Genomic DNA, 68783 nt, shown 5'->3' with positions numbered 1-68783 from the left:
AATATATTGATCATGTTTGTGATTTAAAGTCACCAAACCAAGTGTGGGAAACCCTTCAAAAGTTGTTCACTAAGAAAAATACAGCTCGATTACAATTTTTAGAGAATGAACTAGCTGTGGTAACTTAAAGTAATTTTTCTATTGAAGAATATTTCTTGAAAGTGAAAAATCTATGTTCTAAAATTTCACAATTAGATGCTGAGGAGCCATTGAGTGATGCTCGAGTACGGTGTTATCTTATTCGTGGATTACAAAAAGAATTTATGCCCTTTGTTTCCTCCATACAAGGGTGGGCAAATCAACCACAGTAATTGAACTGGAGAATCTTCTTTCAAATGAGAAAGCCTTGGTTAAGCAAATGACCAGCAGCAACGAGTTTTCCCCAAAGTCAGAAGATGCGTTGTATGTCAAAGATCAAAGGACACAAAATTATCATTCAAAGCCTTCATCAACCCATGAGAAACAATTCAGAAGTGAGGAGTCGTCAAAGAAGCCATTTAAAGCTTGTTACAAGTGTGGAAAACCTGGCCATTTTAAACGAGATTGTCGGGTGAAAGTGGTGTGTCATCATTGCGGAAAGCCAGACCATATCAAGCAAAATTGCCGAGTTAAAATGCAAGAATCAGAAGCAAATGTTGTACATGAAAGGAAAAGTTCTTCAATCCAATTTGGGAATATTGCTTAACCACCTAAGTTCTTGACCAGCCAACAAATGCGACTTAAGTTGTACAGCAAGATGATGTTTATGCAAATGCTCATGTCTTTATAGACTACATTGAAGGATGGATTGTTCATTCTGGTTGTTCTCATCAAGCAACTGGAAACGAAACTCTTCTATCAGATATTCGTCCACATTTTCCAAAGAAGGTCATTATGACAGCCGATAATTCAATGCATCCTGTAACGAAAGAAGGAGATTTGAATGATGGGAGTGTTCTACTCAAGGACGTTTATCATGTTCCGGGTTTGGAAAAAAAAAACCTTGCTTCTGTATCACAAATAACAGATTCAGGAATGTATGTTCTTTTCTATCCTAAAGATGCTCAATATTATCTAATGTGAAACATGTTGATGCTGATATCATGTTTTGTGGAAAAAGAAAAGAATCTTTGGATGTTTTATCGGCTAGTGATGAATATATCTAGAAAGTTGGTCATAATGCAAGCTCAACTCTTTGGCATGCTCATTTGGGTCATGTGGATTTTCAGTGATTGCAGAAAATATCCACAAAACAACTTCTTGATGGTGTCCCTGTCTTTAAAGATATTCAGCATGATGAGATTTGTCCAGGCTGCCAATATGACAATTCTCATCGTCTTCCTTTCACCAGCTCAAAGAGTAGAGCTTCAACAGTATTAGAATTGATTCATTTTGATTTTTTGGGACCAACACGAACAACAAGCTATTCCGGCTTTCATTACGTGATGGTGTTTGTGAATGATTTCTCTCGCTTCAGTTGGGTAAACTTCTTAGAACAAAAAAGGGAAGCTTTTTCAAAATTTATTCAGTTTAAGCATAAAAGAATTTGAATTGAAAATCAAGTGCTTGATAATGGTGGGGGAATATCTTTCAAATGATTTTATTGAATACTGTAATGAGCATGGGATTCAGCGTCAACTCACTTATCCAGAAACCCCTCAACAAAATGGGGTGGCTGAGCGTAAATTAGCTCATCTTACATCAGTTTGCTTGTCTTGGCTGCATGCGAGGAGTCTTTCAAGAGAGTTATGGGCGTTAGCTTTTCAAACAGCTTGCCATGTTGTAAATCAGCTGCCTCCACGGCCAGGGACAGAATCATCACCATTCGAGTTTATTTATCATTGTAAACCCAATGTGAGTTATTTTCGTATTTTTGGGTCTATTTGTTACGTTCATGTACTGAAACATAATCGAACTAAACTTGACCCAAAGGCCAAAAAATGCATTTTTGTTGGCTATGATACTCATAGAAAGGGTTGGAGATGTATGGATTTGGAAACAAAGATGGTTATTGTGTCTCGTAATGTGGTGTTTGATGAAATTTCAAGTTACAGAGACGATGCAGATAACAACAAAAGTACAACTACTGTTGCACTTTTTCCTGACGATTCTACATTAGGGAGAAAAGAATTTACAATTGGGACAGACATTCAAGCGAGCACAGAGAAGCCATTACAAATATTGCAGTTGCCAAAAGAAAAAATCCTCAAATACAGGAAAAGTTACCAGGTCATTTGTCTGATTTTGTTGTTGACATAATCACTTTTTTGTTTTGTCATGTTTTTTTACAGGAGATACTAGTGAAAATGAGCCGAGGTTGTACAGTGAAGCCAAAAGAATTTCAGAATGGGAAAATGCAATAATGGAAGAAATTTCAGCACTTCGAAAAAATGACACCTGAGAGCTTGTACCAAAGCCTCATGATGCCGATTTAATTACTTGTAAGTGGGTTTACAAGGTGAAGAAAAAAGCTGATGGTAGAATTGATAAACACAAAGCTCGCCTTGTTGCTCGTGGGTTCTCTCAGCAATATAGTCGAGACTATAATGAGACTTTTAGTCCGGTCGCAAGGATGATAACATTACGGACAATCATCTCTTTAGCTGCTAGTAAAGGCTGAAAATTATGGTAGCTTGATGTGAAAAATGCTTTCCTTATGGAGAGTTGGATCGTGATATTTTTATGGAGCAGCCGCAAGGATTTACCTCTAAGGAATATCTTGATTACGTGTGCATACTTAAGAAGGCATTATACGGACTCAAACAAGCTCCTTGTGCTTGGTTTGGTAAGATTGCTCAATATCTTAATTTTTGTGGTTTTAAGTCTTCATGTGCTGATTCGAGCATATTTATTAAGAAAACAACAACTGGATGCACCTTGCTCTTACTTTATGTTGATGACATGATTATTACGGCTGATGATAGTGTTGAAATCAGTAGTCTTCAAGATGCCTTGTCTGTTCGTTTTGAAATGCGTTTTGAAATGAAAAGATTGGGTGAAGCAGATTGTTTTCTGCGTTTAGAAATTAAGAAATGTGATGATGATATTTTCTCTCTAAAAAAGGATATGCATCAAGTTTATTGCAGAGGTTTCGTATGGAGAATTCGAGAGAAAAAACTACTCCTAAGGAACCAAATCTAAAATTAGCTAGAAATGAAAAGAAGTCACTAGCAGATGTGACATTCTTTCGTCAACTTGGTAGTTTATTCTATTTAACTATCACAAGGCCGGACATTGCCTTTTCAACAGGAGCAGTGTCTCAATTTATGGATAAACCACATGAGACTCATTTAATTGCAGCAAAAAGGATTCTTTGTTACATCAAGGGCACTCTAAATTATGGATTAATGTATGAGAAATCAAAGTCATTGTTATTGAGACTCAGTTTGCACCCTTCGCAACGGCTGATACGACTATCCCCTCACATGTGGATCTTGCACCTACTACTCATCCATATGGTACTCGATTGAAGAACAATATCAAGAAACCCAAAGTGTGTACAGATGGAACAATAACATATTCTATAGTTCGGTCTTCTGCCTCTGAACCTTCACATATTACTGCTATGGAGCATCCCCTCTAGCGTCAAGCAATGAATGATGAATTTTAGGCACTTCAAAAAAAATAAGACATAGCACTTAGTTCCTCCTCGTGCTGGTCTTAACGTTATTGATTGCAAATGGGTTTTCAAACTCGAGCAAAAGTCAGATGGCTCTATTGATCGCTATAAAGTATGCTTGGTTGCTAAAATGTTTAAACAGCAATATGGCATTGATTATAATGATACCTTTAGTCCAGTTGTTAAGCCCACTATCATTCGGCTCTTATTATCTCTTGCTATTTCACGTGGTTGGGCTATTCGGTAGATTGATATTCAAAATGCTTTTCTTCATGGCTTTCTTAATGAAGATGTTTATATGAAGCAGCCCGTTGGATTTGTGGATTCTCAACACCCTGGTTAACTCTGCAAGTTGGATAAGTCGCTTTCTGGCCTTAAACAAGCTCCACGTGCCTGGTTTTCTCACCTTAGCTCCAAACTATTACAGTTAGATTTTACACCTTCAAAGGCTGATGTCTCTCTTTTCATCTCTAACAAGACGGGCATTCAGATGTATATTCTCATCTATGTTGATGACATTATTATAATCAGCTCATCTTCTACGGCTATTGAGAAACTTCTTACACAACTTCAAGATGATTTTGCCGTCAAGGATCTTGGCATTTTGAGTTATTTTCTTGGGATTGAAGTATGCCATACTTCCAATGGACTTATTCTGACACAACCTAAATACATTCAAGATTTATTGTCCAGAACCGATATGCTCACCTCCAAAGGTGTGCCCACACCTATGCTTCCTAGTGAGAAGTTGTTCTTGGATGGTGGTGAAAAGCTCTCGCCTGAGTATACTACTCGCTATCGGAGTGTCGTTGGTGCACTCCAATATTTATCTTTTACACGTCCTGATATATCCTTTTGTGTCAACAGAGTGTGTCAGTTCATGTCCTCCCCAACTTCTATACATTGGGCGGCAGTCAAACGAATTCTTCGTTATCTACATGACACTATTGATATGGGTTTGTGTCTTACAAAGATCAGCACTGATTTGCTGAGTGCCTTTTCAGATGCTGATTGGGCCGGGAAGCCTGATGATCGTCGAAGCATTGGAGGCTATGCGATCTTCTTTGGTGGCAATCTTATCTCTTGGAGTTCGAGGAAACAATTGATAGTTTCTCGTTATAGTATAGAGGCCGAATATAAGGCGGTTGCTGATGCCATTGCCGAATTAATTTGGATCCAAGTCCTCTTGCGTGAGCTCGGGATCTCGCAAGCGCGAGTTCCTAGCCTATGGTGTGACAACATTGGTGCCACCAACTTGTATGCAAATCCAATCTTTCATCGACGGACGAAGCATGTTGAGGTTGATTATCACTTCATCCGTGAACAAGTATCGACTCGTCAGCTTGATGTGCGACACATATCTTCCAGGATCAGCTCGTCGATATCATGATAAAGCCACTGCCAACTCCTTCTTTTAGCAATTTTAGGCGCACTCTGAACTTAGTAGTACATCGTCCAGATTGAGGGGGTGGGGGAGTGTTAAACGTAGAATAGATCATATATGTACATAGTAAGATAATCTAGTGATTTACTAGTTACCAAATCTACGATTTACTGGTTTGTTAGCAAATGTATGATTTCATGGGTTTGTTACAAATTCTATGATTTCATGGGTCTATATCACATAATAAAAGAGAAAATTATTTCGGGATAGGTTTTTAATTTATGAAATTTGAACATTTCTCGAAAATAATATTATTATATTTCGTAAGATTCACAATGGACGAAGAATATACATCGATCTAAAACAGAAACTGAAAACAAGAAAGCAAATCAGAATCACATAGCCGAACAATTCGCCGGCTTAAAGGAGACAGAGTTCCTCGTAACATCATAACCAACAATGAAATTGATCTGTGCAATGTTGCCGTAGATGGAAATACTTTGCCCATCGCCACCGCGGAAGGCCAAGCAAACAACATTCTCCGCCACCATAACGAACACATTTTCACGACGGAGGGGGACATCGGCGCCTTCAAAGTGCACCGTCACGGACGGAACTACAAAGTCGAAATTCGTGGTCTTAAAACAGAAATCCAAGAATTGATTCGGGTCCTCTGTTCGCTCAAGGCTTATTGAGTTGGAGATCGCCGTTGCGAAGGTGGAGTAGAACTCCGTTGGGAGTATAGTAAGGGTGGTGCCGGAGTCGATAATGACATTTGATCCGTCGCCCAAGGCGGAAGCCGCCGGAAATTCAAATCTTTTGCCCCCGACGCTCATGGCTTCTATGTTAAGAGCGTAAAAGGAATCGAAACGGTCACTGGTTTTAATTGGAGTCGAGACAGTTCCAGAGCCGGCTACTTGAGCATTAGAGCCGAAGTTCAGCTTGCTCGACTCAGCTGAGTCGCCGATCGGAGTCAAACAGTAGGAAAATTTGCCGCCGGAGGCGGCGCCCATCTGCGGGACGAGCGACGCCGGACCTCGACCAAGTCCAACAATCCCGGAGACATTAGTACTAAAAGTACCACCACTGTCGTGACCACAACCAACCATAGTACGAGAAAATGCCACGGGGCGACCGGAGGTGGACCCCATGGTGAGGGTATCAACGGCAAAATCGCCGTTGCTGTGGGACCCATCACCGTAACTAATCGAGTATCGACACTCAGACCGATCGGAGCAAGAACGTTCTTGTCCAGCCAAGGCGCAACTCGGCGAGGAACAGGGGATTATCTTGTAAGTCGACGATTTACTCGGGTCAAACATCGGCGCGGTTTGCTCGAAGCATTTTGGGCATGGTTGGCATTGCGTCCAAACGATGTCGCTTCCTGTATCAGCAAGGGCTAGGATTGGAAACGGCGGCGTTCCAAGTGATACCTCCACGAGATATTCTCCTCTGTCGTTGAACATTGGCGCCTCTGCCGTGTCTAACAGCGCCACCGCTTTGTTAAGAAGGATGGAGCGGCGGAGGGTGTTAGCTAGACGGTGGTAGTGGGACTCCGATGGGTTGTACATAGGAGACTTGGGGGAGTCACGGTGGATCATTTCGACGGAGAAGCCATATTCACTGCTGGCAGCGGCGAAGACGGCGGAGCAGATTAAGAAAATTAGAGAGAACATTAGAGCCATTGATGATAATTGGTGATGGTAGAAGTAATGGGAGATTTACTTAAATAGTTATGGGATTTTAGAAAAGGGAAATAAATTTTTAATATTAACAAAAAAACTATTTGTTTCCTTTTTAATGGATTTGTTTTGGTACCATGATAGTTAATAATGCAGATGATTAATATTAGCAAAATTATTGGAACGTTATAAGATTTGTTACAACCCTCTTTCAATCGAGCTCTCCTTTTTTTTCTCGATCCACATAGATAAAATGGGAAACAGTTGCCAACTGTTCATCAGGAAAGCAATGATTCATCGAGCCAAATCACTAACTAATACTAACATAATATAAAAATAATGGTCTTTTTTTTTTTTTTGTATACTTTCTCGATTCCAATGCTACTGTGGGTTTTACACTTATCGAAAAGATCTGAGAGACCCATGCAGAATCTTTCATAAAATTATTTCTATTCAAATAGTGCATATCTGCATGAATAAGTTCATACTAACCCATCGGGATTAATTGAAATGTAATAATGTCAGTTTTTTATTCTTTAAGTATAATAATAAATTAAATATAATACAATTTTTTTTAATTAAAATGAAAATTTTAATAATAATTATAATAAATTAAGCCGAAAATGGAAGATCAAATGTGGAAAAACCTTATTTACATTGCTAACTGTTATTAGTAAGGAATATATTGATCATGTTCGTGATTTAAAGCCACCAAAGCAAGTGTGGAAAACCTTTCAAAAGTTGTTCACTAAGAAAAATACAGCTCGATTGCAATTTCTAGAGAATGAACGGGCTGTGGTAACTTAAAGTAATTTTTCTATTGAAGAATATTTCTTGAAAGTGAAAAATCTATGTTCTGAAATTTCAGAATTAGATGCTGAGGAGCCAGTGAGTGATGCTCGATTATGTCGTTATCTTATTCGTGGATTAAAAAAAGAATTTATGCCCTTTGTTTCCTCAATACAAGGGTGGGCAAATCAGCCTACAGTAATTGAACTGGAGAATCTTCTTTCAAATGAGAAAGCCTTGGTTAAGCAAATGACCAGCAGCAACGAGTTTTCCCCAAAGTCAGAAGATGCGTTGTATGTCAAAGATCAAAGGACACAAAATTATCATTCAAAGCCTTCATCAACCCATGAGAAACAATTCAGAAGTGAGGAGTCGCCAAAGAAGCCATTTAAAGCTTGTTACAAGTGTGGAAAACCTGGCCATTTTAAACGAGATTGTCGGGTGAAAGTGGTGTGTCATCATTGCGGAAAGCCAGACCATATCAAGCAAAATTGCCGAGTTAAAATGCAAGAATCAGAAGCAAATGTTGTACATGAAAGGAAAAGTTCTTCAATCCAATTTGGGAATATTGCTTAACCACCCAAGTTCTTGACCAGCCAACAAATGCGACTTAAGTTGTACAGCAAGATGATGTTTATGCAAATGCTCATGTCTTTATAGACTACAATGAAGGATGGATTGTTCATTCTGGTTGTTCTCATCAAGCAACTGGAAACGAAACTCTTCTATCAGATATTCGTCCACATTTTCAAAAGAAGGTCATTATGACAGCCGATAATTCAATGCATCCTGTAACGAAAGAAGGAGATTTGAATGATGGGAGTGTTCTACTCAAGGACGTTTATCATGTTCCGGGTTTGGAAAAAAAAAACCTTGCTTCTGTATCACAAATAACAGATTCAGGAATGTATGTTCTTTTCTATCCTAAAGATGCTCAATATTATCTAATGTGAAACATGTTGATGCTGATATCATGTTTTGTGGAAAAAGAAAAGAATCTTTGGATGTTTTATCGGCTAGTGATGAATATATCTAGAAAGTTGGTCATAATGCAAGCTCAACTCTTTGGCATGCTCATTTGGGTCATGTGGATTTTCAGTGATTGCAGAAAATATCCACAAAACAACTTCTTGATGGTGTCCCTGTCTTTAAAGATATTCAGCATGATGAGATTTGTCCAGGCTGCCAATATGACAATTCTCATCGTCTTCCTTTCACCAGCTCAAAGAGTAGAGCTTCAACAGTATTAGAATTGATTCATTTTGATTTTTTGGGACCAACACGAACAACAAGCTATTCCGGCTTTCATTACGTGATGGTGTTTGTGAATGATTTCTCTCGCTTCAGTTGGGTAAACTTCTTAGAACAAAAAAGGGAAGCTTTTTCAAAATTTATTCAGTTTAAGCATAAAAGAATTTGAATTGAAAATCAAGTGCTTGATAATGGTGGGGGAATATCTTTCAAATGATTTTATGGAATACTGTAATGAGCATGGGATTCAGCGTCAACTCACTTATCCAGAAACCCCTCAACAAAATGGGGTGGCTGAGCGTAAATTAGCTCATCTTACATCAGTTTGCTTGTCTTGGCTGCATGCGAGGAGTCTTTCAAGAGAGTTATGGGCGTTAGCTTTTCAAACAGCTTGCCATGTTGTAAATCAGCTGCCTCCATGGCCAGGGACAGAATCATCACCATTCGAGTTTATTTATCATTGTAAACCCAATGTGAGTTATTTTCGTATTTTTGGGTCTATTTGTTACGTTCATGTACTGAAACATAATCGAACTAAACTTGACCCAAAGGCCAAAAAATGCATTTTTGTTGGCTATGATACTCATAGAAAGGGTTGGAGATGTATGGATTTGGAAACAAAGATGGTTATTGTGTCTCGTGATGTGGTGTTTGATGAAATTTCAAGTTACAGAAACGATGTAGATAACAGCAAAAGTACAACTACTGTTGCACTTTTTCCTGACGATTCTACATTAGGAAGAAAAGAATTTACAATTGGGACAGACATTCAAGCTGAAGAGCACAGAGAAGCCATTACAAATATTGAAGTTGCCAAAAGAAAAAATCCTCAAATACAAAAAAAGTTACCAGGTCATTTGTCTGATTTTGTAGCTAACATTAATCAGTTTTTTGTTTTGTCATGTTTTTTTATAGGAGATACTAGTGAAAATGAGTCGAGGTTGTACAGTGAAGCTAAAGGAATTTCAGAATGGGAAAATGCTATAATCGAAGAAATTTCAACGCTTCGAAAAAATGACACCTGGGAGCTTGTACCAAAGCCTCATGATGCCGATTTAATTACTTGTAAGTGGGTTTACAAGGTGAAGAAAAAAGCTGATGGTAGAATTGATAAACACAAAGCTCGCCTTGTTGCTCGTGGGTTCTCTCAGCAATATAGTCGAGACTATAACGAGACTTTTAGTCCAGTCGCAAGGATGGTAACTTTATGAACAATCATTTCTTTAGCTGCTAGTAAATGCTGGAAATTATGGCATCTTGATGTGAAAAATGCTTTCTATTACGGAGAGTTGGATCGTAATATTTTTATGGAGCAGCCGCAAGGATTTACCTCTAAGGAATATCTTGATTACGTGTGCATACTTAAGAAGGCATTATACGGACTCAAACAAGCTCCTTGTGCTTGGTTTGGTAAGATTGCTCAATATCTTAATTTTTGTGGTTTTAAGTCTTCATGTGCTGATTCGAGCATATTTATTAAGAAAACAACAACTGGATGCACCTTGCTCTTACTTTAGGTTGATGACATGATTTTTACTGGTGATGATAGTGTTGAAATCAGTAGTCTTCAAGATGCCTGTTCGTTTTGGAATGCGTTTTGAAATGAAAAGATTGGGTGAAGCGGATTGTTTTCTAAGTTTAGAAATTAAGAAATGTGATGATGATATTTTCTCTCTAAAAAAGGATATGCATCAAGTTTATTGCAGAGGTTTCGTATGGAGAATTCGAGAGAAAAAACTACTCCNCAAAGGGAAGTCACTAGTAGATGTGACATTCTTTCGTCAACTTGTTGGTAGTTTATTCTATTTAACTATCACAAGGGCAAACATTGCCTTTTCGATAGGAGTTGTGTCTCAATTTATGGTTTAACCACATTAGACTCATTTAATTGCAGCAAAAAGGATTGTTTGTTATATCAAGGGCACTCTAAATTATGGATTAATGTATGAGAAATCAAAGTCATTGTTATTGAGACTCAGTTTGCANGTCCCCTCACATGTGGATCCTGCACCTACTACTCATCCTTATGGTACTCGATTGAAGAACAATATCAAGAAACCCAAGGTGCGTACAGATGGAACAATAACATATTCTATAGTTCGGTCTTCTGCCTCTGAACCTACTTCACATATTACTGCTATGGAGCATCCCCTCTGGCGTCAGGCAATGAATGATGAATTTCAGGCACTTCAGAAAAAATAAGACATGGCACTTAGTTCCTCCTCGTGCTGGTCTTAACGTTATTGATTGCAAATGGGTTTTCAAACTCAAGCAAAAGTTAGATGGCTTTATTGATCGCTATAAAGCATGCTTGGTTGGCCTATTCGGTAGATTGATATTCAAAATGTTTTTCTTCATGACTTTCTTAATGAAGATGTTTATTTAGCAGCCCGTTGGATTTGTGGATTCTCAACACCCTGGTTAACTCTGCAAGTTGGATAAGTCGCTTTCTGGCATTAAACAAGCTCCACGTGCCTGGTTTTCTCACCTTAGCTCCAAACTATTACAGTTAGATTTTACACCTTCAAAGGCTAATGTCTCTCTTTTCATTTCTAACAAGACGGGCATTCAGATATATATTCTCATCTATGTTGAAGCATTGGAGGCTATGCGATCTTCTTTGGTAGCAATCTTATCTCTTGGAGTTCAAGGCAACAATTGGCAGTTTCTCGTTCTAGTAAAGAGGCCGAATATAAGGCGGTTGCTGATGCCACTGCCGAATTAATTTGGATCCAAGTCCTCTTGCGTGAGCTCGGGATCTCGCAAGCGCAAGTGCCTAGCCTGTGGTGTGACAACATTGGTGCCACCTACTCGTATGCAAATCCAATCTTTCATCGACGGACGAAGCATGTTGAGGTTGATTATCACTTCGTTCGTGAACAAGTATCGACTCGTCAGCTTGATGTGCGACACATATCTTCTAGGATCAGCTCGTCGATATCATGACAAAGCCACTGCCAACTCCTTCTTTTAGCAATTTTAGGCGCACTCTGAACTTAGTAGTACATCGTCCAGATTGAGGGGGTGGGGGAGTGTTAAACGTAGAATAGATCATATATGTACATAGTAAGATAATCTAGTGATTTACTAGTTACCAAATCTACTATTTACTTGTTTGTTAGCAAATGTATGATTTCATGGGTTTGTTACAAATTCTATGATTTCATGGGTCTATATCACATAATAAAAGAGAAAATTATTTCGGGATAGGTTTTTAATTTATGAAATTTGAACATTTCTCGAAAATAATATTATTATATTTCGTAAGATTCACAATGGACGAAGAATATACATCGATCTAAAACAGAAACTGAAAACAAGAAAGCAAATCAGAATCACATAGCCGAACAATTCGCCGGCTTAAAGGAGACAGAGTTCCTCGTAACATCATAACCAACAATGAAATTGATCTGTGCAATGTTGCCGTAGATGGAAATACTTTGCCCATCGCCACCGCGGAAGGCCAAGCAAACAACATTCTCCGCCACCATAACGAACACATTTTCACGACGGAGGGGGACATCGGCGCCTTCAAAGTGCACCGTCACGGACGGAACTACAAAGTCGAAATTCGTGGTCTTAAAACAGAAATCCAAGAATTGATTCGGGTCCTCTGTTCGTTCAAGGCTTATCGAGTTGGAGATCGCCGTTGCGAAGGTGGAGTAGAACTCCGTTGGGAGTATAGTAAGGGTGGTGCCGGAGTCGATAATGACATTTGATCCGTCGCCCAAGGCGGAAGCCGCCGGAAATTCAAATCTTTTGCCCCCGACGCTCATGGCTTCTATGTTAAGAGCGTAAAAGGAATCGAAACGGTCACTGGTTTTAATCGGAGTCGAGACAGTTCCAGAGCCGGCTACTTGAGCATTAGAGCCGAAGTTCAGCTTGCTCGACTCAGCTGAGTCGCCGATCGGAGTCAAACAGTAGGAAAATTTGCCGCCGGAGGCGGCGCCCATCTGCGGGACGAGCGACGCCGGACCTCGACCAAGTCCAACAATCCCGGAGACATTAGTACTAAAAGTACCACCACTGTCGTGACCACAACCAACCATAGTACGAGAAAATGCCACGGGGCGACCGGAGGTGGACCCCATGGTGAGGGTATCAACGGCAAAATCGCCGTTGCTGTGGGACCCATCACCGTAACTAATCGAGTATCGACACTCAGACCGATCGGAGCAAGAACGTTCTTGTCCAGCCAAGGCGCANAGAGGTGCATGGAATTGAACGCATGCGAAGCGAGCACTCTACCATATGAGCTACACTCCCTTTATAAAATAACGATCTCAAACGTCCATGACGAGGTAAGTAGCGATTTTGGACTCTTCTCATGAAGTACTTGTATAAATTGCTTGGATCTTTGTATAAACCTTAAACCAAGTATGAATTAAATGTAAAAGAAAAACACCAAGAACCGTGAGTTAAGGCTCCGAACCGTGTATAAACCTTAAACCAAGTATGAATTAAATGTGAAAGAAAAACACCAAGAATCGTGAGTTAAGGCTCCGAACCGATTAAATTGTTACTTGAAATATATGAAGTCTTGGACGTAGGTTAACACTATCGCTTCGAACGTATGAAGCCTTNCGCTAGCAGCGGCGAAAACGGCGGAGGAGATTAAGAAAATTAGAGAGAAAATTAGAGCCATTGATGATAACCGGTGATGGGAGAAGTACGGGGAGATTTACTTAAATATTAACAAAAAAAAAAAAAAAAAAACGTTTTGTTTCCTTTTTAATGGATTTGTTTTGGTACAATAAAATGTTAATAATGTCGATAATTAATATTAGCAAAATTATTGGAACATTACCATATTTGTTTTAATTTTGGAATTCAAACGTTTCTTTTTTCCTTTACGAAGATTTGTTACAACCCACTTTCACCCGTGCTCCCCTTCTTTCTCGATCCACATAGATAAAATGGAATATTGTTGCCTACCGTTCATCATGAAAGAAATGACTTATCGAGTCGAAATCATTAATCAATACTAACAGAATTTAAAAATAATTGTCTTTGTTGTTTACTTTCCCAATTTCGATGCTACCGTAGGTTTTACAGAATCAATAAGATCATATATACATCCCTTTAACACAACATAGATTATCGAAAGGATCTCGGAGACCCATGCAGAATCTTTCAAAAAAAGGTTCCTATTCGAAGAGTGCATATCTGTATGAATAAGTTCATACTAACCCATCAGAAGGAATTGAAATGTAACCATGTCCGTTTTTTATTGTTTAAGTATAATAATAAATTAAATATAATACGATTTTTTAAATCCAAACTAAATGAATTTTGAGATATTACTTAAAGAAAAGCTACAAATTTATTACAAAATTCACAAACATTAATAATAATAATAATAATTAGTTAATATTTTGAACTTTCAAAATTATTTAAAAAGTTTCATTAATACTTTAAAACTTTTTAAAATTTTAAAAATTTCAAAAATATTTTAAAACATTTTTTTTAAGTTTCCATCTATATATTCCATCTATATATTGAGGATAATAAACTTTTATTTTATAAAGATCGTTAATGCTCCTTTTAAAATTTTATTAATAAAATTTTTTAAAATTCAATTATATTTTCGAAGCAACTTCCCATTCTGGATATTTACCAATTACAACGTATTTCAAATTGAATATAATGGATCATTTGCCCGCCGAGCTATGTTTCGAACGGGATCGATGAAAATCTGTTCTACGAGATTGATCGAGTGTATATTAATTTGAGGTCCGATTAGGGATTTCAATGTAATCATCATGTAGAAATTAAGTAAGACTTTCAATTCCTGTTCTTCAAATTCCCAATTCAATTCTATATTATAATATACAAATATATAAATATATATGTATATATATATGTATATATTTTTTGTTTTTTGTAAAGTTCAGTATCTGATCTAAAATGGCTGTGTCTTGCTTGGGTTACTCTCGTACTGGCGGTCGTATGCCGGTTTCGTCCGTCGGAAAAGCAAGAAGCTAGAAGCGAGACCGACGATGGAGATGCAAGCCCACCATATGAAGGTTTGTAGATAGCATTTTCGGCCGATGCACACCACCACGTCCCCAAGCGCCGCCGCAGTTTGGTCTGAACTTCCGGCAGTGGAGTCGTATGAAACTGCCGCCAGGACGCCGTAGAGGAACGAGCCGAGAGGGATGTTGGTGATGAGGATGTTGTGATTGACGCCTGAGCTGTTTGGTCCGAATAACTCTGATGTGATTGAGACCGAAGCTGAGAACATGAATCCCGAGCTTAGACCGATCAAGCCAGTGCCAATTTGTAATGCGATCTCGCTACCTGATGCAGCGAGTAAAATGAAGGCGATTGGAGTTGGCACTAAAGCTAGGGCTAGCCATCCCGTTCTAGCGAAGTGCACCTTTCTGCACAGGTACGAAGTTTAATCAGTTCACTAGCATTGTTTTTCTCTGTTGTTGATTACTGATTGTGTTTTGGAAGTTTACAAGAATTGAATATGATGCCAAAATTTCTAATGCAAAATGGAAAGTTTCAATGACTGATGAATCCTGCCTCTAGATATGAACCTTTTGATCTCACTACATGAAATCTAGCCGAAGGAATACGAACCCATACTTCCTAGTTTTTGATACAAATGAAAATTTTCAAGCTGTATGAACTTCATGTTTTGGTGACAAATGAATATATGTAGGTAGAAGAACCAATTAAGTTTAGCAGAAAGATTATGAAACCATACTTTCTCATGCAAATGGAAAAGTTTTGAGTTATCTGAAATTAAATCATTCATGGAAAATGAATATATATGCAGGATTGACCCGTTTGCTGCTACTACATACTCACGCATGAAATCTGGGCCTGCTGAGATTAGCCGCCCAAAGAAGGAGCAAGACGAGTAGAGTGTTACAAGTGAGCTTGTTAAGGAACTGTATCCTAGTGACTGCGAGATCTGCCCAAGATTGTTGCTGTAAACCAACCCAATTGTCCCACCACAAAAGTATGCAACAAAATAGAGCCAAAAGTCCAAGCGTCGTACGAGCATCTTAGCTGAATGCTCTTCTTCAAGAACTGTCAAATTCTCTTTCCCCATCATCTTCCTTGAAATGCTTTCCTTCTCTTTATAATCAAAAGGGGTGATGACATTCGTGCCACTTCTTTCTGTTTCAAGATTGATGAGCTCCTGCTGAAGCTCATGATTGACAAGGTTGAATCTAAAGTGAAGAACACTGCTCAAGCCAGTGGATGCAATCCGAAACAACCACTTGTGAGTGCTCCAAATTCCAGGCAGACAAAGAGGAACTAGTAACAGGGCAAAAGCCCCAGCTAACAAAAGTTGGGCACCGTACTTGCTGGAAGGCGTGGAATTGAAGGTGATTAGATATAGGCCTGTGATAACTGCGGTAATGTATAAGCAGATGAAAGTGTGGGAGTCATTGCGGGTGGCATCGGAAGACGACGGCTGAGCCGGTGGCTGATGAAGGATTGGGAGGAAGGTAACAACAGAGATTATGAGAGGAACCAATGCATTTAGGAGAAGGTACAAGCTTGCATCATTAGGGTCTACTGCATTGCNACATCAAGATGATGTTTATGCAAATGCTCATGTCTTTATAGACTACATTGAAGGATGGATTGTTCATTCTGGTTGTTCTCATCAAGCAACTGGAAACGAAACTCTTCTATCAGATATTCGTCCACATTTTCCAAAGAAGGTCATTATGACAGCCGATAATTCAATGCATCCTGTGACGAAAGAAGGAGATTTGAATGATCGGAGTGTTCTACTCAAGGACGTTTATTATGTTCCGGGTTTGGAAAAAAAACCTTGCTTCTGTATCACAAATAACAGATTCAGGAATGTATGTTCTTTTTTATCCTAAAGATGCTCAATATTATCTAATGTGAAACATGTTGATGCTGATATCATGTTTTGTGGAAAAAGAAAAGAATCTTTGGATGTTTTATCGGCTAGTGATGAATATATCTAGAAAGTTGGTCATAATGCAAGCTCAACTCTTTGGCATGCTCATTTGGGTCATGTGGATTTTCAGTTGTTTCAGAAAATATCCACAAAATAACTTCTTGATGGTGTCCCTATCTTTAAAGATATTCAGCATGATGAGATTTGTCCAGGCTGCCAATATGACAATTCTCATCGTCTTCCTTTCACCAGCTCAAAGAGTAGAGCTTCAACAGTATTAGAATTGATTCATTTTGATTTTTTGGGACCAACACGAACAACAAGCTATTCCGGCTTTCATTACGTGATGGTGTTTGTGAATGATTTCTCTCGCTTCAGTTGGGTAAACTTCTTAGAACAAAAAAGGGAAGCTTTTTCAAAATTTATTCAGTTTAAGCATAAAAGAATTTGAATTGAAAATCAAGTGCTTGATAATGGTGGGGGAATATCTTTCAAATGATTTTATTGAATACTGTAATGAGCATGGGATTCAGCGTCAACTCACTTATCCAGAAACCCCTCAACAAAATGGGGTGGCTGAGCGTAAATTAGCTCATCTTACATCAGTTTGCTTGTCTTGGCTGCATGCGAGGAGTCTTTCAAGAGAGTTATGGGCGTTAGCTTTTCAAACAGCTTGCCATGTTGTAAATCAGCTGCCTCCACGGCCAGGGACAGAATCATCACCATTCGAGTTTATTTATCATTGTAAACCCAATGTGAGTTATTTTCGTATTTTTGGGTCTATTTGTTACGTTCATGTACTGAAACATAATCGAACTAAACTTGACCCAAAGGCCAAAAAATGCATTTTTGTTGGCTATGATACTCATAGAAAGGGTTGGAGATGTATGGATTTGGAAACAAAGATGGTTATTGTGTCTCGTAATGTGGTGTTTGATGAAATTTCAAGTTACAGAGACGATGCAGATAACAACAAAAGTACAACTACTGTTGCACTTTTTCCTGACGATTCTACATTAGGGAGAAAAGAATTTACAATTGGGACAGACATTCAAGCGAGCACAGAGAAGCCATTACAAATATTGCAGTTGCCAAAAGAAAAAATCCTCAAATACAGGAAAAGTTACCAGGTCATTTGTCTGATTTTGTTGTTGACATAATCACTTTTTTGTTTTGTCATGTTTTTTTACAGGAGATACTAGTGAAAATGAGCCGAGGTTGTACAGTGAAGCCAAAAGAATTTCAGAATGGGAAAATGCAATAATGGAAGAAATTTCAGCACTTCGAAAAAATGACACCTGAGAGCTTGTACCAAAGCCTCATGATGCCGATTTAATTACTTGTAAGTGGGTTTACAAGGTGAAGAAAAAAGCTGATGGTAGAATTGATAAACACAAAGCTCGCCTTGTTGCTCGTGGGTTCTCTCAGCAATATAGTCGAGACTATAATGAGACTTTTAGTCCGGTCGCAAGGATGATAACATTACGGACAATCATCTCTTTAGCTGCTAGTAAAGGCTGAAAATTATGGTAGCTTGATGTGAAAAATGCTTTCCTTATGGAGAGTTGGATCGTGATATTTTTATGGAGCAGCCGCAAGGATTTACCTCTAAGGAATATCTTGATTACGTGTGCATACTTAAGAAGGCATTATACGGACTCAAACAAGCTCCTTGTGCTTGGTTTGGTAAGATTGCTCAATATCTTAATTTTTGTGGTTTTAAGTCTTCATGTGCTGATTCGAGCATATTTATTAAGAAAACAACAACTGGATGCACCTTGCTCTTACTTTATGTTGATGACATGATTATTACGGCTGATGATAGTGTTGAAATCAGTAGTCTTCAAGATGCCTTGTCTGTTCGTTTTGAAATGCGTTTTGAAATGAAAAGATTGGGTGAAGCAGATTGTTTTCTGCGTTTAGAAATTAAGAAATGTGATGATGATATTTTCTCTCTAAAAAAGGATATGCATCAAGTTTATTGCAGAGGTTTCGTATGGAGAATTCGAGAGAAAAAACTACTCCTAAGGAACCAAATCTAAAATTAGCTAGAAATGAAAAGAAGTCACTAGCAGATGTGACATTCTTTCGTCAACTTGGTAGTTTATTCTATTTAACTATCACAAGGCCGGACATTGCCTTTTCAACAGGAGCAGTGTCTCAATTTATGGATAAACCACATGAGACTCATTTAATTGCAGCAAAAAGGATTCTTTGTTACATCAAGGGCACTCTAAATTATGGATTAATGTATGAGAAATCAAAGTCATTGTTATTGAGACTCAGTTTGCACCCTTCGCAACGGCTGATACGACTATCCCCTCACATGTGGATCTTGCACCTACTACTCATCCATATGGTACTCGATTGAAGAACAATATCAAGAAACCCAAAGTGTGTACAGATGGAACAATAACATATTCTATAGTTCGGTCTTCTGCCTCTGAACCTTCACATATTACTGCTATGGAGCATCCCCTCTAGCGTCAAGCAATGAATGATGAATTTTAGGCACTTCAAAAAAAATAAGACATAGCACTTAGTTCCTCCTCGTGCTGGTCTTAACGTTATTGATTGCAAATGGGTTTTCAAACTCGAGCAAAAGTCAGATGGCTCTATTGATCGCTATAAAGTATGCTTGGTTGCTAAAATGTTTAAACAGCAATATGGCATTGATTATAATGATACCTTTAGTCCAGTTGTTAAGCCCACTATCATTCGGCTCTTATTATCTCTTGCTATTTCACGTGGTTGGGCTATTCGGTAGATTGATATTCAAAATGCTTTTCTTCATGGCTTTCTTAATGAAGATGTTTATATGAAGCAGCCCGTTGGATTGGTGGATTCTCAACACCCTGGTTAACTCTGCAAGTTGGATAAGTCGCTTTCTGGCCTTAAACAAGCTCCACGTGCCTGGTTTTCTCACCTTAGCTCCAAACTATTACAGTTAGATTTTACACCTTCAAAGGCTGATGTCTCTCTTTTCATCTCTAACAAGACGGGCATTCAGATGTATATTCTCATCTATGTTGATGACATTATTATAATCAGCTCATCTTCTACGGCTATTGAGAAACTTCTTACACAACTTCAAGATGATTTTGCCGTCAAGGATCTTGGCATTTTGAGTTATTTTCTTGGGATTGAAGTATGCCATACTTCCAATGGACTTATTCTGACACAACCTAAATACATTCAAGATTTATTGTCCAGAACCGATATGCTCACCTCCAAAGGTGTGCCCACACCTATGCTTCCTAGTGAGAAGTTGTTCTTGGATGGTGGTGAAAAGCTCTCGCCTGAGTATACTACTCGCTATCGGAGTGTCGTTGGTGCACTCCAATATTTATCTTTTACACGTCCTGATATATCCTTTTGTGTCAACAGAGTGTGTCAGTTCATGTCCTCCCCAACTTCTATACATTGGGCGGCAGTCAAACGAATTCTTCGTTATCTACATGACACTATTGATATGGGTTTGTGTCTTACAAAGATCAGCACTGATTTGCTGAGTGCCTTTTCAGATGCTGATTGGGCCGGGAAGCCTGATGATCGTCGAAGCATTGGAGGCTATGCGATCTTCTTTGGTGGCAATCTTATCTCTTGGAGTTCGAGGAAACAATTGATAGTTTCTCGTTATAGTATAGAGGCCGAATATAAGGCGGTTGCTGATGCCATTGCCGAATTAATTTGGATCCAAGTCCTCTTGCGTGAGCTCGGGATCTCGCAAGCGCGAGTTCCTAGCCTATGGTGTGACAACATTGGTGCCACCAACTTGTATGCAAATCCAATCTTTCATCGACGGACGAAGCATGTTGAGGTTGATTATCACTTCATCCGTGAACAAGTATCGACTCGTCAGCTTGATGTGCGACACATATCTTCCAGGATCAGCTCGTCGATATCATGATAAAGCCACTGCCAACTCCTTCTTTTAGCAATTTTAGGCGCACTCTGAACTTAGTAGTACATCGTCCAGATTGAGGGGGTGGGGGAGTGTTAAACGTAGAATAGATCATATATGTACATAGTAAGATAATCTAGTGATTTACTAGTTACCAAATCTACGATTTACTGGTTTGTTAGCAAATGTATGATTTCATGGGTTTGTTACAAATTCTATGATTTCATGGGTCTATATCACATAATAAAAGAGAAAATTATTTCGGGATAGGTTTTTAATTTATGAAATTTGAACATTTCTCGAAAATAATATTATTATATTTCGTAAGATTCACAATGGACGAAGAATATACATCGATCTAAAACAGAAACTGAAAACAAGAAAGCAAATCAGAATCACATAGCCGAACAATTCGCCGGCTTAAAGGAGACAGAGTTCCTCGTAACATCATAACCAACAATGAAATTGATCTGTGCAATGTTGCCGTAGATGGAAATACTTTGCCCATCGCCACCGCGGAAGGCCAAGCAAACAACATTCTCCGCCACCATAACGAACACATTTTCACGACGGAGGGGGACATCGGCGCCTTCAAAGTGCACCGTCACGGACGGAACTACAAAGTCGAAATTCGTGGTCTTAAAACAGAAATCCAAGAATTGATTCGGGTCCTCTGTTCGCTCAAGGCTTATTGAGTTGGAGATCGCCGTTGCGAAGGTGGAGTAGAACTCCGTTGGGAGTATAGTAAGGGTGGTGCCGGAGTCGATAATGACATTTGATCCGTCGCCCAAGGCGGAAGCCGCCGGAAATTCAAATCTTTTGCCCCCGACGCTCATGGCTTCTATGTTGAGAGAGTAAAAGGAATCGAAACGGTCACTGGTTTTAATTGGAGTCGAGACAGTTCCAGAGCCGGCTACTTGAGCATTAGAGCCGAAGTTCAGCTTGCTCGACTCAGCTGAGTCGCCGATCGGAGTCAAACAGTAGGAAAATTTGCCGCCGGAGGCGGCGCCCATCTGCGGGACGAGCGACGCCGGACCTCGACCAAGTCCAACAATCCCGGAGACATTAGTACTAAAAGTACCACCACTGTCGTGACCACAACCAACCATAGTACGAGAAAATGCCACGGGGCGACCGGAGGTGGACCCCATGGTGAGGGTATCAACGGCAAAATCGCCGTTGCTGTGGGACCCATCACCGTAACTAATCGAGTATCGACACTCAGACCGATCGGAGCAAGAACGTTCTTGTCCAGCCAAGGCGCAACTCGGCGAGGAACAGGGGATTATCTTGTAAGTCGACGATTTACTCGGGTCAAACATCGGCGCGGTTTGCTCGAAGCATTTTGGGCATGGTTGGCATTGCGTCCAAACGATGTCGCTTCCTGTATCAGCAATGGCTAGGATTGGAAACGGCGGCGTTCCAAGTGATACCTCCACGAGATATTCTCCTCTGTCGTTGAACACTGGCGCCTCTGCCGTGTCTAACAGCGCCACCGCTTTGTTAAGAAGGATGGATCGGCGGAGGGTGTTAGCTAGACGGTGGTAGTGGGACTCCGATGGGTTGTACATAGGAGACTTGGGGGAGTCACGGTGGATCATTTCGACGGAGAAGCCATATTCACCGCTAGCAGCGGCGAAAACGGCGGAGGAGATTAAGAAAATTAGAGAGAAAATTAGAGCCATTGATGATAACCGGTGATGGGAGAAGTACGGGGAGATTTACTTAAATATAAAAAAAAAAAAAAAAAAAAACGTTTTGTTTCCTTTTTAATGGATTTGTTTTGGTACAATAAAATGTTAATAATGTCGATAATTAATATTAGCAAAATTATTGGAACATTACCATATTTGTTTTAATTTTGGAATTCAAACGTTTCTTTTTTCCTTTACGAAGATTTGTTACAACCCACTTTCACCCGTGCTCCCCTTCTTTCTCGATCCACATAGATAAAATGGAATATTGTTGCCTACCGTTCATCATGAAAGAAATGACTTATCGAGTCGAAATCATTAATCAATACTAACAGAATTTAAAAATAATTGTCTTTGTTGTTTACTTTCCCAATTTCGATGCTACCGTAGGTTTTACAGAATCAATAAGATCATATATACATCCCTTTAACACAACATAGATTATCGAAAGGATCTCGGAGACCCATGCAGAATCTTTCAAAAAAAGGTTCCTATTCGAAGAGTGCATATCTGTATGAATAAGTTCATACTAACCCATCAGAAGGAATTGAAATGTAACCATGTCCGTTTTTTATTGTTTAAGTATAATAATAAATTAAATATAATACGATTTTTTAAATCCAAACTAAATGAATTTTGAGATATTACTTAAAGAAAAGCTACAAATTTATTACAAAATTCACAAACATTAATAATAATAATAATAATTAGTTAATATTTTGAACTTTCAAAATTATTTAAAAAGTTTCATTAATACTTTAAAACTTTTTAAAATTTTAAAAATTTCAAAAATATTTTAAAACATTTTTTTTAAGTTTCCATCTATATATTCCATCTATATATTGAGGATAATAAACTTTTATTTTATAAAGATCGTTAATGCTCCTTTTAAAATTTTATTAATAAAATTTTTTAAAATTCAATTATATTTTCGAAGCAACTTCCCATTCTGGATATTTACCAATTACAACGTATTTCAAATTGAATATAATGGATCATTTGCCCGCCGAGCTATGTTTCGAACGGGATCGATGAAAATCTGTTCTACGAGATTGATCGAGTGTATATTAATTTGAGGTCCGATTAGGGATTTCAATGTAATCATCATGTAGAAATTAAGTAAGACTTTCAATTCCTGTTCTTCAAATTCCCAATTCAATTCTATATTATAATATACAAATATATAAATATATATGTATATATATATGTATATATTTTTTGTTTTTTGTAAAGTTCAGTATCTGATCTAAAATGGCTGTGTCTTGCTTGGGTTACTCTCGTACTGGCGGTCGTATGCCGGTTTCGTCCGTCGGAAAAGCAAGAAGCTAGAAGCGAGACCGACGATGGAGATGCAAGCCCACCATATGAAGGTTTGTAGATAGCATTTTCGGCCGATGCACACCACCACGTCCCCAAGCGCCGCCGCAGTTTGGTCTGAACTTCCGGCAGTGGAGTCGTATGAAACTGCCGCCAGGACGCCGTAGAGGAACGAGCCGAGAGGGATGTTGGTGATGAGGATGTTGTGATTGACGCCTGAGCTGTTTGGTCCGAATAACTCTGATGTGATTGAGACCGAAGCTGAGAACATGAATCCCGAGCTTAGACCGATCAAGCCAGTGCCAATTTGTAATGCGATCTCGCTACCTGATGCAGCGAGTAAAATGAAGGCGATTGGAGTTGGCACTAAAGCTAGGGCTAGCCATCCCGTTCTAGCGAAGTGCACCTTTCTGCACAGGTACGAAGTTTAATCAGTTCACTAGCATTGTTTTTCTCTGTTGTTGATTACTGATTGTGTTTTGGAAGTTTACAAGAATTGAATATGATGCCAAAATTTCTAATGCAAAATGGAAAGTTTCAATGACTGATGAATCCTGCCTCTAGATATGAACCTTTTGATCTCACTACATGAAATCTAGCCGAAGGAATACGAACCCATACTTCCTAGTTTTTGATACAAATGAAAATTTTCAAGCTGTATGAACTTCATGTTTTGGTGACAAATGAATATATGTAGGTAGAAGAACCAATTAAGTTTAGCAGAAAGATTATGAAACCATACTTTCTCATGCAAATGGAAAAGTTTTGAGTTATCTGAAATTAAATCATTCATGGAAAATGAATATATATGCAGGATTGACCCGTTTGCTGCTACTACATACTCACGCATGAAATCTGGGCCTGCTGAGATTAGCCGCCCAAAGAAGGAGCAAGACGAGTAGAGTGTTACAAGTGAGCTTGTTAAGGAACTGTATCCTAGTGACTGCGAGATCTGCCCAAGATTGTTGCTGTAAACCAACCCAATTGTCCCACCACAAAAGTATGCAACAAAATAGAGCCAAAAGTCCAAGCGTCGTACGAGCATCTTAGCTGAATGCTCTTCTTCAAGAACTGTCAAATTCTCTTTCCCCATCATCTTCCTTGAAATGCTTTCCTTCTCTTTATAATCAAAAGGGGTGATGACATTCGTGCCACTTCTTTCTGTTTCAAGATTGATGAGCTCCTGCTGAAGCTCATGATTGACAAGGTTGAATCTAAAGTGAAGAACACTGCTCAAGCCAGTGGATGCAATCCGAAACAACCACTTGTGAGTGCTCCAAATTCCAGGCAGACAAAGAGGAACTAGTAACAGGGCAAAAGCCCCAGCTAACAAAAGTTGGGCACCGTACTTGCTGGAAGGCGTGGAATTGAAGGTGATTAGATATAGGCCTGTGATAACTGCGGTAATGTATAAGCAGATGAAAGTGTGGGAGTCATTGCGGGTGGCATCGGAAGACGACGGCTGAGCCGGTGGCTGATGAAGGATTGGGAGGAAGGTAACAACAGAGATTATGAGAGGAACCAATGCATTTAGGAGAAGGTACAAGCTTGCATCATTAGGGTCTACTGCATTGGCCATTAGAGTGTAAAGAGCTGCACTGACGCCATTGAAGCTGACAATCAAGGACAATGCAAGCGCGCGATTGGCTGGGAACTTCTGGATGCAGGAGACATAGCAGATCGTATTAAACCAGCAAATACTACATCCAGCCAACAAGCAGAGAAGATATACCTGCAGGAAAATGAGAGCAATCATTCCAATTTGTTTGCCGCCCCCAACCTCAAACCTATCTTCGTTCTTGATAGTTTGGATGAAAAGGGTATGAAATATGTGACAATTTATGAATATTTGTGTGGATCTATTCATTCATGCTGCTAATAAGTTAAGAAAACCCTTTTCCCCAATTTGTTAGGAAATGTATCAAATTCAGGTCAACGTGGATTTGGTGTAAACAATAGAGAAGAGATGAGAAGGGAAACCAACCATGGAGTAAGGCAGAGATACAATCCCTTGAAGGAGAAGCCATTGAAGGCCATAGCCAAGAAACCCCATGGAAGCAGCCATGAGCATCACCACCCACAAAGGAAAATACAAGAGAGCGATGCCAGAGCACCACCCAAAGGCCTTACCGACGTCAGAAGCCACCGCCAGATAGTTAAGCTCTACCTGCGACATCCCCAAAGCCGCCTTCAGATTGGAAGAATAAGAGGGGAAATCAAAATTTGTGCCTGTAAATGCCTGAATCCATATGGCCGCCACCAGCGCCACCCATTTCCCAGGTTGGTTCATCATCCTTCTCTGTTTTGTGACGGGAAGAAGGGGCAAATTTTGAGGTTTTCTGTGTTTTATTTTCATGGCGCTGGGCTGAGGTGAATCGCGATTGAAAAAGCTCTTGGTGAATGGGGTGGCCGGTAGGCCATACCATAAGGGTGGGTGGAAGTTGTTGAATCCAACGATGGTTGAAGGAATTGGTGCAACAAAAATTGTCCTTTTTCATTTAAAGCACGCTTGAAAGATGCCAAACTTAGCTTACAATGTGATCCAATCAGATTTTGATTGATATCACCAACGTCAATGCCATATATGCTTTTATTAGCAATTTTGGAAATTCTTTAAATTCTATGATTCCACCTCAACCAGCCATTATGCTAAAGTATATATTAAATTTTATGATTATCCATTTTGTTAGGAATCACGACTCTCCACGATGATATGATATGATATTGTCCGCAATGACTTTGTTTTGGGCTTCCCCAAAAAGGCCTCATACCCTAATGTGGGACATTCATCATCTAACAGGTACGTCTCCCCTTAATCGAGGCTCGACTCCTTTGGACCTTTTGGAGTCAAGGAGTCTCTTTTTTTTTACTGCCTTCGAGGAGGCTCGACTCCTTTGGACCTTTTGGAGTCCTTTTGGACCTTTTTTTTTACTGGACTCCTTTTGGACCTTTTGGAGTCAAGGAATCCTTTTGGACCTTTTTTTGAGGAGGCGTGACTCCTTTTGGACCTTTTGGAGTCAAGGAGTCTTTTTGGAGTCTTTTGTTCGACTTCTTTTGGACCTTTTGGAGTCAATGAGTCCTTTTGGACCTTCTTTTTTTTTACTTTCGAGGAGGCGTGACTCCTTTTGGACCTTTTGGAGTCAAGGAGTCTTTTTGGAGTCTTTTGTTCGACATTTGAGGATTTACCAATCTATTGGCATCTATTGGCACGACTAAGTTTAGGGCATGGCTCTGATACCATGTTAGGTGAACACGAGTCTCCACAATTGTATGATATTGTCCACTTTAGGCATAAGCTCTTGTGACTTTGCTTTGGACTTCCTCCAAAAGGTCTCATACCAATAGAAAGAGTATTCCTTGATTATAAACCCATGATCATTCCCTAAATTAGTCGATCTGGGACATTCATCATCTAACACATTTTTTTTTCATTAGAATAATTTGTTATAAATACTGGGGGAAAAAGGGAGTTTACAAAGATAAGCAAGAACATCAGCTGATACTGTACAAAATGCCAAATTTTATAGCCTTCAAAGATAAGTTTCATAATGATGTATGCCCCATCTTTGTTTATGTTTCTACACATCAGTTTTACCTTAAAAGCACTTATTCTGACCCTTTTTCCCTTCTGTTTTCTTCCTAAGAATGTCGAGGCGCTCGCCGAATCTTCCTACGGAACGGCCTACATGCCTCGATGCTGAGATCAACTGCAGCTGCAACCGCCATGAAAATGGCAGCGTCCTCTATACATGTCACATGTCGCATTGCGAGTTGAACCATTGGCTTACTGCTCTTTCCTTCTCCTTGTACTCTGCAGCTCATGACGAAGCCTCCGATTACTTGGCCTAATGCTGCGAAGTCTCCGCTACTCTGCGGGCTCGGTATTGGACTCGTTGCAGCTCGTAACTGTTTGTCAGTGTCGATGAAGAATTCGCCACCTTTCTCGGCATTGATATGGATCTCAGACATGAGAAGTTCCCCTCCCTCTTGTGTTTCAGAGAGAAGGTGAAAGCGACAGCAGACAGTGTCTCTAATCCCGCGCTCGCGCCATGCCTCGAGCTTTCCCCATGGCTGCCAACTATCAGGTATGGAAACATCAGGACGAACAATCAGCCAGGACCCGGGGTTCGACCTGGCAACCCAATCGCAACCTGTTGATGGCACAAAGGGAGTAGTTATGAAGGCTGCTGCAACAGCCGAGCCAGAAAGATCATGTATCTTCACCTTCCAGCCTTTTCTTTCCCTCCGCTCGGCCTCGACATCCGAGCCATCACCAGAGCCTGACCAATAGTTGCTCAATGAATCCGCCTGGGACACCCTATTAATTTATCTCAACTGTCAAGGATTGAATCCACAAGAAGAAAAACAAAGCAGTATTCCAAAACAGCCATGTCATATTAAACAGAAGAAAGATGTTGCTCTAGTTTTGAGTGAGTTGCATCACCTGTCTCGACTAAATTTGCAGCTGAAGATCGGCTGTTTGATCGAGCCTCGAAGCTGGACGATTTGCGGGCTTAACCTCGTAACATCTTCAAACTGGAAAACATATCTTGGATCAGGATCTAGTTTCACTCTCAAATGAAGCTCCGCTCCATGTCTTCCATTCTCATTCTTAGTTTTGCCAATGCCTATCCACCCATTGAAAAGAACGACTGGCTTCCCATCACCCCATTCGGGACCGACATCCAGTTTAAACGTCCCGATCAGCTGCCTTTTGATGCCAACACCGCAGTGAGATCCCTTCCTCCCAGAGAAGACAGATATTTCAAGACAGGCATGAGTATTATAGAAGCAACCAGGTGCCAGTAATGCTTTCAAATCAGACTCTTCAAGATAGAAGCTTGAGGCAATGCTATGAGAATCAGGTATGGCTTCAGGAGACAGGACTACTGGGATCGAAGATGTCTGCACAGGGAAACCCCGAAGACGAATTTCACACGAACACGGAGAAGACAAAGCATCGACTCCAGGTTTTGTAGAATTTATAGCAGTTCCTGGGATTCTCAACCCCAAAGAACCAATTGACAACCGAATAAAAGCCTGAGGATCCATTTCGATCACAGTTTTTTGTCCATTTGATATCGTTCGTTTACGTTTCGATGAGTTCAAGTACCCTGAACGAACACGAAAAAGATCATCACATACAAAAACAGCTTTATGTATTGCTTGATAAGTCGTTGTTTCAAAGAACACAAGAACTACCATTAAATTTCAACTCAGAACAGAGATCAAAAGGGAAAACTTCCATCTATTGATCAACTAAGCATAGCAAAGGTAACTTCAACATTGATTAAATCTGTTAGAAGACTCGAACACGAGACATCGAATAAACCATTTGATGGACAAATGAAACTAGTTTAGAAACAACGATGAACCGATTCTCGAAGTAAGATTCTTAACCCCCTAAATAATCATATTTGGAGAATTAAACCACTTGTTTAGCAAGGAGATTGTAAGATCTCACATTAGTTGGGTGTGGAAATCTCTCCCTAGCAGATGTGTTTTAAAAACTTTGAGGGAAAGTCCGAAAGGGAAAGCCCATAGAGGACAATATCTACTAGCGGTGGGCTTGGGGCTTAGGTTGTAGGTCCTATAAACCGTAGACTTAACTTGCTTTTGCGTCCAGACCTTAAAACACCTTTCATTGGGGCAACTTTCAAGAAAAACATATTGCCCACCATTTGTAACAGCCTAAGCCCACCGCTAACCGTTATAACTTTCAAGAATACCACGTCCCCCACCATTTCTAACAGCCCAAACCCACCGCTAGCCTATATAACTTTCAAGAATACCACGTCCCCCACCATTTGTAACAGCACAAGCCCACCGCTAGCTGATATTGTCTTCTTTGGACTTTGTTCTTCTCCCCAACCGATCCGAACACTTGTACAAGGAAACTTTAAAGTAATCAAACCTACTTTCTTAAGAACATAAACAAAAATATGTGATGAACTGAGTCTCATCTTTGAAATTCATCGTCACTCACAAATTCACTGCCATTCAACTTAAAACAACTCTAGAAAATTTGATGAATCCATCCAATTTCAGCTGGGAAGAACAGAATCAAAGCAAACATACAAGTGAATCCATCCATTTTTAACCACAGAAACGACTCATTGAAGCAAAAACAACTCAACAGAGCCAAGTTCACAATCATCATTCATGACTAAACAAGATTCATCCAAAAAGAAAACCCAAAATGACTTAAATTCCACTAACCTTGTGATCAGTAGCCAAGAACAACAAGTTCTTCAGTGCTCCACAGAAAGCAGAGCAGCCAGAATCCGTGAAGAACAAGAAGAAGAACAGCACCATTTCCACCAAATAATCAAACACAGATCCACGAATGGCCCCAATCGCCCAAACCCAATCCCCATAGGAACCAACAAGAGGAGACTTCACAGCTAACGAGGCCGCTTCACAAACCCCAAAATAAACCCAACCCAGAAACCCAAACTCCCAATTTCTCTATCTCACTCACGCAAATCGATAAGAGAAGCATATAAAATACCCTTTTCTCTCACAGAAATCCGCATTATTTGTCACGAAATAGACGGAGAAATTTAAGGGGGAAGAGGGTTTGTTCTTGTTTAATTTTCTCACAACATCAAACAGTTCAATGCCTTAAATCTACTAAAGAAAGCGATGGATAATATATAATCTAAAACCCCTTCGATTTTCAGAAGAAACAACAACAAATGAGAGAATAATCGATAGAACTGAGGCAAAATATTAAGACCCAATAGAGAAAAGAGAGAGTTTAAGCGATTTTTTACTCTGATTTGGAGTTTGAACAGAGGAATAGCGATGGAGAGAGAGAAATCGTGTAAACAGCTGTAACCAATTGGGTTATGAGAGAAGAGCATATTGTTGTTCTTCTTCGTTCATAAATCATTAAATTATGAACAAAAAAACAGAATATTGTAATTAAAAAAAAAAAAAAAAAAAAAAAGGTTTAACNTGGGAAAGGAAAAGATTGGGATCGCTATCCATAATACATGTGCCTCACTTCATCTTCTCAACACTTCTCAATGCCACACTTTGCATCTATTTTATTTTTTTTTTAAGATTCAAACTTTTAATTCGTTGTTGGGATTGATTTAGCTCTCGTTATCGTTCTTATAAATATGACAAAAAGATTAACTCGATCTAGACTTTGATATCGATGTTGTTGTATTATTCATATAATATAGCTAACCGTGTAATAATCATTAAGTATAAGATTAAGGAGAGAGAAAAATCAAATGATTGAAAAATAAGAAAAAATTTGATGGATCACATGTAATAATCATTGAGTATAAGATTAAGTATTCGATATTATAATTACAGAATGATGCTTGGAGGTGATTAGTGTAATACAATCAATTAATGAAGCGAGACCTATAATTTTGGATTCTCGTTGATTGATTACGATTTTCAAGATTACCCTAAATGTTATTAGTTCCCTGTATTAGGATTAGGGTTTACAACCAAATAAAAAACGAAGGAAGAATGTAGGTTTTTTAGCGGATAAAAGATCGTTAAGAGATTGTTAGTAATACCCTATACTTGAAATAACGATAAATTCTTGTTTTGTGATCTAAATTGGACTTGGGAGCCTACGAGCTGTAATGACAACATAACTTTCTCAAAGGGTCAGCAGGACATGGGAGCCTTAGCTCATGCATCAAGACGGGTTAGACGTAGTAAAGTGACGACCCAGGAGAGGATTTCTCACCGGTAGGGGAACAAGAGATGGTCATCTCAAGGTACAACACGTCCTATAGGCAAGGAAGACACCTGATTGACTCGACTTTCCCAAATGCCCACCACCGGCCCTAATCCTTTCCGGGTAATTTGATCATCAAGTGATTCGGCACGAACTAAGAAATTTCGAACAAAATGACCCGAATTGGAAGTTTTTTACTATCATAAAAGTTTGCTCTTTACCTTGGTTAAAAATAAGTTGAGTTAGTCTCGTCAATAATTAAAATATATATTAAGTTAGATTTAGAAGGCTTTAAAATTTTGAAAATTAAATTTATAATTTAATTAATAATTAATTAATTAATGGGAAGAATCTTTTTTTAGCATTTTTACTAAAAAGAAATTTGTCTTTTCCCTTTTTAAATTCTTTTTCATAAATATAAATTAATTTTTTTTTTTATGAGAGAGAGAGAATGGGCCCACTCCCAAAAGCAAAACATTAGAAGGCCCACTAAAATGTGGCCCGAAACGATTTTATGATCCAATGTTGTTTTGTTTTAAATTGACTTTACATATTGATTGAGACTCCATCTTTTTTTTTAATTTAAAAAAATGGTAATTTTTAATTTTTTTAAAAAATAATTCTAAATATTAAATTATACAAAATATACTCCTATATTTTAAATTACAATATTACCCTTGATTTTTTATAAACGGTTCGAGACTATCCTTAAATAAGAATCCATTAGAATATTAGATGAAAAATAAGAAGAATTATGCATCCGTATGGTTAAGACGGCATCTAGCTTAAGAGTTTGAGGCTCGAGTCGAAGTTATCTCTAATAAAATTATAACGAGCTTGTGAGAGTTCCACATTAGTTGGGGAGGAGAACAAAACACCATTTATAAGTGTGTGGAAACCTTCTCCTAGCAGACGCGCTTTGAGGGGAATCCTAAAAGGAAAAACTTAAAGAAGACAATATCTGCTAGCGATGGGTTTAGATCGTTATAAAGCTGTTTTACAATCCGACTCTTTTAAACTTGGACCGATTAAAGTCGTTACTACATGCATGCTAAAATATAAATATATTTAATTTTCGGGATATTCCATTGCTACTTTATGAAAGCCATATTCATTCTTTGACTTAAAATCACATCTCCATGTGCATCCAACCGCCTCCAGACCCTACATTTCTTTATATATATATATATATATATTTTACACCGGTACGATATGACCATGTTAACTACTTATTTCAAATTGCTTCTAAAACCGGTACTATTCTTACAGTCCAACACGTGTTATTTTAGTATGTTTTGTCTTTACTTACAAATAATTCATAACAGATCACCCAACATAGAAACCGAGAAGAAACGTGCATATTGTTGATATAAGTAGTAATTATTATTTTTTTTAAACATTTCTTAATCATTATATCTCAAAAATGTAAAAGAATATTTATTTGTAATGTTTTATATATATTTTTTTTAATGAAGATTAAAAAATGGCTATAAAACTATTTTAATGTATGAAAAGGAAAAAATGGTTTTGTTTTTTTACAGGGAAATGTCATCCTTGACACGTCAGCCACGTGAAATGTTGTTGGCTGACTAGGACTATTTTTAAAAAAATATATATTAAATTAGAAATTCCACCTTTATATTAAAAAAAAATGTTCGAGTAAATATTGGGCAGGACTACTCTTGTAAAGTCCTTCCCTTAAGCATAAGAAGATGGCTTAAGGAATACACGTGTGCTTATCTTTAAAATATTTAATTATCGTTATGTTTTAATATTTTAATTAAGTTGTTATAATAAGATTTAAAATTAATCTTTAAACTATTTATAAAATTTTTTGGATATTAATTTAGTTTTGAACTATACTTTAAAATTTTATTCGGGTATTAATTTATGAGGTTTCGATGAGTTGGTATTATCACAAAATATAAATATTTTAAATGTCGTGCACGGTTCGGTTATTTGATTTCAACATCATCAAGCAAAGACTTGATTGGATCAACCAGTATGCTCGACCTTAATTTTATTCATGCAATATACAACTTTCAAGTTTGTCACTCGAACCTAACTCATTTGGTTAAAATATAGATTAAGTGCTTGAATCTTTCGTCATACACGAAACGGGTTTGATTCAACTACTCGTATCGTGGACTTTGTGAAGAGATATGGATATAATAAAAACCTACCCGAGTTAAAAAAAAACTAGTAGACGTGAAAGTTTCCGTATCTTCACAGGCATCGGGAAGTGTCCATGTGGTTGATGGGATTTAAAAAGAAAGAAATTTTGACCTTATGGGTATGTCATTAAATTCCAACAAAATGTTTGGCCAACAAAGAATATGAAATTGGGCAACTATAAATAAAAGATTGGATCTTAGGGGGGGGAAATAAATTAAAAGATGACCCTATTTTTGAAACATATAGTCCTACATGCCCATTTTATAAATATTTTGGTCTCTTTGGGGTTTTTTTCTAAATTTTAAAAAAATTTAGTCAATTTTGAAAAAACAAAATTCAAATTTCGAATTGACCCATCGGTTGGAGATGAGAACGAAACATTTCTTTTAAGGGTGTGGAAACCTTTCTCTAGCTTAGGCTGTTACAAACGGTATCAAAGCTAGACACTAGGCGGTTTGCCAGCGAGAACACTGGCCCCAAGGCCCTGAAGGAGGGTGGATTGTGAGATCTCATGTTGGTATGAGAGCTAGACACTGGGGTAGTGTGTTAGTGAGAACGCTGGCCCCCAAGGCTCCAAAGGAGAGTGGATTATGAGATCTCACATTGATATCAGATTCAAGACCCCGAAGAATAGTGGATTGTGAGATCCCACGTTGGTATTAGATTCAGATACTGGGTGGTGTGCCAACGAGAATGTTGGCCTCCACGGCCCCAGGGAGGGTAGATTGTGAGATCCCACGTTGGAATCAGAGTCAGATACCAGGTGATGTGCCAATGAGAACGCTGGCCCCTAAGACCCTAAAGAAGGGTGAATTGTGGGATCCCATATCGGTTGAAGAGGGTAACATGAACCTTATCAAAAGGCTCACGAGTATCTAACTTAAACTAAAACCAAAATTCAAATAAATTTTAATTTTGTTCGGTACGCAATCACTTAAGACAATTTTCAAGAAAACCCAAACCCTAATTTTTAGTATTTTATTTTCTTTCGTTTTCAATATTTGACAAGTTCATAGAGACGGTTTCACATGTATATCAAAAGACGGCGTCCACTTTAATTTTTCAAAGTTAGATAAAAAAATTTATATTATTTTAGAGAAATAAATAAGAGATGATGCACATGTTTATGTCAACATCTTGCAATTGTCTATTTCTTGACCTTCACATTCATACATCAAAGTTTTATCTCAAAACTTCAAGTGGGAAATTGGCTCATCCACTTGTTCTTTATAATGGGTTTTAAAGTGCTATTAATTCTCAAAATACTCATAAATTTTAAACAAATTCATAAAAATCTCTTAAATTATATTCATCTAGATGATACTATTAATATTAAGAGCCACGAGGTTGGAGGTAGACCAAACCTAAACTGTGACACCCGAGTAAATGAAGGGTATATTAATGAGCTAACACCGCATCCGAGTAAAAGCATCGTGAGAATATAATGATTAAGAAATGTTTAATAAAATTTGAAAGTCATATCTATACCAACAATGTGTACCTTCCTTGATCAGTGACTCAATCATAAAAACTTATATTAGATTCAAAACATGTAGGTACCCAATCCGGGTTTTGAATCTTTATTCAAATCTTGGGCATAGGTCGTTACATAAATGAACCTAAAGTTAATGGTTGAGTGGGTTTATAACGAATGAGATATCTAAAGATGACATCATAACAAGGTAAGTCAGGATGCTCTCTCCAAATTATATGGAATGGAATATTATATATATATTATTTTTTGGTCCATATATTTAGATTTAAATGTTGTTTTTATTTGACTTTTGAAATTTAAAAAATGACTTGCTTGAATCAAATTTGAATTTGATTTTTAATTTCTAAATGGTCCCTCATAATTTTTTTAATTAAATAGGCCCATGGATATATTGGATCCACCAATATCAGGCCCAGCCCATGAATCTATAGGCTTCACCAAATCAAGCCCAGCCCATGTTTCCATTGGATCCACCAAAATCAAGCCCAGCCCATAGATCTATTGGATCCACCAAAAGCAAGCCCAGTCCCGGATCCAAAAAATCAGGCCCAGCCCATGGATCTATTGGATCCACCAAAATCAAACCACGTGAATTTGGTTGCGTTAGATTTTTTTCTTCTTCTTTCCAATTTGAATTAGGTTGTTTTTATTTTAAACTAAAATTTTAATTTGTTCTTTTCGATTTCAATTAGGTTATTTTTTTTTTTAAACTAAAATTTTAATTTAGTTGTCAATATGTAATGGGCCACGGACAAAATCTGCTAGGAGTGGATTTAGGCCATTACAAATTGTATAAGAGCTGGATAACAGGTGGTGTGCCGATGGGTCTTGAAGTGGGTGGGGATTGTAAGATCCCACATCAGTTGTAGAGGAGAACGAAACATCTTTTTACAAGAGTGTCAAACCTCTCAAACCATGAACTTAACCGCTTAACCGACCAAAGCTGAGGAAATATAAATATAAAAATATAGATTTAGAGTTATTTTATTAATTTTGTCCAATAAAAAATTAAATTAAGATTTGAAAGATTAAAGCATGTTCCACGTGTTGACACCTAGCTCAAGTTTTCACCAGATAGACCGTTTTCCCGAACTGCGGAATGCAGTCGCGCCATCGCTACAAATTCTGGCGAACAGTCCCTCACCTCTGCTCAGACCAAGAAATATAGCTTAGAGATGGCGGTTTCGTTTTCGCCTCTGCATTTCAAGCCTTCATTCTCCTTCTCCTCCTCTCCCCTTCCCAAATTTTCCTGCTCCATTCGCCCTGCCGTCATCCTTCCTGTAACTTCACTCTTTCCTCTCTTTCTATCTGTTTTCGTTTTCAATTTGAATCGTAGCAATGACGATTTCGGTTTTGATTTTTAGGGTTTGGGGAACAACTCCGGGGACTACGACAAATTAAGGCTTATTTTGCAAAAGCGGTACGGAGTTCCCTCCGTGGTTGTTAAGGTGTCGAGAATCGACTGGCTGAGGAATGCTGCTGGATTGCTTGATCCTAATTACTGGCGCGGCACTCTCCGGCCTCGGCCTGTCCTCGATTGGTACTTCCAATGTCCAATTTCATTTGTTTAGGCTGGGATTTGGGATATACTTTTTGCGTGCGTTAGGGATTAATTGCTTGATTGTTTAAGCTGGTGAGCAGGTATTTGAACAAAACTGATGAGGCAATCCAAGAAGCCAAGGAGCTTGCTCAAGGTGTTTATCTTCGTTTTTGCCTCTTACCTTTGCCCTTTTTTTTTTTTAATTTTTTTATCATTTTTATTGTTCTGATATATTCTTTGAGGGACGGTTTGGGTTTGTTTGTCATTGACTTGGGAAGCTGAGTTTGGATTCTTAGGCTACTAAACTCACCTTTTAGATTCTGGGTTGAAGATTCTAGGTGGATAACTTAATAACGTTCTCAGATTCTATAACACACTTTACTGCATAATCCAACCTTGCCGTTGTCTTAAGTCAAAGATTCTGGGTTGAAGATTCTAGGTGGATAACTTAATAACACTCTCAGATTCTATATCACACTTTACTGCATAATCCAACCTTGCCGTTGTCTTAAGTCAAAGATTCTGGGTTGAAGATTCTAGGTGGATAACTTAATAACACTCTCAGATTCTATATCACACTTTACTGCATAATCCAACCTTGCCGTTGTCTTAAGTCAAAGATTCTGGGTTGAAGATTCTAGGTGGATAACTTAATAACACTCTCAGATTCTATATCACACTTTACTGCATAATCCAACCTTGCCGTTGTCTTAAGTCAAAGATTCTGGGTTGAAGATTCTAGGTGGATAACTTAATAACACTCTCAGATTCTATATCACTCTTTACTGCATAATCCAACCTTGCAGTTGTATTAAGTCAAAGGAGCGGACATTTGTTTGATGAATTCAACGTTGTAGGAAGTGGAAACAAAAATCGATCGCACTCACACACCCACAAACAGAAATTAAACAAAGAAATACAAAAATTTACGTGGTTCAAAGAGAAGAAGTTCTCCTATATCCATGGATGACAACCAATCTTAATAATCAAGTGTTTACAAAGAGTATATCTCGTACTCTCACACTACAGAATCTCACTCAACAAAGTTCCTCCCAAATGTCACTAGGTAAAAACAAAATGACACTCAATTTCAATGTCTCTCAACCATCCTAGACAACCTTTTATATAAGCGTAGAAGCATTAATGTCATACATGAACCAAGATGATTCATGTATCAAAATGGGAGAAGAACAAAAAAATGGGTGATTCATGAACCTATTCTTCATGACAAAAGTGGCCTCGGATGCTGATGGCTGCATTATACTTGCCATAACACTAGCTGTAGGCTTAGCAATGTTTTTCATTATGGTTCATAGCAGTTATATAGTAATATCACGTTACTTCTAAAACATCATTATTCATAATGTTCAAGCCATGGCTTGGCACACTCTAGGATGGATCTTGGGAACGGAAGGTAACTAATAAGTAGAAATTTGCATACCAGGAAAGAATAGGGAAGTGATGCGACAGAATATTTGTCCCAATACAAAATGAAAATAGATTTTTCCTCTTCTCATTCTTGTTTTGCTGAACTTAAATGAGTTTCTGTTCTCATCTACTATTTTTCAACAATCTTAGGCGAGGCTTTGTCCTTAATTGGGCACTCAGCAGGCGGGTGGCTTGCACGAGTCTACATGGAAGAATTTGGTATATCTCATATTTCCATGTTGCTGACTCTTGGAACCCCTCACCTGTAAGTTCATATTTTTCCTACTTATCTTGCTTCTTCCCCATGAATCGATACTATCTTAGAAGTTTAGAGCTCCATTTTAGTTTCCGAACTTTGAGGCCGAACTTTATGTTTATGTATATGTTATAGATTAAGCTTTCATAACATAATGATTTCAAATGTGATGTACTATAGTTGCAGAGGCTAGCCAAGGCAAATATTATATGGAGTGGATATCGATAGTAAAACGGTGACAAAGACCAAATAATTCACTTTTTTAGAATTCAATTACTAAAATAGACATTTTGAAAGTTTAGGGACAAAAAGGGAAATATAAATGTATCTTTGGTCGTATACATCAACTTTTTTCATAAGAATGATGGATTACGTGTCTGAACGAATGGTTGTTGTATCCTATCATCCCGAGCTTTGTTAAATTTTCATGTTAAACTAGCAGTAAGATTAACAATGGTTTTTTTTTAGGCCACCTCCAAAACATTTGCCAGGAGTGATTGACCAGACGAGGGGGCTTCTGAATTATGTGGACAAATACTGCTCAAAACCTGGTTACAATCCTGAATTGAAATATGTATGTATAGCAGGAAGGTAAATGGAAACTTTGAGATCTCACTCTGTTTTCTTTGCTTAAGAATTCAATTTGTTTCGTCTTTAGGTGCCAGTGTGGCCTTATTATCTGGGTCAAATTTTAACCTTCGTTATCAAATTTATAAGAACAGTTTGAGTCTAGAAACAAACTTAGAAAGGAAAACTATGTGATTCTGTACTATGATAGAGAGAATTGTGTAGAGATAGGAGAAGAAAAGTTAGAAAAACCTTAGAACTATGTCTCAAGGAGAGGGAGGTTATGAAAGGAAAGAAAAGTAGAGTAAGGTCTAAGAGAGAAAAAAACAGGAGCTTGAGATTTTAAAAATATTCTCTGTAAAAATGAAACTTTGATGGATTATCAAATTAACTATGTTAACTTCAGACTTTACTCCTCGAGTCTACTTATAAAAATGTACTGAGAACTGTGTCAAACCGGGCATTGCCAAATGCAGGTACATCCAAGGGGCTCGCTTGTTCAGTTACTCTGATGCAAACACCATTCCTGCAGCTGCTTCCATCACCAACAACCAACCAGCTCCAGAGTTAACCATCGCAAACACACCCACATTCCGCGCTCGCTTCGTCGGGCAAGGATATAAGCAGGTAATAAATTTAAAAACATTGGACAATTGATGGTATATTCATTATGAATATAGAACAGGTTAGAACAGGTTAGATATGTTAAAAGTTGATATGTATCATCAACCAAAAGATCAAAATTTTGAATCTCTGCTCGGTTCCATATATTGAACTAAAAAAATAAAAATAAATAAAAATACTAATGTCAGATGTATGACTGACATGATTCAGGTGTGTGGGGAGAGTGAGGTATGGGGAGATGGGGTGGTTCCAGAAGTGTCTGCCCATTTGGAGGGAGCTATCAACGTTAGCTTTGATGGAGTCTATCACTCCCCAGTTGGCTCTGATGATGAACTCAGACCCTGGTATGGTTCACCCTCTATTCTTGATCAATGGGTTCATCATCTTCTCAATTAATCTTCTTGCTCACCCCTTTCATTATCTGTCTTAATTGACTCACAAATCAATAAATTTATTCATTTTTCCATTCCTCCTTGTTATGTTACTTCTTGTGCACTTTTGTTTATGATCTAACAAACTAACACTAACATTTAAATCCAGCTCCATATTGTTTGTAGTTGTTTTGCTAGTTATTCCACATATAGGGATCAAATTTTTTAGTTTGTTCAACAAAGTGATAGAAACCATTGGAAATATTCTTATGAAGCAAGGAGACCAACATTGAATGAAAACCATTTAAAAGCTAGCCATAATCAACAATAAGGTCTGGGTATGAAATACCCTTTTTCTTAAAGCAGAGGCAAACCAAGGAGTACCTAAGATTAGCCAAACACAGCACAACATCATCTCAGCGATTTGGAAGACAGGTTGAGAGATAACTGTTAGAACGACTAAGTCGATACATGCATTGGAAGTTTGCATTGGAAGTTTGAGGTTAACTAGACGACTTCACAAAATGAGCGGATAGCAATTTTCCGATCTCTAAGATCCCCACATTCTCTCTTCCATCAAATATGGCCTTTAGCTTTTCATCACAATTGATCTGCCTCTTATTAGCTGGGTTCTGCACACCATAATGTGTGTTATATATCAGCAAAATCTTCCAAATAAAAAAGAAAAGGAAGAAAAGAGGAACTACTAGGTTAATCTCTACAGTTACACCGTTAACAGGATACTAGCTTGACTTACCACATCAGATAGATATTGACTAAATTGGTTAGATGTGGCAGGCAACTACTACTATAACTACTGATTTGTACATGGCACCCTTCTTTCAAGAATGAAAAAAACTCTACTATGAAAAAAAATAATTCATCATGGCTTTCTTATGGATAAGTGGAAAGAAAGAAATCAAAGAATTTTCATGAAAAAGACCTAAATTTATATAAAACTCTTCGATAGTGTTGTTTATCAAGCTATATATCTTGGTGTAGGCTATCTAATATTTTCGCTTCCTACAGTATACCTCTTTCATTGTAAATTGGGAAGGTTTTTTTTTGTAAACCTCTTGATATTATATCCTCTTTGTAAACTTCAAAGATTAATGAAATTATCTCTTATAAAAAAATATTAAAAAAAACTATTAATTTGTTGCAACCCTTTCTAAAATATGATGAGTTCTAATTTATTAACCTGAACTATGTTAAGGAGTTTATGTATTGTATAACTTGTTCTAAATAGCATCGAAAGTTATAATTTAGTTCCTATAGTTTGATAAAATACTCCTAAATAGTCCCTTCAATAGAGACTATTATTTATGAAGATTTCATCAAATCTTAGAAACTATTTATGAACTTCAATGAAAGTATTTACACTCAAAATTGGACATCAGGGGGGCTTTCCTAAAGAATATTGGACGGGGATTTAGGTAGGAGCTCCCACCTCTGAGTAGTAGCTAACTTTTTCTGAAGAAGGGCACAAACCCAAGTCCATGTGACAATAAATGCATTTATGGCCAAAATAGCTTGTTGATTATTCAAGGTAGATAAAACTTGGGAACAGAGGGTATAGATGGTCCATGTTCATCTAATAAATTACAAATTCGATCGCTAAGACTTGAGAATTATTTGGTTCGTGAATTAATAGTGGGAGTTTCCCTATAAATTAACCTATTTTTCGAATTCAGAACTTCCATTTCATGGGCCTTAGATTCAGCAACTAAGTACAAAAAGGAAGAAACTATAAGAAACCAACACTACATCCAAAATTCAAGCTCTAAGATGAGTTAAAATCAACTTTCAAGGCAATCTCAACAAAATGAAGGAGAAATTAACGAGGCAAACGAACAGGCTGCAGGAAACAAGGAACTAGAACACAATCCATTAGGTACAAAAAAATCTTGATCATCAAAGACTTCTTTCGGATATAAGTTTTCGTCACAAAGTGCAGCAACAGNGCAAAAACAAGAGAAATGAAAAGAACCTGGAGATTATTCAGCTTGATGTAGGACCATATTTGCTTGACGGCTTCAGGACGCGAAGACTCGGACATGCCGAGGAAGCCAGCGAGAGCCGGAGAAACCTGGACGGACTTAAAAATCCCCCCCGAACGATTCACCTCTTTCTTCTCTCCGGCTTCCGAGTTTTTGCGGGAAGCAGCGGCACCTGAAGCTTTTAGCTTCCCCTTGGGAGAAACCGCAGCAGCAGAAGAGTAAGCTTGAGTGGTGGACTTGAGTGAATCTAAGAGGGTTCTGCAACCTCTGAATAACCTAGTGCCATTGTTAAGACCTGACGCCATTTTGCTCCGGGGAAGACGGCGCTTGGGTTCGAACTTTAGGGGTTTTTGCCGCTTTTGATCGACTGAGAGTCTGAGACTGAGCAGCAGAGGGGAAATGGAGCTTTTAAACTGAGCAGAAGAAATTGGGGGCCCAACAGAAATGGGCTGCCCTTGGTTTCGGCCCATGATGATTGGACTTCCGGTGCCACTGGCCCAAATATATTTATCTTTCCTTAAATTGTAATAAATAACTAAAAGAAAAAAAGCCGAAATGAAATAGACTAAAATTATTGTAAGGATTAGATAATTATTACAAGTGCACCGACATACTAAAAAGACTAGTTGGTCGGTGGGGATAATCTTCGTTACCAAAAGGTAAGTAACTTGACCATGTTATAGGAGGTGTTGTGCCTGAGCCGAGTTTTGAATCTTGGACATGAGACGTTACAATTGATATGAAAAAAGAAATATTGTAAGTTTTGAACGTGTCGTCATAGTGACTCAGGCATCGAACAAGGTGAATTTTTTTTTTTTTTTTAATAATAGAAATAATAATAAGTTTTTAAATTATTAAAATATCTTCTTTTTTTTTCTCAAAATTCTATCATGAAGAAAACCATTTGAATAACCAAAAAGGGGAAACAAATAGTGAGAAAATTCCATTTAATTCTTTTTCTTTTCCAATGATTATGTAAAATTCCTTCTTTTTTTTTTTTAATTTTAATTTATTCTCTCTCTCTCTCTCTCTCTCTCTTTCTCTCTCATATATGAGTTGGGGGAGGCAAAATGGGAACCTCTTATCCATTGTTTTATCAACAAAGCCTCCAAAAGCCAATTTACCCACACAAGTTTTCCTCTCTCAGCCTTCTTCTTCTTCTTCTTCTTCTTCACCAATCACCTCTTTCATTCCCTTCATCAATCAATGAAACCCTTTTCATATGCTTCACATTTCCCCTTCTGGGTCGCCGCCCCAGTTCAATTTTGAATGATTCCTTCATTTATGTCCGCCATAGTTGCAGATTAGCGGAACCCAGTTGGAGAACGAAGAACAAGAGCAAGAACAACAAGGCGATGTCGTGTTTACTTCCCCAATTCAAGTGCCATCCCGAAACATTCTCAATCCAATTTAAGACCCCCGCCATCACAATTACGCCTACGCCTACGCCTACTTCTTCTCACCATCATACCTTTCTTCCCACTGCTAATTCTACTTACTGTGAGTGTTTTACTCTCTAGTTCTCTCTTTTCCCATTTTAAATGGTTTTTGATGTTTTGGGTTGCTTATTTGCCTAGCTGGGCCAAAATGGCTTGTGTTTAGTTGGATTGTTTGAAATGTTGTCCTGAGATTCTTTGTTTTAGGTGGCCATTATGCGTGCTAGGATTTACAAATGGCGCTGGTTTTGATGTTGTTATTGTATCTGATATAGAATGAGACTTGAATTTCCCTTTTCAATTACTGTTGTGCTTGTTTAAGAGGTAGAATGTTCCTCGTTCTGTTGAAATACTGCGTTGTGTTATCTGCTATCGGCCTGTCGTTTGGTAATCTCTGCCTAGCCATATGGTTCTGCTATCGATGTGTCGTGATAACTTCCATAAGCTCTCATGACTTTGTTTTTGGTTTCCTCAAAAGTCCTCGTACCAATGGAGATAGCATTCCTTACTTATAAACCCATGATCAACGCCTTAGTTAGCCAACGTGGGACTCCCTCCTAATAATCCTCAACATGATTGGCAATTATGTCTAATCGGTTTCAGAGAAAAATTCTAATAGAAATAGCGAAAGAGCCTCTAAGAAAAATAAGGATGGAAGTAGTTTTTTAAACCATTCATTCAACTAGTCCTTACTTTGACCAAATGATCTTTTGAATGTAACCATAGTTGGATAGAATGTTAGCTGGGTGTAACGCTGTCGGTTAGACGTCTAATGTAGTTGCACACAACGTATCAACAATGAGAAAAATGGGGATTCATACCGACTTTGGAACTCCAGAAGGCCGATCAAAGGCCTCCGTTCCCATCTTTAGGCTCCTTTGATGACCATTGATTGTTTTTGTTTTGAAAATTAAGTGTATAAACACTCTTTTCACTTGGGCAAAAAAGAAAGATGAAAACCGTTCTAAAGAAATTGTGAGAAAGCACACACAGAGCGGAAAATCAAATCGTTATCAAGCAGGACCTTAGTTACTTTTTCCACGTTAGTTTTGAGTTGGCATTTCTTATCTACAGGTGTAAATGATTTCCCATTGAGTAATGGTGAAGAAAAGTCCCAAGCATATGAAATTTGGTGCTCCTTTTGTAGCAGATAAGGCTATAACTGAGTAGATCATTTGGTTGAATGTTAGTGCGAATAGTGTCCATAGATTTTATTGAAAACTTTTCTTATAAAATTTTGAATCATGCAGTTAAAGTCAGAGATCCTCATGGTTTACGGACACAATGTATCTTGTCTGCGGCGTCACCACCGACATCGACTGGAACAGCTACAACGTTCAATGTGGATCGACTTAAATTGCCTCCTTTTGATACGAACACCGACTCAGTCTCTGCAGAAAGACTAAGATCATATTTAGGTGCAGTCGAATCGAGCCTAGCCTCAACGCTTCTAACGAGTGAAGAGGCTACAATTGCAGCAGCTGCAGCTGAAGCAGTTGCTCTTGCTAAAGCAGCCGTCAAGGCTGCAAATGATGCAGCTCTTCTGGTTAATAATAGCAACTCTGCCAGATCAGTAACAAAATCTCAATCGTCTTCGAGATCCAATGCTCTACATTTCAAATGGGATCAGTTTATGGAATCCGAAAGGGCTGATATAATCGGAGAGCCGGTAGGAGTTAATAATCGTCCTGTGGAAGGTGATGCTTTGGAACCCAGCACAGCAGAATCTGATGATATGGAGCCAACATCTGAAGAACTTGAACTCTTAGAGGATGAATTCTCTAAGAGTATAGCCGTAAGATCGATTCGTCAAACAGAACGAAAAGCTAGAAGAACTAGAGCCTCAGAGAAGGCTGCTACTAGTGTAGTGTCACTGAAGTCGGGTTCTAGCAGCCGGAAGAAGCGTAATTCTGGACAAGAAGTGGACTACAATGACCCATTGCGTTATTTGAGAGCAACTACAAGCGCTTCTAAACTTCTTACTGCAAGTGATGAGCTTGAACTATCAGAAGGAATTCAGGTTTGGATCGAAAACCACATCGCACTTGAAAACGTTAACATCGATCTGCAAGTAAAAGTAAAAATAAATTCAGCTTTTCAGCACTCTACTTTACAGTCACTACTAAATCTGGATTAGAAACATTATGTCAAATAACTTTTGATCTGATCCTGCTTTTAAACAGAATGTAGCTGTTGTTTCTTTCCTCAGATTTGATTCATTTATCAACTGCAATTGCTCTTTAGATAGTATTTTGGATTAATATCTGGATTTGTTGTTATTTTCCTTGTGTTGTGTTCGATTACCGACACTTGTTCTGACTATTTCTAGGACTTGCTGAAACTGGAAAGACTCAAGGAGGAGCTTGCAGGACGTTACGGGAACGAACCGACCTTTGCACAATGGGCTGCTGCTGCTGGAGTAAACCAGAGGACGCTGAGAAAGCGTCTAAACTACGGTACTTTTTGTAAAGATAAAATGATAAAAAGCAACATTCGTCTTGTCATATCGATAGCGAAAAATTATCAGGGAGGTGGAATGAATCTCCAAGATCTAGTTCAGGTACTTTTTCATCGATGCACACGAACCAAAATGCTTATAAATGGAAACTGAAAATTCGAATGCCTTGTTTATTGCTCGTGTTGTGATGTAGGAAGGATGTCGAGGCCTTGTACGAGGTGCGGAGAAGTTCGATGCTTCAAAAGGCTTCAAGTTTTCAACGTATGCTCATTGGTGGATTAAGCAGGCAGTCCGAAAGTCTCTTTCGGATCAGTCGAGGACTATTCGCTTGCCGGTATGTTTCTTTCCACCTGAATTATGACAGGAGAGAAAAAAAATTCCCAATGAACTAAAGATTTCATTGATGAATGGACAGTTTCACATGGTGGAAGCAACTTATAAGGTAAAGGAAGCTAGAAAGCAATTATATACTGCAAATGGAAGACTTCCTAACGATGAAGAAATCGCCGTAGCAGCCGGTCTGTCGATGAAGAGGCTTGCTACAGTACTGATGACTCCGAAAGCACCTCGATCCCTGGAACAGAAGTTCGGGATCAACCAAAATCTCAAACCTTCGGTCTGTCGTCTTGCTACTACTTGGATCTTCCTTCCTCTCCCATTGCAGTCTCAGCATGTTTTAACTAGTTGAATCTCATGCTCTTTTCCAGGAAGTCATTTCCGACCCGGAAGCGGTAACCGCAGAAGATCTGTTGATAAAACAGTTCATGAAGCAGGAGCTCGAAAAGGTACTTGACTCGCTTAATCCGAGAGAGAGACAAATAATTAGATGGAGGTATGGCATGGAAGATGGAAGGATGAAAACATTGCAAGAAATAGGAGAAATGATGGGTGTAAGTAGGGAAAGAATTAGACAAATTGAGCTATGTGCGTTCAGAAAACTCAAAAACAAGAAGAGAACTAAACATTTGCAGCAGTATCTGATGCCATGATGATGAGTTCTTCATCAGATTCCTTCAAAGAGTATCTATTATGATCTGGTATGAGAGGCTTAAACAAGGCTTGGTCTTTCTTTTTTCTGTAACATTTTTATTGTTCTTTCCCACTTTGAGGATAGATTAGTATCATGTTGTTTACAGACTGATAGCTACTTTCTGTTCATACATATTTAATTTAAATCAAGAGATTTGTCTTGATCCATGATTGTGGCCTCTGGATTAATGTCTTTACGATATAGTGTAACGAAAAGATGAACTTTTTTCGGGTTCTTGACGACAGTTGTGCTATCAATACCAGATTCTATAGTCGAGTCGACTAATAATTCTACTGAAGGTTAGGGGTGAATTGAGACTTTGAGTGGTGAACGAGTTCTAGTTGAACACAATTCTTTGTAGGAAACACTCGCACTCTTTATTAATGTCAATCGAGAACAAATTACAAGACATTCTGTAGAATACTACTACCCCTGCTACTTCTAGTTAGGTATCTTTGTTCCTAAAATACTTCAATCATTTTCTTAAAATAAATGATACTATTGAGCTAGTGATGACATTTTAACAGTCTTATGAGTGGGTTGAGAGGACTATCGTCTTCAGATTAGGCCAGAGCTCAAGAATTGGCAATTGGCCGTCAAAGATGGGCTATTGGAAATTGGTGTTGATCCCTATAATGGGTTGGCTTTGGATCATTCAATGGGTACCTAGATTGGTGGTTCGGCATTCAACCATTCTGATCATAGACACAGTGTTGTTGATCTCCTCAGCTATGCGAAAGCTTTGAACACGGATCGAAGCAATGGGTAATTGGGGTTGTTTTTCGCGATCAAAGAGGATCATGCAATAGGGGCATGCTTGACACGTTCCACAAAATTTAGGTGTATGTTGTATATTTAACCAATTATGTTTTGTTCGGATAATTCCATCAAATATATTAACAAAACGGGAACCTTGCATGTCCCATTTGGGTATCGGTCACACTCACGTTGCCTAATCGAAACCATACGAGCAGCCTCATTTTGATAATTTTGTTAATTTTTAAAACACAAAACACATTTACTACGAGAATATCTCGCCAATCCCTCCTATGTCTCAGCCTTAATTTCATCCCACCAAATTATCCAAAAAAAAAAAAAAAGGAACAAGTTCATCTTATTCCCATTTCAACTCACGCAATATCATCTTGAATTCGGTTCACCAACATCAAAGCTGTGGACCTAGAACAGACGGCGTAATCCGAAATTGGGAGCAAAAGAACGACACCCACCATCAGATTTGGCAGAAAAAAGAGAGGCAAAATATAAAACGTTTCATACAGGAAAAGGAAAATTTCAATAAATGTGGCAGCTCAGTCCATTTTGTAGTGACATTTATCTTCGTTTTGGAAAAATGTTGAGAACCCACATAAACCCTTGAGCGTAGGTGAATTTGCAGTGGAATTTTGCGGATTCCCAATCTCCAAAAACCCACAAAACCCCTTGAAATTAAAGAGCATGTGCGTTTTATCTTCAATTTCTAAGTTCGTAAGGAGAAGTACAGAGGGAGAGAGGATTTTAGAATGAAAATCAAAGGGAGTGGAAGGAAGAAAAGTGCGAGCGGTTCAACGGTGGCCATGGATGGTGGTGAAGTCGTCCATGGAGGCGACTCGGATTATGCTAATATGAACAGCAACAACAACAACGCCATTATTAGCGTTGAGCCTTCGACTTCACATTTATCGAAGACCCATCAAGAACAAAACCTAGGAGAGCTTGATGACGGCGGCGATGGGGAGGAAGAAGATGAACACGACGGCGATGAGGCTGATTTTTCTGCTCAGAGAACCAATCTCGATGATGGGTTCTATGAAATTGAAGCAATTCGTCGAAAACGAGTTCGTAAGGTGTTCTTATTTTCGATTCTCCTTGTGTTTAGGTCTTCTGATTTCTTTGAATTGTATGAATGCTGGGTTTATGAATGTTTGTTCATTTACTGATTTCGGGGGTTTCTTTACTGTGGGGATGATTGATTCAAAACACAGGGACAGCTTCAGTACTTGATCAAATGGTAAGCCATAGCTGCACCTCTTTGTTGTTTGGTTGTCTTGGTTTCTTAGAGCTTGACTATGGGTACTCAAATTACTGACCAAATTGAGCTTTCCTAAAGGCGAGGCTGGCCGGAGACGGCTAATACTTGGGAGCCCTTGGAGAATCTCCATACATGCTCCGATTTCATCGACGCGTTCGAACGGAGGTATTCTCGTCTACTTCGATCAGTATCTTTTGTTGGTAGCTAGAGTAAGCATTCATTGACATGTTGTGCTGATTGTTGTGATGGTTTCTTGTGAAGTTTAAGGTATAATGTTGTTGAAATTCGGTTTTGTTTTCGAAGTTTAATGACAGGAAAGCAACGGAAGCGAAAGAGAAAACATGGTGTTGTTCATACTCAGACTAAGAAAAGGCAGCAGGGAGCTAACTTTTCTACTTACAATGTCACAGATGTTGAAATCAGTGTTCTTGATCAACGTCTGCCGTCTGCTCCGATCAACATGGCTAGCCTTACTCATCATTACGCTCATTCGCAAGCGATAGTTTGTAATCACGAAGGAGATAAGAATGGAGATGTAATAGCTCTTGAAAGAGGCAAGAAAATCGATATTGATAACGTGGGGAAGAATGCTACTCAACGAAAGAAAGATGAACATGAGTATGATCCGAAACTTAGTGAGCTTAAGGCAACAGTATTAACGAACGTAGCCATTGGCGATAAGCTTGCAGTCAATTTTCAAGAAGCTAGGACGATGGATAACAATGGCCCGGCAGCTAGTCTTTCTAAAAGTGGCACTGTGGAAGCAACCGCTGACAATCGGTGCATTGGGGCTAAGAGAAGGAAGTCAGGTTCGGTTAAAAGGTTTAGACAAGATTCAACTTTATCTGAACTACCTGTGGCTCAAAATGCAGAATTGACATTGGCTGTAGTAGAATCCGGTGCTCAAGTAGAACCGATTGGGGTCGAGAATTCTGGATATCATGGGGAGGGTTTCATTCGCAATAACAAGACCGATGATGCCAGAAACGAGCTGCGTATCATCAAGATTATCAAACCGTTAGGCTATTCTGCATCTGTGTCGAACAACATTCAGGACGTGTTGGTAACGTTTGTGGCCATGAGGTATGTCAGCTTTGTCTTTCCTCTTGGTTTATGGTTAATCTAAGTCTGTGACAATATCATACCATTGTGGAGATTCGTAGTTCCGAACATGGTATCGGAGTCATGTTCTTAACGTAGTCATGTCAATAGAATCCTCAAATGTCGAACAAAGAAGTTGTGAGTTTCAAAGGTGTAGTCAAAAAGTGACTCAAAGTGTCGAACAAAGGGTATAAGAATGGAGTCGAACCTTAATAAAGGGAAGGTTGTTCGAGGGCTCTATAGGCCTCAAAGGAGGCTCCATGGTGTATTTTGTTCGAGGGGAGGATTGTTGAGAATTGTTGTGAGGCAGAGAGTCCCACAAGTGAATCTCGTGTCGGTCTTTCATATTCCCAAATGACATTTTTTGTAACGATTTCTTTGTTTTAGGTCTGATGGAACCGAAGTGATGGTCGATAACAAGTTCCTCAAGGCTAATAATCCGCTACTGGTAACTCATTCGATTCTTCACTTTATTATGCTTTTGAACTTCCTTAAACAATGCTCAATTGTTTTTCCTTCTATTCTAACTGTTGTGTTAACTAATACCAGCTGATCAACTTCTACGAGCAACATCTCCGCTATACGACTAGATCATGAATAGCAAAACGAATGAACGGTACGACTTTTGGGAACCCGTCTTTGTTATTTCTTTATATTTTCGTGCATTTCTACTGCCTCTTGGTGCACATGATCGAGTATAAGGAGACAGTTAAACAAGGTCTATATGTTTTTCTTATCAATAACAGTATCCTCCACCGTGGTCACGTCTCCTTCTTGCTGTGAAGAAACGAGATAAGAAGTTCGAGGCTTAGAATCTTATGTAGGTAGCTACGTCGTTCCTAAGGTTTTGTATATAGTACCGTTGTGTCGATCTCGTTGCAGTCAATGCACTTGTTTAATCTTTGATTTCTCAAGAGTCGAGAGCAATGGATAGGATTGGTTGTAACTTAAAAAGAGTCCTTAGGGAGTCGATGCAATCATTGTGGATTGCATATATATGGTCTTATTTTTTCCCTTTTTTTGTGTGTTTTTTTGAGAATGATACTATAGTATGTTTCCTCTAGGTGTTTTTTGTTCTTTTCTATGCTTTTGGAGACGACATCGTGTCGAAATTTACATGGGAAGAGAGCGAATTTCTGTTTCCGAGCAATGTGGCTCGCAATTTATGCACTAAAAATGAAAAAAGAGTGAGAGTTACTCCTCTATGGCTGTTTTTGAAGAACGAGTCGTCGTTCTTCACCTACGACGCAGCCATGTCTCCATGGAGAACGTTTGCTTCAAGGTCAAATGACATTTTCGAACTCAAATATTGTGTCGTACACAACCTTGTTTCTTCCTGCCCTCGACCCAACCTCAACTTTATGCTACAATCATGCATGGATGAAACAACATGTCGATGCCATACTTTATGCTACAATCATGCATGGATGAAACAACATGTCGATGCCATTTCCATTGAAATCTTTTGGATTACTTCGTGACATTTGGGAGATGAAAATTTACCTGTTTTCTAGAGGATCAAAATCTTATTGATGAATGGAATCATGAGAAATCTTGTAAAGTAATGAAAGATTCTCGTAAAGTAATGAAAAGATGAACAATATGCATCGTTATTATAGCTTTAATGCAATTTTTACTATGGGTTTCACTTGTTTTTTTAGATTTTTAACCAAAATTTTAAAACCAAAACGTTTTTTTCTCTCAAAATTAAGAACAAACTTATTAAACTATGAACAGAAGAATGCAGACCATGATGAAAAAAGTGGGAATGGATTAAAAAATTTCGGAAGAACTCAAGTGTGAAGTAATCATAATACAAATAACCAGTTGAAGAGATGCAACAGCTCAAAAGATGCAATGAGAATTCAAAAGCTAAAGCTAATTCTTAGGAATGTTCTTTCCTACTATCTTTGCAGGAGCTATTCGAAGAAGGTTTCCTGGCTTACCAGGGACAGCTCCTTTGATCATCACAACATTGAGCTCATCATCTACCTTTACAATCTTCAGTTTTCTGATCTTTCTCTTGGTTCCTCCCATCCTTCCAGGCATCTTTTTCCCCTTGTACACGCGACCGGGTGTAGTTCCTGCACCGATTGATCCAAGTGCCCTATGGCTCTTCGAACCGTGAGTCATTGGACCCCTTTTGAAGTTGTGCCTCTTGATTCCACCTATAGAAGAATTAGACCGAAAACAGTTAAGGGAGTAGTGTTGAAAGGAACGAAGAACACATAAAATGATTTAAATTTACTTTCTTCTTTACCTTCATTATCCACCGGTTGAGTCGAGTTTTGTAAATCAAATTAAAATCAAAGTTTACACAAAGGGGTATTGAGAACATGTTAAAGGATCAAAATCTAGCATAAAGTTTTCTCTCATTTCTAATGGTCATTTAGCAGGGTATTACACATTTTGAATTCAAATCCTTGTAATAAGTCGAGTACTAATACTTAAGCTGATCTACGAAGGGAAAGTATATTAAATTAAGTAGTTGAACATGTATATTTAGATGCACAATATCATGGAGTCTACTATGACAAAAGATGGCCAACTTAAAAGCATATAAAAACTTGCTAGACAGCCCACACCTCCTCACCCACATGAGAAATTTGCAAAATCTAACCGGATTGGGATTCAGCATGGAATATAAAACGTTTGAGATTTAGATGACATTTCTTGATAACAATACTGTAACAACCAAAACACACCGCTAGGAGATATTGTCTTTTATAGATTTTTCCTTTTGGACTTTTCCTCAAAGTATTTAGGAAGAGATTTCCACACTCTTGCAAAGAATGCTTCGTTCTTCTCTCCAACCTATGTGGAATCTCATAGTTTAGTTTGAGATTTAGAAATAAGCTTATGAATCGTATGTGTAATTGGGCATTCAGCAGTAAAAAATCAATGAAAATTCATGTTTAAATCTTCCAGAGCATGCCTAAATTCAACAACAACATTATCCAGGTGCAGAACAAAAGCCAGAAGTCTTAGAGGGAAATGAAAATCCAAGTTTAAACTGCTTCAGACTTCGGAATTGTATATGTAATTGGGCATTCAACAGTACAATATCAATGAAAATTCATGGTTAATTCTTCCTGAGCATGCCTAAATTCAACTCCAACATTATCCAGGCACAGAACAAAATCCAGAAGCTTAGAGGAAAATGAAAATCCAAGGAAATTCAATGAAACATAGAATTTAAAACAGAATGAGCAAGAAGCACAAAACCTTGAAATCCCTTTCCAATTGTGATGCCGGAGACATCAACCAGATCGCCCTCCTTGAAAAGTTCATTGAAAACCAACCGTTGATTGGGCTCAAATCCATCAACATTCACAAGACGAAACTCCTGCAAATGGCGCATCGGAATCGCTCCAGCTTTCTCGAGATGCCCTAATTCCGGTTTCGTCAATTTCCGATCTCTAACCCTACGGTACCCAACCTGAACGGCACTGTAGCCATCGGTCGCCTCCGTCTTAACCTGCGTGACGATATTACCTTCCTTGAAACCAACCACCGTGACAGGGACGACCTTGCCGTCCGGCTCGAAGAAGCTCATCATACCGAGCTTGGTGGCCATTACTCCAATGCCGGCCTCCATACTCATACAAACCGGTACGCCATTGTTAGTGCGTCTAGTGGTTCTTTGTGCCGGAAATTGGAGACTCAGGTTGCTGTTGTGGTGGGATTTGAGAGGAAGGGCGAGGAAGGAAGTTCTTAGCCTCAGAGACGAAGATGAAGAAGAAGCATTGTTAGTGAAAATTGGATGTCGGATTGAGGTTGAAGCTGAAGAAAATGGTATGGCCGACATTTCTTCTTCTCTGGTTTCAGAGATTCATGTGGTGATGAAGAAGAAGAAGAAACACGAAGAACGAACTGGGGATAGCGAGGATTGCCCGTTTTCTTATCCGTTTATTTCTCTTATTTTCCCTCCATTATTAAACAAATAAATATAATAAAAAGGATAAATGGTCAAAAAAAAAAAAAAAAAAAAAAANAATACTTTTATAAATTTACCCTTTTAAAATTTAATTTTGCATATTTCCGTTAGTCCAATCACATATAAAGATAAAAATAATATTTTAACCTAAGTTAGTTCTACAAAATAACCTCCAAAACACGAACTAACTAAACCCGAGCGAATGAATAAGTAAATATCATCACTTGTAACGACCCAGATCCACTCCTAGCAAATATTGTCCTCTTTGGGCTTTCCCTTTCGGGCTCCCCTCAAGGCTTTAAAATGCATATGCTAGGGAAAGGTTTCCACGCGGTTATGAAGGGTGTTTTGTTCTCCTTCCCAACCAATGTGGGACATCACATCACTATCATACACAACTCACAAATGCAAAAGCCTACAAATAGATTATCAAAGTGATACAAGATACAACACAGAGATAGGATTGCTCCACTGTTCAAAATTTTACGGAATATCGAAACGCTTTGACGTTTCTCCTATGGGACGGGGTCGGTACACCGTACCGTATAATGCAACTCTACAAGTGATGAGTGAGTAAGAGAGAGAGAGAGAGAGAGGGGGGGGGGGACATACATTAGCTTAATCATTTGATTTGGACTAAGGCAGATCATTTGATTTGGAGGCATCAGGCTTAATTTCTGTTGGTGCAGTAGAAGCCTTGCGCAGAACATTTCCCAGCTGAATCCCCACACTAGACCCGGCTTCCTTGCTTCCGTGGCTGGAGCCATCAGTAGCTGCTGCTTTCAGTCCCTTCCTTTTCTTCACCTTCTGAGCCCACCCAACTAGACCTACTTGTACATGGTCTTCAAAGATTGCTTTCTTGAAAGAACTTCCCATCTACATTTCATTGTATTCGGAAATAATGTCAGGTCCATCAGACACCAAAAAACTAAGAACTCATTTGGAAACGTTTCTGTTTCTTGTTTCTAGTTTTTCAGAACAAGAAATCTATGGTAACTGTTCTCGTTTCTTTATTAACACGAGAAAATAAGAAACAAGAAACAAAAAATGAAACCGCTACTAAATGATATCGACATTTTGTGAGATCTCACATTGGTTGGAGAGGAGAACGAAACATTTTTTATGAGGGTATAGAAACATCTCTCTAGCATTTTAAAAACATTGAGGGGAATCCCAAAAGGAAAAGCCCAAAAAGGACAATATCTGCTAGTGGTGGACTTAGGATGTTACACATTTCTTCCCATTTTGTCGAGTAATAAAGAAGATTTACTATTGAATTTGACTATGATAAGCTCTCGTAATAACCCGTTATTGGACTCACCTGCGTGACGATAGCGTAGAGCGGCAGGGTGCTGTAACTGCAAAGAACCTGAACAAACACCCTGATCCAAACAAATGAAATGGAAATTAGTGACGAAGATGAGGTAATTGTCTTGCAGGAAAACCAAAATATGGAGCTTGTGTTTTACCCAATAATAAGCCTAGGAATGATATAGGCGACTTTTCCCATGATGCACGAGTCGAAGCCATATTGAACCTAGAACATAACCAAGCATGACTTTGGGTCTCAATTAAACAAAAATATCATCATAATCATCAGCAGATACAAGTCAGTTTGCTGCTTACTTACCCATATCCAGAAGAAAAATCCAATCTCGAAAGCGTTTTGGAAAAGTATAAAATGGATCAAGAAGAGAACGATACGGGGTCGCTGAAACCAAAAGTGATCGTCAGATGGTTGGACTACCAGATCACCTTCGATTGCTATATGCTTCTCTGCAACCTCATGAGCCAGCTGGGCTATCACATGTTCCAGCTTGGCTCCCACAGCAAGCAGAAGCTGGAAAAAGAGGAATAATGAGTATCCAAATGAAATGTAGAAGAAATAAATGAAGTATGACAGAACTTCATGCCATTTCAAGAAACAAAAACAAAATCTAAGGTTATAAACAGCATTTTGGGAGCTCATTGGTTGAATTTATCCGTGAGTGCTTGAGTCAGTTACTATATTAGGTCGTCAAGGTAACTCATAAGATACTTAAACGTAGCATTGCCATCTACAAACCTCCACGATCGTGTAAAAAATTGTGAAGTTCAGTCAAGTATATAAGCCTACCCAGCTATATTGGTAACAAGATGCAAACTCAAACTCATTTTTCAATCAACAGATTTGTGAAGGATGATAAATCTACTTACAATAAGAGGAATGAATGCTATCCAGAAATATGTATGCCAGCCTGCATGTGTAAGTAGAAAATAATGATTATCAAATGAACATTATTCTTACGGATAATACAATGGAAACTCATCCTAATCTATAAAGATATTAAGAGGATATTTTGCGGTGATAATTAGTTAGAATATATCTCAGATATTTAGGGAGTTGTTAGTATAGATTTGATTAACGGTATATTTTATTTATTTACCAGATTTAGTTAGATATATATTTTTTCTATTTTTAGGTATTAGTTGATAGTTTGTATCCTATTTAAACGTGGTAAACCTGAATGAAGATCATACTTTCGATCCCAATTCTATTTCTATTTCTCATTCTTAACATGGTATCAGAGCACCGATCTTGGTGTTCTTAAATATCAAAATTTCCTTTATGGCGGAATCAGCCAAATCCAGCTTCAAAATTTCGGATGTTGATTTAACACATCCGTACTATATTCATCACTCTGATCAGCCAGGATATTCACTTGTTCCAATCAAATTAAATGGAGCAAATTACCAATCCTGGAGTAAATCAGTTATGCATGCTCTTATTGCCAAGAAGAAAATTGGCTTCATTGATGGCACAATTGAGGAACCGTCCCAAGATGCAAATTCAACCGAATTCGAACTCTGGAATCAGTGCAACAGTATGATAATATCTTGGTTAACTCATTCCGTTGAAGCAGATATCGCTAAAGGCATTATTCACGCCAAGACAGCTCATCAAGTGTGGGTTGATCTTCACGATCAATTCTCACAAAAGAATGCTCCAGCAATTTTTCAAATACAAAACTCGATAGCAACGATGTCACAAGGAACCATGGCGCTGTCAACATATTTCACCAAGCTCAAAGCACTTTGGGATGAACTGGAAGCGTACCGCACACCATTTACCTGTAATCAACGTCAAATACATATTGATCAACGCGAAGAAGACAAATTGATGCAATTGCTCATGGGGCTTAATCAGTCTTATAAAACGGTGAGATCTAACATATTGATGATGTCTCCATTACCTAATGTGAGGCAAGCCTATTCATTACTTGTACAAGAAGAGATGCAGCGTCAGGTAACTTCCGAACCTACTGAGAAAATCTCGATTGCATCAGCAGTGCAAAAGAAAACAATATATTCAAAATTCGCCAAGGACAAATTGTGTGAACACTGCAATAAAAGTGGTCATACAATTAATGAGTGTCGAATTCTTAAGTTTCACTGTAAGTTTTGTGATAGAAGGGGCCATACAGAAGATCGGTGTCGACAGAAAAATAATTCTGGAAGGACAAGACAAGACAATCAACACAATAACCGTGGATATCGATCATCTGCAAATATGGCCGATGTTTCACAGTTGAATACAGAAGAACAGTCACCTAATTCCATTCCAAATTTTTCTTCTGAGCAATTACGACAGATAGCACAAGCCTTATCTGCAATCAATCATCACCCTTCTGGTAATTCTGACAATCACATCAATGTTGCAGGTTTGTTTCCCATATCTACATTATCTATTAACTCTGCGAGTTCTAATTCATGGATTCTCGATAGTGGAGCTACGGATCATATAGTATCAAAATCTTCTGTTATGACTGAACCAAAGGCTGCCATCATGTCTGCAATAAATTTGCCTAATGGAGAGACAGCACGTGTGTCACATACTGGCAATATTTCTCTTAGCCCTAACCTTCAATTAAACAACGTTTTATGTGTGCCTTCATTCAATTTAAACCTAATGTCGATCAGCAAACTTACCAATAACTTGAAATGTTATGTCACCTTCTATCCTGATTCTTGTGTTATGCAGGACTTGGCTACGGGGAAGATGATTGGCTCGGGTAAACAATTTGGAGGTCTCTATCATATTTCTTCATCTCCAATCAAATCTTCAGCTCATCAAGTATCTCAGTCATCTGATTTGTGGCATTTACGCCTAGGTCATCCTTCCTTTTCTCGTTTTAAATTTCTAGCTGATCAATTGCATCTTAATAATGCGAGTTATTCTCATAATTGTAGTATCTGCCCGTTAGCAAAACAAACTAGGTTGTCTTTCCCAAGAAGTTCAATAACAACCCATTCTGCTTTTGATCTGATACATTGTGATGTTTGGGGACCACATAAAATTCCTACCCATTCTGGTTTGCGTTTTTTTCTCACTATTGTTGATGATTTTACTCGATGTACTTGGGTTTTTTTAATGCAACATAAGTCAGAAGTACATCATTTGTTAATGAACTTTGTTAAATTCGTTCAAACTCAATTTCATACTACTATCAAGATAGTTCGATCAGACAATGGGACTGAGTTCCTATCTTTGCAACCATTCTTTACTTCTTGTGGTATTGAATTTCAGCGCACTTGTGTCTATACTCCACAACAAAATGGAGTCGTAGAACGCAAGCATCGCCATATCCTAAATGTAGCTAGGTCTCTTCTTTTTCAGTCACAGGTTCCACTTAATTTTTGGGGAGAGTGCATTTTAACGGCTGTTTATCTTATAAATAGAACGCCATCACCATTATTATCTAACAAGACACCCTTTGAAGCACTCTACAAACGACCACCTACATTTCATCATCTTAAAGTTTTTGGTTGTAAATGTTATGCAACTATAGTACATCCTAAGCAAAAATTTGAACCTAGGGCAACTCCTTGTGTTTTCGTAGGATATCCTTGTGGTCATAAAGGTTACAAGTTGTATGACATGCAATCTCAGAAATTCTTTATCAGCCGTGATGTCAAATTTTGTGAAGATGATTTTCCTTTTTCATCAGCTTCACAAACTTCGACATTAGTTCCTTCGACTCCTGTTGTACCACTTCATGATCCATCCTACTCAAACATCCATCCTCCACCTTCTATTCCTTCACCTCCTACTCCGTCGTCTCCTCCACCTTCTCCAGATTCGCCCACTAATTCCAATCCTATCCCACCTGATACATCAGCTCCACTTCGACGTTCTACTCGTACTAAACAGCCTCCAGCTTGGCATAAGGATTATGAGATGTCTTCTGGAGCCAATCATTTAACCTCTAGCTCAAGTCCCGGCACTGGCACCAGGTATCCCCTTCATCATTACCTTTCATTCTCTCGTTTTTCTCCTACTCAACGTGCTTTTCTAGCTCTTATTACATCCCAGACAGAACCTAAAACCTATGACGAGGCAGTTGGCGACCCGTTATGGCAGCAGGCTATGAATGATGAAATTGCAGCTTTGGAACGTAATCATACATGGTCTCTCGTTCCTCTACCACTTGGTCATAAAGCTATTGGTTGTCGTTGGGTGTACAAAATTAAATACAACTCTGATGGTTCTGTTGAACGTTATAAAGCTCGACTAGTAGCAAAGGGATACACTCAGGTTGAAGGTATTGATTACACAGAAACATTTTCCCCTACAGCGAAACTTACTACACTTCGTTGCTTACTCACTGTTGCTGCTGCTCGAAAATGGTTCACCCATCAGTTGGATGTTCAAAATGCCTTTCTCCATGGTAATCTAGACGAGGAAGTTTATATGTCTTTACCACCAGGTCTTCGCCGACAGGGGGAGAATACAGTATGTCGGCTCCATAAATCTCTTTATGGATTAAAACAGGCTTCTCGCAATTGGTTCTCCATATTTTCTACAACTATACAAAATGCAGGCTACACTCAGTCCAAAGCAGATTACTCTTTGTTTACTAAGAGTAAAGGTACTTCTTTCACTGCAGTTCTAATCTATGTTGATGATATTCTGTTGACAGGCAATGATCTCGAAGAAATTCAATATCTCAAGACTAGTTTACTCCAGAAATTTCTTATCAAAGATTTAGGAAATTTGAAATATTTTCTAGGCATTGAATTTTCTCGATCTAGAAAAGGAATTTTTATGTCTCAAAGGAAGTATGCTCTAGACATACTTCAAGACACAGGTCTTACAGGAGCACGTCCAGACAAATTTCCTATGGAGCAAAATCTGAAACTTTCTTTAACTGAAGGAGAGAAGTTGAATGATCCAAGTAAATACAGACGGTTGATTGGCAGATTAATATATTTGACCGTCACTAGGCCTGACATAGCTTATTCAGTTCGTATGCTTAGCCAATTTATGCATGAACCAAGAAAACCACATTGGGAGGCAGCTCTTCGAGTTCTGAGGTACATCAAAGGCACTCCTGGTCAAGGACTTCTACTGCCATCTGAAAACAATTTAAGATTACAGGCATATTGCGATTCTGACTGGGGTGGTTGTCGAACTTCCAGACGATCTATTTCTGGGTTCTGCATTTTCCTCGGAAATTCAATTATTTCTTGGAAGTCTAAAAAGCAGACTAATGTGTCCAGATCATCAGCAGAAGCCGAGTATCGAGCTATGGCAAATACTTGTTTAGAGTTAACTTGGTTAAGATACATTCTTCAAGACTTGAATGTTCCACTGTCCGAACCAGCATTATTATATTGTGATAATCAAGCAGCATTACATATAGCAGCCAATCCAGTTTTTCATGAACGTACGAAACACATTGAAATAGATTGTCATATAGTTCGAGAAAAGTTACAAGCTGGAATCATCAAACCGTGTTATGTTTCGACCAAAATGCAATTGGCAGATGTTTTTACTAAAGCTTTGGGAAGACAGCAATTTGACTTTTTGAAGGACAAGTTGGGTGTGATCGACATACACTCTCCAACTTGAGGGGGAGTATTAAGAGGATATTTTGCGGTGATAATTAGTTAGAATATATCTCAGATATTTAGGGAGTTGTTAGTATAGATTTGATTAACGGTATATTTTATTTATTTACCAGATTTAGTTAGATATATATTTTTTTCTATTTTTAGGTATTAGTTGATAGTTTGTATCCTATATAAACGTGGTAAACCTGAATGAAGATCATACTTTCGATCCCAATTCTATTTCTATTTCTCATTCTTAACAAAAGAGCAAGTATAGAACTTCCATATAGAAACTATTCAAAATGGTTTTTATCCGAATCGAGAAGCTTAAAGTTTTACATATGAGATACTGACAGGGGTGACTCTAGTGGTATGATCTTAGAATGTTTAGAAATATACTCCAAATTTTTGAGTTTGAGGGTGGTAAGGGTTAGGAAATTTAAGGAAATTCCATATATAAATGGATCAGAGAAGCGTTGTCGTACCGTTAATATTAAGGAGCAAGAAGACAACCACGAAGATCCAAAGATACCAACTGCAACAAAGATTGTAGAAATGAGAGGAGCTGTGGAAAAGAAATATGATAGCTCGAAAGTTATAATGATTGGCTCAACTACAAAATTGAGCAATCCTGCTGCCAAGTATGAAAGGGTACTTCCAGATATTCACTTGCCTGATACCGACAACATGCTTGAAATCATCCTCAAGGGCACGTATCATGTACTTGTGAAAATTAAACTTGGGGTTTCCCCTGCAGTGTGTCTACAGCAGTGAAACTTTTATTAAAGCAGTATGAGAATGAACGTCAAATATCAATCGACATAGAATCGTAGATGGCTTTACCATAATGAAACCAAGTCGTAACGTCACATAATCTGCTTTTGTTACAGAAGCATAAAATTGCTTGAGGAAGGAACGCTGAAGGAAAACCCAAGAAAGAGTGTTAAAACAAGCAATAACTCTTAACAGCATCACATGTTTTGATTCGAAAATGCATGTTCAAACTAAATGTGGAGCCTACAAGAAGAGCTGAATCTTTACCAATGATATATTTTTGGTAAGAAAATGATTGGACTTACCAACCAACCAAGAAGAGCTGAATCTTTACCAATGCCCTGGAAGTGGTCTTTGATAAAAGCATGCTGATGGACATGGGTGACTTTTGGTTCTAGAACTGCAAAAGAATTGGGATTAGAACAAGAATTAGGTGACCAACCGAGAGCTTTTTTAGTGCACAAATCAACTTAAGAGTCTATTCACACAGTTCTTTCAATCTCGAACCGTATTTTATTTATTGGTGATATGTCCAGAAAAATTTATGTCAAATGGTTACCGTCTTCGGCATCGTAATTCTCTTTCGCAATAGAATCCTCCCAAGCTTTCCACTGACGAATCTATATCATCACACAAAGAATTAAAACTGAGATCAAACAGTCAAGTTATCCTGTAATGATAGCCATCAGAAAACAACCCCACTAGTTGTTTACCTTCAATCCTCCAAAAACCACAGTAAGAACACAAAATGTCACGTGGACAATAGCCAGGATGAAGATAAAAATATGTAGATGATGCAATGCTTCAAGTGATAGCAATGGCACCTTATCCTGGAGAGGAGAAAGGTCAAATTAAAAACAATTTATAAAGACAAAGATATCTGCAGGGCAGAGCAATGAGACCGAAATAGTGTAAGACAACAGCAGGATATATGGGTGAATTGTGGATACCGTTGAGGATTGGTTGGGAGAGGAGTCCCACATCGGTTAAGTAAGAGGTTGATCATGGGTTCATAAGGAATAAATCTCCATTGGTACGAGGTCTTTTGGTGAAACCAAAAGTAAAACCGTGAGAGCTTATGCTCAAAGTGAACACTATCATACAATTATGGAGAGTCGTGATTTCTAACAGATACAACCTCAATTTCCACGACAAAAGGCCATTAACATATTTGAAGAGAACGCTTCAGAACCAGTCCAATAATGTTTTCTTCTTCTGTTTCGTGTTCTTTGCATTCTTTTTTAACAAGAACTCAAATAAGTGATAAATACTTAGAACACCATTGTTTCCAAAAGTTGAATATGAAAAAATGGGGGAAAAAAGGGTAAAGAAGTGTTAACTGGATCAATTTGAACCCAGATTTCTACAGTCTACATATGAAACTGATACTCTTAACTGAAACAAAAAATGGGATAGAATGAAAATCAAAATTTGTAATATTGTGCTCACTAAACCTGTTCTGTACTTGGAATAAAAATATTTATATTTTAATATAGATACATCATGAATAGTACTTTCTCAAAAAANTTCTTTATTGACAAGAAAACGAAGACCAAAGTTTACTTTCTTCAACTTGGCAGGTAAATCTTATTCTAGCAAGTCTAACCAGTGTGGAGGTGGGCTGCAGTGATATCATAATTATTTTCACCTAACCCTTAAATGATAGCCATATAAAAAATATAAATAAATATAAAAAAATAAAAAAGGAAGAACAGAATCAAGCAACCCCAGTTCAAAATTCAACTTCATTTAATTCGATATACCAACCAAGCATAAATGAGCATCAATGAAGAACATAATTGAGAAAATGAGGTCAATCTTCACCTTATGAGCACAGTAGCCATTCTGTGAAGCCGATCCCTCAGATAGAAGGCGCCTAGCCGTGCCAGAAATGCTTGAAACAAAGAATGTTTGAAAATGCTCCGTCGTCGATGAACCATGTTCATCTTCTTCAGCTTTAGGTTTATCTTTCAGATCACACGGAAGTAAATGCTCAGTCAAACTCTCAGGAACACACCATTTCGAGATAGTGCCTTGAAATACAGTGAGCAGAAGCGAAATAAACCCCAAGAGCATCAATTCTGCAGCATCCAGATACAAAAACAAGGACGAAACAAATATCAACAATCGAAACAGCAACAAAGAGTGAAAATCGGAAAGCGAAAAGGCAAACACACACACACACACACACACACACACACACACACGAGAATGAACAAGAAAAAGACGAAACCAAAAACATAATAAAAGGAATCATGGATTATGGATTCGGATTCGGAATCAAATCAAATCAAACCTTCTTTAACTTTCTGTAGAGCTTCATTCAGCGGCTTCTGATTCTTCTTCTTGAGGTAGGTACCAAGGAAGTGAAGGAGACGCTCTAAGGCGAGGGAAATGGCGACGATGACGCTGCAGACGGCGGCAACAACCCATGTCGGAGTGAATTCCAGCGACGTTCCTTCACCTCCGCCGCTCATTTCGGCTCTGATTCTTCTCTGAATTCACTTCCCACAGCGTCTTTCAAAAGAAAAAAGCTCCGGAGAAGAAAAACAAAAAAAAACAAAAAAACGTGTTTCTCTCTGTTTGAAAGCTGTGTTGTTAGTTACAATATTTTTCAGCTTAATTTATAGATATATTTATATGTATTAATGCAGGCCGAGTTCATTTCATTTTTTATTTTATTTTATTTTATTATTTAAATTTTTCATTTTATTCCTTTACTTTATTAATTATATTGTCGTCGTACTCAACAAAAAAGTAATTACGCAATAAATTATTGGCACAAAATATCCTTCATTTTCTATTTTAAAATATATTTTAGTTACTAAATTAAATTTTTGTTAAAAAATCGTAATTTTTTAAAACAATATGCGAACTTCTCGATTTTTTAACAAAATGTAGCAACATCGGTAACTTCATCTATAACAGCGTGATACTTAGTTATTAAGTAATATAGCCGAAGTTAATTATAGATGTCTATTCAACCTGCCAGCAGAATGGGAGAAGAAGCTGTGAGAGATTTTTCCCCGAGTTAAATAGAGCTTGGGCGGAAATTACATTTTCCGACCCCGCTTACCATGCCCAACCTTACATTACTTATTAAATATATATATATATATATATAAATACACGGGGTATGATTGTATTTATTAAATTTTTTTAAAAAATTTTAATAGAAATTGTGAGAAAGAAATTTCTTAGGAACTCGTTCCTCAAGAAAATTAGTGAAGAATATCGAGAAGGTGAAGATTGAAATACGGGGACAATGAAGTTTTTCCGTCCTTGACACATCTGGTGTGTATCTCAAAATATAATTTTTAAATCTATTAAAAAATATTTGACTTAAAAAAAAAATTATTAAATCAAGAAAAAAATCTTATCAAGTTAATATATAATTAGCTAAATAAATTCTCAATTGGATTTTTTATCATAAATTATTTATTAAATATTTGGTAGAAAAAATCAACATCAAAACAAAAATATATATCATTAAATATATTTAGACACAGTAAAATATGTAGATATTACTTGACATATAAAATTAACTAATTTATTAACATATAAAAAAAATCGAAAATCAAAATTAGTTTTTGGTACGTCAAGACCACGTATTTTAATATATCAATAAAATAATAATTTAAAGACACCTCCATTTTTTATAATATTTAGAGTATATATTATTTATGGAATATATGTTAAATATTATATCTTAATATTTTTTTTGTTTATGATTTGATTTAGAGTATATTTTATTTTATTTTTAATATTTAATTTATTTATAGTTGCTAGCTTGTATTCTATATAAATATTATTGTGAGAAAAAAAAAGAATATTTATATAATTTAAGGTTTTAAGGAAACAAGCATATTTGGAATAATGCCTGAAAACGTGTTTTCCGTTGCAGCTGGGCTAGTTACCGAAAACGACAACAAAGCCGGGTTTGGAAAATGGTGGTCGTGGTCCATTCCCTCTCCCACGTTGTCCTCACGCGCGAACCAATCCGCGTTGATTTCGATGATACAAACTCCTACGAAATAAAATAATATTATTAATAAATAAAAATTCCCATTTGACTAACAAAAAAATACAACAGACAAAGACTAATTAAAAATGGTTCTTTCTTAAAATAAAGAACCCTTCAATATTAAGAGTTGAATTTTTTATGAAAATAAGTACAATTTTTTAAATTAAAATAATTATTAAATTAGGAAAAAAAAAACTTTTGAGGTTTAGGGTATATTGGTTTTTTTTTTTTTTCCTTAAATTCCAAAAAAAACATAAAATAAAAAGTACTTATGATTTAAAATTTAATAAGTAAATAGATTAGATCGAGTTTAAATCAAATCTAAACTAAGCTCGGATTAAGATAATTGATGTACATGAATTGATGCTTTTAAAGTCTCGTGAAATAAGTGTCCAACATTGGTCAACGTCGAAACTTTCAAATCAGTGTGGAATTTGGATAAATGTTAGCTCTATTATCTTTCCTTTTGTCACCGTCCCTCATTTTCTTTCTGGTTTTTTCTTTTTTCTTCTATATAATACAAGACTTTGTCAAATATAGCGACCCACATGTTGTTTGAACTTTAATAAGTTGATCCGATGATATTACACTATTGACTTTATTTTCATTAAATTAAAAAAACTATGGTTAATTATTGTCCTCGAATTTTTTTCAGTGTCAATCAATCGTTTTCTTTTTGTGTTGAAGATCGACATAACATAACACACGTTAACAAATCATAAAACATGATATGTACAGGAGCCATTGGGCATGTATCATTCATACATATAGCAAACAAGTCATCTAACCAAATCATCAATAAAATCATTTACTTGGTTGACCTAAGCTGAATTCACTACACTCCCTTCATGCTAGCTTAAAACTGCTCATTCAGTAGTCGTATTAAACTTAAATGCCTCCGAAAGTGTGAAGTGTTGAAGACACTGAAAATGGTCCTGAAATATTAAACCCGAGTCGAATCGAGAGGTCAAGCTAGAGCCGTCAGACTATGGATTCTCCAATTGGATCCTAATCGCCAAGTAGGATGAAAACCAAGAGACCTCTGTTCCTCAACCTAACCAACCAATTTCCACGTGCATGACTATTGGGTAAGTATATGAGAAAAGGCCAACATTTATATTATTTTTTAGGGTAAGTTTTCACATGACTAAACATACTATATAAAAAAACGTGAGTTTGGTAGGATAAGATAAACACTCGAATCATCGTGTAATCTTCTAGGGTAGGTTTTTGCATGAAAATTATAATAACTATATAATAAATTGACTAATATCGAGACCGTGTCAAGATGACTAAATATACTATAAAAAACAGTGAGTTGGGTAGGAGAAGATGAGTAATGTGAAACACGATTTTATCTTCCGGGATAGATTTTTATATAAAGTCAATAAATCGATTAATATCGAGACCGTGTCAAGATGACTAAATATACTATAAGAAAGCGAGAATTAGATCGGAGAAGATGAATACTCGAAAATCATTTAATCTTCTAGGGTAGGTTTTTGCATGGAAATTATAATAATTATATAATTAATCGACTAATATGAAAACCGTGTCAACGTAATTAAATATATTATAAAAAATAAGAGTTATGTAGGAGAAGATATTTTATATTTTTTTAATATAAATTATATTAAAAATAAAAAAAAATTAAGATTTTGGGAAAAAACCAGTTGAGATTTTTATCCCATAAAAAGAAACCAAGCAATAATTACTATTTTTTAATATAAAAAGAAAATTACCAAATTAGGGTTTCTTCTGGTCAAAGTAATTCTTGCCACTGGCATCTCAATTAATTACCAAATTTAGATAAATAATTATTATTGATTTAAATTATTAAAATAATTTAATGTTATATTTAAATAATTGAATTTAATAAAACTATATAAATTTTTTATTTTAAATAATCAAATATATGTTAAATTTTAGTAAATAATCAAATTGAAATTTAATTATATATGCTTAAATATAATCGCATTCATTAAATAATTAGTTAATTAAATAATTATCCATAAAATAAGGTGACAAATTAATATAAAGAACAATAATTGATTTTATTTAATATTATGGTTGATAAAATTAGGGATAAGAATTATTGTTTTCTAAAATACTTTAGGAATTACAATATATATATTTTAAAATTAATAACATATTATGGTTTAAAAAAAATTAATTACATAATCATATTTCTTTCATTCAACTTTAAATAATAATAATAATAATAATAATATTTCTATTAATATTTGTGGCCGACAGAAAATTGTTGAAAGGATTTGTCATGCATACTCCCAATTTCCACGTCGGAATTTCCACCTAAGATTGAGACACGTGGCAATTAAATTATTTTTGGAACCATTCTAAAGAAAAAAAATGTGGCATTGTGTATACGATGAATTTAGTCCACTAACTACCGTTCTAATTCATTTAACTCGTAAAGTTAGAACGTACGGGAATTTATTCTGAGTGGAGTAAAAAATTTCACAGGTAAATCAGGGAAGTATAGTTATTGAGTGAAGTTATTTGTCTCCATCCCGTTTTGTGAATATCTAAATCCACTTTAGAAAAATGTCGATTGCATTTATGGAGATACATTTTTCAAAGAATCGATGTCATAAGGATAAAGAGGTAATTTGTAAAGAACGTTTGGTGACGGTGTGTGAGATCTCACATTGGTCGGAGAGAGTAACAAAATATTTTTATAATGGTGAAGCTTAAAAAAAGACAATATCTGCTACTATTGGTGGGTTGAATCGATATCAATTGGAGAGAGGAACAAAGTATTCTTATAAGGGTGAAGCCCAAAGTAGACAATATCGGACTGATTGCACACCTGGTAGAGATGAAAACGAAACATTCCAGATTTATGTTTTAAATTTATTTATTTTTATTTATATTTTTAATTACTCATAATTTAGTTTAGATATTGATTTTGAAGGGTATTTTAGTCTGGGTAAAATTATTTGTTAATACTAAATATAAAAAATTAAATCTAATGGCCATTTAACAAAAACAAGTCCTAATTTAAATGGGCCAAGCCCATGGAAACTTAATGGACCATGGTCCAATCATTAATGGGCTTTGGTTGGGTTGGGCTTTTTGGATCTACTAAAGCCCAGTTTACTAATTTAAATGGGCTTTGGTTGGTTGGGTTGTTTTATTCGGTTAGGTTAAGCCCAGTTTATTTTCCGAACCACGTTATAATTTTCAATTTTTAATTTTTAAAAAATTATAAACTTCCATAGTTTAAGTTGAGGTGACTATCATTAAGGCTTAGACTAACACAACGTGCATGCTACCACGAAAGATAACCGATAGGTCAAGATGGTTAATGGTTAACGTAAGTCGTTCGGTTTAAACATAATTTAAAATGTGTATTTTTAAAAGGACTTTTTGTCTCGTTCATATCTTGTAAAAAGCTGGCTCGGTTTTAACTGGTAACAT

At 37.6% G+C, this 68783-nt stretch overlaps 12 protein-coding genes across 13 annotated transcripts; 3 read left to right on the top strand and 9 right to left on the bottom strand.

The window, feature by feature from the left end:
- Positions 1-5377: 5377 nt before the first annotated feature.
- On the bottom strand, positions 5378-6667 carry LOC111778725 (aspartic proteinase CDR1-like). Its single transcript, XM_023658700.1, has one exon. It carries the CDS (start codon positions 6665-6667, stop codon positions 5378-5380), a length of 1290 nt encoding a protein of 429 aa, XP_023514468.1.
- A 5372-nt stretch (positions 6668-12039) lies between these two features.
- Positions 12040-12999, bottom strand: LOC111778724 (aspartic proteinase CDR1-like). Its single transcript, XM_023658699.1, has 2 exons — positions 12994-12999; positions 12040-12948 (listed from the first exon to the last, which is right to left on the bottom strand). The coding sequence occupies exons 1-2, from the start codon at positions 12997-12999 to the stop codon at positions 12040-12042; spliced, it is 915 nt and encodes a 304-aa protein (XP_023514467.1).
- Positions 13000-14488: 1489 nt separating this feature from the next.
- LOC111778722 (protein NUCLEAR FUSION DEFECTIVE 4-like) lies at positions 14489-16256 on the bottom strand (the record flags this gene model as incomplete). Its single annotated transcript, XM_023658698.1, has 2 exons — positions 14489-15087; positions 15520-16256. Coding segments are annotated over 2 exons (1218 nt in total), but the record flags the coding sequence as incomplete, so codon positions are not given.
- Positions 16257-20900: 4644 nt separating this feature from the next.
- On the bottom strand, positions 20901-22190 carry LOC111778720 (aspartic proteinase CDR1-like). The gene has a single exon (XM_023658694.1). The coding sequence runs from the start codon at positions 22188-22190 to the stop codon at positions 20901-20903; it is 1290 nt and encodes a 429-aa protein (XP_023514462.1).
- Positions 22191-23328: 1138 nt separating this feature from the next.
- LOC111779244 (protein NUCLEAR FUSION DEFECTIVE 4-like) lies at positions 23329-25992 on the bottom strand. 2 transcript variants are annotated; one of them, XM_023659355.1, is made up of 3 exons: positions 25501-25992; positions 24359-25248; positions 23329-23926 (listed from the first exon to the last, which is right to left on the bottom strand). In XM_023659355.1, exons 1-3 carry the CDS (start codon positions 25870-25872, stop codon positions 23446-23448), a joined length of 1743 nt encoding a protein of 580 aa, XP_023515123.1. In that variant the 5' UTR covers positions 25873-25992; the 3' UTR covers positions 23329-23445. The 2 variants fall into 2 exon arrangements, with proteins under 2 accessions (XP_023515123.1, XP_023515124.1); XM_023659356.1 differs by having other exon boundaries at positions 23801-23926; positions 24363-25248; positions 25501-25991.
- Positions 25993-27000: 1008 nt separating this feature from the next.
- LOC111778675 lies at positions 27001-30435 on the bottom strand. The gene is made up of 3 exons (XM_023658633.1): positions 29736-30435; positions 27961-28630; positions 27001-27834 (listed from the first exon to the last, which is right to left on the bottom strand). The coding sequence occupies exons 2-3, from the start codon at positions 28566-28568 to the stop codon at positions 27156-27158; spliced, it is 1287 nt and encodes a 428-aa protein (XP_023514401.1). The 5' UTR covers positions 28569-28630; positions 29736-30435; the 3' UTR covers positions 27001-27155.
- Positions 30436-35961: 5526 nt separating this feature from the next.
- Positions 35962-39777, top strand: LOC111779149. The gene is made up of 7 exons (XM_023659226.1): positions 35962-36174; positions 36259-36434; positions 36536-36588; positions 38013-38127; positions 38587-38709; positions 39162-39312; positions 39520-39777. Exons 1-7 carry the CDS (start codon positions 36070-36072, stop codon positions 39703-39705), a joined length of 909 nt encoding a protein of 302 aa, XP_023514994.1. The 5' UTR covers positions 35962-36069; the 3' UTR covers positions 39706-39777.
- Positions 39778-39950: 173 nt separating this feature from the next.
- On the bottom strand, positions 39951-42150 carry LOC111778716 (upstream activation factor subunit UAF30-like). The gene is made up of 2 exons (XM_023658688.1): positions 41671-42150; positions 39951-40312 (listed from the first exon to the last, which is right to left on the bottom strand). The coding sequence occupies exons 1-2, from the start codon at positions 42148-42150 to the stop codon at positions 40184-40186; spliced, it is 609 nt and encodes a 202-aa protein (XP_023514456.1). The 3' UTR covers positions 39951-40183.
- A 574-nt stretch (positions 42151-42724) lies between these two features.
- Positions 42725-46771, top strand: LOC111779159 (RNA polymerase sigma factor sigB). Its single transcript, XM_023659236.1, has 6 exons — positions 42725-43180; positions 44367-45136; positions 45446-45676; positions 45768-45908; positions 45990-46190; positions 46282-46771. The coding sequence occupies exons 1-6, from the start codon at positions 42751-42753 to the stop codon at positions 46561-46563; spliced, it is 2055 nt and encodes a 684-aa protein (XP_023515004.1). The 5' UTR covers positions 42725-42750; the 3' UTR covers positions 46564-46771.
- A 1092-nt stretch (positions 46772-47863) lies between these two features.
- On the top strand, positions 47864-50884 carry LOC111778960 (chromo domain-containing protein LHP1-like). The gene is made up of 7 exons (XM_023658974.1): positions 47864-48448; positions 48587-48612; positions 48712-48798; positions 48937-49716; positions 50122-50182; positions 50284-50350; positions 50481-50884. The coding sequence occupies exons 1-6, from the start codon at positions 48125-48127 to the stop codon at positions 50329-50331; spliced, it is 1326 nt and encodes a 441-aa protein (XP_023514742.1). The 5' UTR covers positions 47864-48124; the 3' UTR covers positions 50332-50350; positions 50481-50884.
- Positions 50885-51485: 601 nt separating this feature from the next.
- Positions 51486-53654, bottom strand: LOC111779256 (50S ribosomal protein L3, chloroplastic-like). Its single transcript, XM_023659371.1, has 2 exons — positions 52960-53654; positions 51486-51902 (listed from the first exon to the last, which is right to left on the bottom strand). Exons 1-2 carry the CDS (start codon positions 53540-53542, stop codon positions 51613-51615), a joined length of 873 nt encoding a protein of 290 aa, XP_023515139.1. The 5' UTR covers positions 53543-53654; the 3' UTR covers positions 51486-51612.
- Positions 53655-54073: 419 nt separating this feature from the next.
- On the bottom strand, positions 54074-63927 carry LOC111778060 (MLO-like protein 1). The gene is made up of 13 exons (XM_023657687.1): positions 63615-63927; positions 63143-63399; positions 62032-62148; positions 61878-61938; positions 61624-61718; positions 61388-61462; positions 61218-61306; positions 61030-61079; positions 55868-55908; positions 55302-55511; positions 55141-55208; positions 54993-55053; positions 54074-54547 (listed from the first exon to the last, which is right to left on the bottom strand). The coding sequence occupies exons 1-13, from the start codon at positions 63793-63795 to the stop codon at positions 54308-54310; spliced, it is 1545 nt and encodes a 514-aa protein (XP_023513455.1). The 5' UTR covers positions 63796-63927; the 3' UTR covers positions 54074-54307.
- Between the last annotated feature and the right edge of the window lie 4856 nt (positions 63928-68783).

This window comes from Cucurbita pepo, chromosome LG17 (genome assembly GCF_002806865.2).
Source record: "Cucurbita pepo subsp. pepo cultivar mu-cu-16 chromosome LG17, ASM280686v2, whole genome shotgun sequence".
In the NCBI taxonomy this organism is placed as follows: domain Eukaryota; kingdom Viridiplantae; phylum Streptophyta; class Magnoliopsida; order Cucurbitales; family Cucurbitaceae; genus Cucurbita; species Cucurbita pepo.
Note: the sequence above shows the minus strand (reverse complement) of the source record. Positions and strands in the feature narration are given on the sequence as shown.

What these genes read in the sequence shown, in the direction of transcription:
- LOC111779159 (XM_023659236.1), top strand. Translation starts at nt 42,751, where the DNA reads ATGGGAACCTCTTATCCATTGTTTTATCAACAAAGCCTCCAAAAGCCA. An exon ending in ATCTCCAAGATCTAGTTCAG is followed by an intron (nt 45,677 to 45,767) that starts GTACTTTTTCAT and finishes GTTGTGATGTAG; the next exon opens with GAAGGATGTCGAGGCCTTGT. An exon ending in CGAGGACTATTCGCTTGCCG is followed by an intron (nt 45,909 to 45,989) that starts GTATGTTTCTTT and finishes ATGAATGGACAG; the next exon opens with TTTCACATGGTGGAAGCAAC.
- LOC111778675 (XM_023658633.1), bottom strand. Translation starts at nt 28,568, where the DNA reads ATGGATCCTCAGGCTTTTATTCGGTTGTCAATTGGTTCTTTGGGGTTG. An exon ending in TGCAAATTTAGTCGAGACAG is followed by an intron (nt 27,835 to 27,960) that starts GTGATGCAACTC and finishes ATAAATTAATAG; the next exon opens with GGTGTCCCAGGCGGATTCAT.
- LOC111779244 (XM_023659355.1), bottom strand. Translation starts at nt 25,872, where the DNA reads ATGAAAATAAAACACAGAAAACCTCAAAATTTGCCCCTTCTTCCCGTC. An exon ending in TATCTCTGCCTTACTCCATG is followed by an intron (nt 25,249 to 25,500) that starts GTTGGTTTCCCT and finishes ATTTTCCTGCAG; the next exon opens with GTATATCTTCTCTGCTTGTT. An exon ending in GGCCCAGATTTCATGCGTGA is followed by an intron (nt 23,927 to 24,358) that starts GTATGTAGTAGC and finishes GTACCTGTGCAG; the next exon opens with AAAGGTGCACTTCGCTAGAA.
- LOC111778720 (XM_023658694.1), bottom strand. Translation starts at nt 22,190, where the DNA reads ATGGCTCTAATTTTCTCTCTAATTTTCTTAATCTCCTCCGCCGTTTTC.
- LOC111779256 (XM_023659371.1), bottom strand. Translation starts at nt 53,542, where the DNA reads ATGTCGGCCATACCATTTTCTTCAGCTTCAACCTCAATCCGACATCCA. An exon ending in AATTGGAAAGGGATTTCAAG is followed by an intron (nt 51,903 to 52,959) that starts GTTTTGTGCTTC and finishes ATTCTTCTATAG; the next exon opens with GTGGAATCAAGAGGCACAAC.
- LOC111778725 (XM_023658700.1), bottom strand. Translation starts at nt 6,667, where the DNA reads ATGGCTCTAATGTTCTCTCTAATTTTCTTAATCTGCTCCGCCGTCTTC.
- LOC111778716 (XM_023658688.1), bottom strand. Translation starts at nt 42,150, where the DNA reads ATGGGCCGAAACCAAGGGCAGCCCATTTCTGTTGGGCCCCCAATTTCT. An exon ending in TCAAGCTGAATAATCTCCAG is followed by an intron (nt 40,313 to 41,670) that starts GTTCTTTTCATT and finishes TATGGTGTGCAG; the next exon opens with AACCCAGCTAATAAGAGGCA.
- LOC111779149 (XM_023659226.1), top strand. Translation starts at nt 36,070, where the DNA reads ATGGCGGTTTCGTTTTCGCCTCTGCATTTCAAGCCTTCATTCTCCTTC. An exon ending in ACTCTTGGAACCCCTCACCT is followed by an intron (nt 38,128 to 38,586) that starts GTAAGTTCATAT and finishes GTTTTTTTTTAG; the next exon opens with GCCACCTCCAAAACATTTGC. An exon ending in TCGGGCAAGGATATAAGCAG is followed by an intron (nt 39,313 to 39,519) that starts GTAATAAATTTA and finishes GACATGATTCAG; the next exon opens with GTGTGTGGGGAGAGTGAGGT.
- LOC111778960 (XM_023658974.1), top strand. Translation starts at nt 48,125, where the DNA reads ATGAAAATCAAAGGGAGTGGAAGGAAGAAAAGTGCGAGCGGTTCAACG. An exon ending in GTCGAAAACGAGTTCGTAAG is followed by an intron (nt 48,449 to 48,586) that starts GTGTTCTTATTT and finishes TTCAAAACACAG; the next exon opens with GGACAGCTTCAGTACTTGAT. An exon ending in CTTCAGTACTTGATCAAATG is followed by an intron (nt 48,613 to 48,711) that starts GTAAGCCATAGC and finishes GCTTTCCTAAAG; the next exon opens with GCGAGGCTGGCCGGAGACGG.
- LOC111778060 (XM_023657687.1), bottom strand. Translation starts at nt 63,795, where the DNA reads ATGAGCGGCGGAGGTGAAGGAACGTCGCTGGAATTCACTCCGACATGG. An exon ending in TCTACAGAAAGTTAAAGAAG is followed by an intron (nt 63,400 to 63,614) that starts GTTTGATTTGAT and finishes TGGATGCTGCAG; the next exon opens with AATTGATGCTCTTGGGGTTT. An exon ending in GAATTACGATGCCGAAGACG is followed by an intron (nt 61,719 to 61,877) that starts GTAACCATTTGA and finishes ATTCTTTTGCAG; the next exon opens with TTCTAGAACCAAAAGTCACC.